This window comes from Haemaphysalis longicornis, unplaced genomic scaffold (assembly GCF_048455015.1).
Source record: "Haemaphysalis longicornis isolate Haplotype H1 unplaced genomic scaffold, Haemaphysalis longicornis Haplotype H1 scaffold_2, whole genome shotgun sequence".
Classification (NCBI taxonomy): Eukaryota; Metazoa; Arthropoda; class Arachnida; order Ixodida; family Ixodidae; genus Haemaphysalis; species Haemaphysalis longicornis.
Genome location: NW_027526295.1, coordinates 236,906,077 through 236,974,626, shown reverse-complemented (window position 1 = coordinate 236,974,626; position 68,550 = coordinate 236,906,077). Strand labels below are relative to the sequence as shown.

General features: G+C 47.8%; 2 protein-coding genes across 3 annotated transcripts in view; both read left to right on the top strand.

Moving 5' to 3' along the window:
- Nucleotides 1–2,977, top strand: part of LOC144170188 (neuroligin-4, Y-linked-like) — an 81,323-nt gene extending 78,346 nt beyond the window's left edge. The window contains exon 10 of one of the 2 annotated variants that reach the window (XM_077699813.1): nt 88–2,977. The gene's annotated coding sequence lies outside the window, so the exon portion shown is untranslated. The remainder of the gene's footprint in view (nt 1–87) is intronic. The other variant, XM_077699814.1, reaches the window with a different exon arrangement.
- A 13,379-nt stretch (nt 2,978–16,356) lies between these two features.
- Nucleotides 16,357–67,028, top strand: LOC144168568 (sodium- and chloride-dependent glycine transporter 2-like). Its single transcript, XM_077697524.1, has 14 exons — nt 16,357–16,492; nt 18,365–18,496; nt 22,171–22,340; nt 26,140–26,324; nt 34,265–34,397; nt 34,919–35,053; nt 35,657–35,760; nt 38,685–38,809; nt 44,972–45,084; nt 46,031–46,159; nt 46,977–47,076; nt 57,497–57,597; nt 60,725–60,880; nt 66,643–67,028. Exons 1-14 carry the CDS (start codon nt 16,357–16,359, stop codon nt 66,934–66,936), a joined length of 2,013 nt encoding a protein of 670 aa, XP_077553650.1. The 3' UTR covers nt 66,937–67,028.
- The last annotated feature ends 1,522 nt before the right edge of the window (nt 67,029–68,550 follow it).

Genomic DNA, 68,550 nt, shown 5'->3' with positions numbered 1-68,550 from the left:
TATTGTGCTGCTACTTAGTGCACTTCTCTGTGAAGATGGCATTCTAATCCGTGCACTCAAAACAGTCTTCCCGCTATTTTTCCGCAGGCACTCAAGCGCCCTCATTTGAGACGTGCCAAGTCTGCGCATCCCCTGTACGTGTATGCCGTGCGGCGTTGGACCAGCAGTGCGGTGCCGGCAGGGGATGAGTGTGTGTGTGTGTGTGTGGTGGACCTGGACCGTGCGCGGGAACGCTTCGGTGCAGGACGCTGTGTCGTCCCGATGTGCACACGCAACTTTTATAACGCACAAAACGTGGCCCATGGCTGACATCGTCGCGCGCCGTTCATTGGTTTAGGACGTTGGTTTGACGACAACCGCCCTCGGATCAAGAGAAATCAGTTTGTGAAATGTCTCGGATAGCCTACACGTACTCTTTATCACGGGTTTTATGTCGCGTGACACTAGGTGCATTCAGTATCTCAATCTGGCACTCAGCAATGTCTCTTTGACGTAGTGTTTGACCGAGCGATGGCCAAGTTTACAACCAAATGTGTGCTTTTATAGGCGCGGAATCATCGAAGCTGTAGAGCAATTAGAATTTCGGACACCATCATATCTAGCTGGAAAAGCTGCCCCTCACAACTTCCCAGAACCGAAATATCTGCTAAGAAACTTGGTAAAACACTTTTTAAAACTCGTGGTAAAGGATAAGTGCTAGGCGACATTTGGTGAACGGGTCGCATCATTCTGCTCGGCTTCGTACAGCCTGTTAGCGGCGGTATGAGAGACTATAAGGCTTTCCACTGGTAGCTTGCAGCCCTACAAGGCATCGTGAGTGGAAGAGTCATGGAAACAAAGACTTATCCGCGTTCGTAGGACCTTTTGCCAGTGCGTCGGTCGCCTACGCGAATACTTGGTCGGGCACTTGTTAACTAAGACGACCGTATCCCCGGCCGAAAGGTGGTGGACGCTGGAGAGTCTGCGGCCTCTGTGGTTCTCACTTCGGCGTGTCGCGAGGACAGTAGAAGCGGCTCGTATACAAGCCCACAAGAGGCCGTGCCGGTTTGTTTTTTCGAGGAACTTGGGGCGGTGTCATTCTACACTCAGCCATTGTTATAGTGTGAGACAGCACGGGAGAAGCGGTTCGTATCCGGCACTTTCGCCAGTGCGAACGATATTGCCACAAGTGTCAAAGGATGAATGCAAAATACGCGAGTCATAGGGTCGAATTTACACTTTTAAAAGTTTCGTGTGGTAGGGCTCTTTACATCATTAAGGGGCTGCCAGAGGGCCGCTCAATAAACGCCGTGCTCTGAATAGAAGCATCGTTTGCGGACCATCGCCTGCCACCGTCGGACCCAGCTGGACGGAACCTGAGGCAAGTTTTTGACGAACGTGAGAACCGTCCGCCTCCTCGGTGACGCACGCAGCGGCAACAAATGAGACTCACCGCACGTTCTCATCGCTCCAGTGGGTGGAATAAACTTGGCCCTTCTCACCTCGTGGAAAATGTACGCGCGGACTGACTGCAAGAAAGCGAACACGTGTAAATGTACAATCACAATACCAGTAAATGAGCAAGAACAAGAAAGAGTGAGTGACATTGCAGGAGCCCCAGCGTTCGTGTATATACTGGTCAGCTGCATACGATGTGTTGAAATGCTTGCTTAAATGAATTCGGACATGCGGGAGGAAACCTCACAGTATTGTTTATTGCGGTAACCGGGAACTACATCAAGCACTATTTTATCGAACTGGTCTGGAGTGAAAAAAACATTGAAAGGCAACTACATTTGGACCAACTTCATTATAAAACAGTACTTTTCTGTTTGCGGTAATTAGAAAAGGAGAAAAATTGGGTCGAAACATTTTATTAGGGTATTGTCATACAGTGCTCATCATTTGTTGTTGAATCGTCTTTGTCGCGCTTTCATTTCAGGAATGCATGCGAAGTTCACTGGAACCGTACTTCCCATATCCAGCTGAACACAGATAAATATTTTTTATTGTGTTTGGTTCCGCGCGTGACAACGCGAGACAGGATCTTTTGGTTAATGTTTTTGTTCTGTTCTTTTCCTCTCTTCGACAACGTTTTTAACCCAGGCAGTGTCTTTTTCTTAATGTATTTTTTTAGGGGGGGGGGGGGGGGTGAAGAAGTAATCGCTTGAGGGAATTCTTTAAGTATTGTCCTTTTGCGGAAAAATATAGGCATGTTCGCCCCTCTCTTGTCATCTGGTCCCACCATATATCACCCGACACCTGTCACTTCTGACTCAATTGCGCCGGCTCTCGGCCACTAACCAGAAACTGACCAAAAAAGAACGTTGCGAAAGCATCAATTCACGAGCCATTTGCATCTCTCTGAGCGCATTGCCATTTCAATCCTGAGTGCAAACGAGTAACTTTAAACATTGCAGAGCAATACTCATTCTTTTAAATGCGCGTGTCTTGCAGCAAATCTGTTTATTTAATATAACCTTGTTCATAACCGTAAATCTGCGAGTATGCTAACCAACATCTTGAGCGAACGATCCTTTTCATTTTCATTATCAGCATCATCAGCCGCCTATTTTCGTCCTTCGGAGATCCGATCACTTTGGAGAGTGATAGTTGTGAACTAGGATGACTTGCGCGCGCGGGACTTCAATGGTATACCCATTTGGAACCTTGAACACGGATCAAATATATGTTTTGTTCTTCAATCTATAGGTTACTTCTTCGATTGACAATCGATACAATTCAACACTCATTCATGACACAATGTTTCAGCACACTGGGATCATTTGTTGGTTCATCGACCGCTACATGCCTGAAGTATTCACAGTGAGTTCAATGCGTCTGTAAGCTTGTTAATCCTACGAATAGCGCTTTCGGTAAGCTAATAGGTGTGACTAAGGAGCATTTTGGCTTGTATAGAACCTATAAAATGCGTTTCACTTCGTGCACAGGTGTGCGGTGGGTTGTTTTATCACGTGCAATCAAGAAATAAACAAAGAAACGAGTACAGAAATTGATTTATTGATTGTAGGGCTTAACGCGCCGACGCAACGCACGCAATGAGGCGCGCCGTTGTAGAGGGCTCCGGATTAATTTTGACCACCGGGGGATCTTTAACGTGCGCCGAAATCGCGTACTCAGGGGCGTTTTCTCTTTTAGACTCCATCAGAAAAGCGGCGGTCGCGGCCGGGAATCGAACCCGCGTCCTCGTGCTCAGCAAGGAGAAGAAAAATTACCTGTTATAACAATAATGATAAGAAAAAGGATGTCAGCTCGTGAAAATGAGAAAATACGATAGGTGTGATCAGGCGCGTTGTCATAAATAATAACATAGGGTTACACTTTTGGGTACATTTTGATGTTTGTGAATTGAGGCACGTTGTTGTAGCCAAACCACTTTTCAAAACTTTCAGAGCTTTCACAACATAATAACAAATCTCGTTGGCCCTGACGTGGTTGGATGTTTCACTCGCTGAAGATGACAAGCCAACGCTCAAGAAGTTTTGAGAAAATTTACGCATGGTGAAGACATGCACAGATGCGCACAGTCGGTGCCCCCTGCCCAATGTGAAAGGGTCTTCGGCAAACAGCCCCAAGAAATACATAACGATGCTGCATATTGCCTGAAGTGATTCCGTTCATATTCATGGAGTTCGAACTGATATAACAGGAGAGCTAGTTTGGCTCCAGCTTGGCTCTTTGCTACTCAATCCGCTAACCAACATGAATAACCCGAAACCCATTTCGCCAATGGGCGCTGATTGAGTTTCAATGGCGCAGCTGTTTAATATGCGTGAGCTCTGTCCGTGCGGATCGTTCACAGAAAAATATCATCGGCGAAATGGATAGGGTGAAAATGGTAGGCCAAAAAGTGTGATGGAAGTGGCGAAAAGGGGGGCTACCTTTTAGAAAAAAAAAAAAGGCTCCAATCCACGCTGGGAAGGTGGCTGGAAAGCAAATCTGGAAACGACACCCACAACAATTGCTCATGCGACGTCACTTGAATTCACACACGTTGCTCTATAAAAAGTGAAACCAGAGATATTGCCAGCCGTTACCTGGAATTCGCGGGGGCGGCGTCCAGGTAGGCTAGAGCGGTGACGCGCCGTGTGTCGGAAGAAATACAACGGAGAGGAGCGTCTTCCTATGGGTGAGACAGCGGAACCTAACCATCTTGATGTGTTAGCTCGGGGCTACACCACCGCGCGACACAAGCGCAGACAGCGAAACAATTCGGCATGTGAGCTTAGTGATTCCCATTTATATTGATTCAAACTAGTTAGTTTAGTAAATTTGAGGCAGATTGCGAGAAAGCTGTGGAAATTTTTATAATCGCTATTTTTCAGAATCAGTTGTTCCTTTCGCTTTTTCAATACCTGTTTAAACACAACCGAATTGGCATTCAGCAATTTAGAAAATGGAGTCTCATTCGTGGCAAGCAGTGGCCAGATGTAAGTGGTCTCTACATTTTGTTTTCCCGCCTTGCAAACCAATCCTTAGCGTATCTTTGCCGTACGACCACTCAATTCCGTCGGGTCCGGGTTACCCAGGAGGTGCTTGTTGAGAAATAAAGATGCGCAGGCAGGGGGCGAGAGTCGGAAGAGAGGAAGAGGAGGATCGGAGGCGCTTGCTGCCTCGCTAGTCGACTCCCTCAACATTTTGGAAGTCAGACGCTGGTCTTCTTTTCCCTACAGTGCTGTCGAACAAGTTAATCAAGCTGTGCGAGGGAAGCGCGGAATGGACGCGAAGCTGTGCCAAAACATGCCCAAAATACCTGTCGCTAAAGCAGACAACAAAGCCGACGGAATGGGTCTCGTCGTGCCCTCCGGGGTGAGCAGGCTCCGGCGAGCGGGGAACGCTAGGTAATAGCGCCCATTCGCCGCGCCATCTACACTGGGCTCCATGAGTTAGGGGCATTGAGGGCCAGTCGGAGAGAGTGAAGTCGGCGCTCCTCTTTATCTTACTCAGTAATCACCTCCAAAAAGCGCCCTACCCCTCCCCAGCTGCGTAGGGAGTTTCTTGTGGCTCACGCCCCGACGAAACCGTTGGCTGGTAAAGGTAGAAAGCTTTGCTTTAAAAATGTCGTTAGAGAGGTCCCAGGAGTCAAACCAGGCACCTTTACGCCGTTAAAGCAACGTAATCACTGGGCCGCCCCAAAGACCCGAGGAGTATGGAGTTATCAGCGGCGGGGTACAATGACATGAACAGCCAACTGGAAAGAAAAAAATAAAGGCTGTGTTGGCACGCAATGCGCTAAAACTATAGGAAAACAGGGCCAGATAGGAACTTTCACAAGTTTTTATAGCCAAATGGGTTAATCATGAAGCGGAAAAAATGAATAAATCTAACAGTGAATTTAGGCGAGTATAGCGTGCAAAAAACATCCCATCTCGCCTTCTCAGGCCGCCTCATTACGAGACGGGAAGGCAAATACACACATGGGTTTGAGAGGTTGTAAATAAATAATAAAAGAACGAAAATAGCTATAACCTAACCCCCCCAAATCAAGCACAACAGAAAACAATTGAAAGACCGCCACCGCACCAAACAAAAAGAGACAAAGCAGGTGAAAAAAATAAAGAAAGCTCACGCAACGTGCACGACCATCACTACGGCTTAAGTCCTCGATTCCAGCCGATTTGCTTGTTTTTCGCCGCAGCAATAACCTTTTTACTCCATCATTTTTGCTATAAGTATGAGCTTACTTTATTCTTTTGGAAGTAATTATCATTGGACGTCACCTACGAGGGGCGTACGCTATGACGTGTCTTTCTCGTTCCGAGTAAGTGCTGTCACGATCGATCACGGCGCGCGTTGCAGTTTTTTTTTTTCTTTTTTTCTTTTTGCCAATCTTGGCAAACCTCCCTAAGTGGGAAGGTAGCGGGTTCGATTCCCGGCCGCGGCGGCCGCTTTTCTGGTGGAGGCGAAAAGCAAAACCGCCCGTGTGTACGAGATTTCGGCGCACGTTCAAGATCCCCAGGTGGTCAAAATTAATCCGGAGCCCTCCACTACAGCGCGCCTCACCGCCTGCGTTGCGTCGGCGCGTTAAACCCCACAATCAATCAAACCTCTCTAAGTGGGAATGCTTGGCTTGACAAACGTGAGACCGCGGCGAGGCACGCACACACGAGCGCTCGGCATTTGCTTGGTTTATTTAACGGCTGGGCAGTCGCCGTGAGGCCCGCGCTCACGTGCGCGAACTCACATGTGCACTACATTTTCTTGGTATTTTAACAGCGAAGCTGCTTAGCAAATGGTTAGAGTTTCGAGTCTGTCGTTAAAAATTCCAAGAAAATGCCTAACGCACGTGAGCGCGTGCCTCGCCGTGACCACCCAGCGTCCCCGGCGCACGTTTGTCAAGCCAAGCATTCCCACTTAGGGAGGTTGGCCAAGAGTGGCAAAAACGAAATAAAACAAACTACGGGGTTTGCCATAATTGTGACAACACTTGACCGGAACGAGAAAGACTCCGGCGTTCGTCGTAATCGCGGCAACACTTGCTCGGAACGAGAAAGACACGTCATATCGTACGCCCCTCCAAGGTGATGTCCAATGATGATGTCTTCCAAAAAAATGAAGGAAGCTCGCACTTATAGCAACAATGATGAAGTAGAGGTCATTGATGCAGCGAAGAAGAAGCAAATTGGCTGCAATCGTGGACTAAACCTTCGTAATGGTCGTGAAGGTTACGTACAGCTTCGCTACCTTCAAGTCTTACGCGTTAGTGCTAGCTTCCTTCATTTTTTTTCACTGAGAACACGAAAGTCTCACGATTTGCTAAACAGCTGCTTCGCTGTTAAAAATGTTATCAGTGGCTTAGCTCAGCTATGCCAGGGTATACGCAGCGTGAGCTAAGGTTCAGCTGATTATTCTTAGGTTTCCTGGCTGTCTAGGGTTAGCTGATTATCATGCTTACTGCTGCTAAAACGATTTCCAATCCAATCCAGTCCACTCCAGTCGCTGCTCCTCGCGCATGCGCAGCACGGCTCTCCAGTAGCCACGCGAAACGGCTATCAAGCGGCTCCGGCGCAGCGTCAGACTTGGTACTGCGCAACGGAGGCGCACAGCTGGGCACGCGCCGGGGCCAGTGCGTCTGCCGCGGCTGTGACATCACTCCTCTGGAATGCGCCGACTGGCGAATGTGCAGACCCAATTCTCTACACAACCATACTCCAATTGGATTGGACTTCCAATCCAATTCAATACAATCCAATTTAATCCAATCCCATCCAATCTAATCCAATCCAATGCTCCTCGCGCTTGCGCAGCACGACCCTTCAAGTTCCACGTGAAACTGCTCAACCTCGGCCGGTGTAGCTTACGCTATACAAAACGCTCCCGACGTGGCGGGAATCTAACCTGGGCCCCTCGCGTTATGAAACCGGCGTCTAAGCGATTTCGTCCGTGTGCAGTGATCTCTCGCGTGCTGTTCTTCTCGCCAGTTCACGTGCTTTCACGCCTGAAGTAGGAAGCACAGACACCGATTTCGCGAAGCTGGTTGCCGCGGGTTCCGGCGCGTGCTAAGGCGGTCCACCTTGTAAAAAACGTGTAAGCCTACGGCCAGAACGAGCCGGGCCTGCCAGTCACGGGGAACCTTCAGCGGCAAGTTCGGAAATCCATGTGAGGTGCAACAGCCGTGCCTCCGACGGAGGGAGGGGGGTCGCCAGCTTTGCTGTTTTTCCAGCCTCGCTCCACTAGTGCGAGCTGCGTCAATTTTCCTTGCAACGTTTTTTAATATCACAACCTTTTAGAAGAACGGCAAAATTTGCGCCATGCCTGTATATCAAATCAAAACCATAAAAAAAAAACATTTTGAAAATCAAAACCATCCGAGTGGACTGGGATGATTTTATTTATTTTTTTATTTATTTTACTTATTTAATAATACTGTTTACCCTCTAGTGAGGAAGTGAGAATCGTCACAGGCAGCGAACAAAACACTGCAATAACTCACAGTGATGACCAAAACACTGCAAAATACTCAGAAGGCAACAAAATACTGTAATAGCGCACAGTCGTGAACAGATTTGGGGTGACGCACTATTTCTAAAAAAAAAAAAAACATCTATAGCTAATTCAAATTGTTGTACACCCGAGCCCTGCACTACATCATTTGGTAGTTTGTTTCGTATTTCAATGACATCCCGAAAATAAGAATACCGATACACGTCAGAATGTGTATTAACAGTTCGAATTGCTTTGCTGTGATTCTTCCGGGAACCAAGTTTTGGAGGCGCTTTCACATAGTGTTCCTTATCTAGTTTTAATGCTTTATTGTTTTGATTTTTTTATTATTTCCAGAACTTGGCAAACATTTCAAGATCCACGAATCCTATATAAAATTCATTAGTGTTCCTCCTCATGGAAATTTTCGCACACCGTTCAACATATCGGGCGTCGAGTTGAAAACTGATTCTATGCTGTAGCATTGGATTGAAATGGTTGCAAGGAACAGACAACGATGCCGCAGATTGTTCGAACTTAGCCGGCTAACTAGCGAGCGAGAAACAACCGCGTTAAATGGGCGACTTGAGTCCTAGAAGTAACTTTCCAGCTCTTCAATGTCGGCTGCGCTGCTGGGAGAACCATCCGTGACTGTTGAGTCCTCCCGGAAAAATGTTTGGGGAGCGCATGCGCGGGCTCACGCCCAGAAGCTATAGCTGCTTATCGCAGAGGCAGACCAACCTTTCCGTTTTCAACCTTTGGAGGAGCTGAGGAGCTGGGAAGAGAGAGGGACGCAGGGCTGTCCTCTGCGGCGTCAGTATTTTCAGTGCACGTGCTCTGATTGTTATCCACAGGGGCGAACCATACGCGCACTTTGCGCGGGACGCTAAACACCCTGGCATTTCCCCGAAGGCCATTTCCGGACTGAATGGGTTCCGATGAGCACCTCACGTCAGCCAGTCGACAGGAGGGACACAAAAAGAAAACGAAGAAGAGGGTGAAAGACATCGATAGACAGGTGGCGGTGGGCGCCTGGACTTCCAATATAGGCAATGTAAAAGCTTGTGCTGTCGCTCTTCATTGAACGTAGGTGGAACCACCTCGGTGTCGCGGGACACATGAACCCGTTACGTGTTCTCTTGCGTTAAAAACATGGTCTCCTTTTATCGCCGCGGGCACACTGTTTTTTAAGCATTGAATCATCTTTGTCGCAGCAAATTGATTGATTGATTGATTGATTGATTGATTGATTGATTGATTGATTGATTGATTGATTGATTGATTGGTCGGTTGGTTGACTCAACAAGGAAGCTCGCAAACTACTAAGACGTCATCCATGACAAAAGGCACGAGGGCATGCCAGCCCACTACACATTTACTATTATTCCGTTTGCACCCACCAAACTTTATTTTTTTTTCTTTTTCATAAATTTCCTCACGGGATGGTAGATGAGTGTGCATCCACGATGCATGCCGTGGGTACGCCGCCCAAGCACTCTAGGTCATATACGAAACGATTGGGCATCACAAATATTTACACAAAGAGCCTTCTCCGATGTTGGTCCAGATGGCGAGTTAGCCAGACCTGCAGTCCCGTATATGCAAACACATTCATTACACTTAGGAGCTCGTCTATCACCTCTAATTGGAGTACAGTGGATATTTATGCCTTGGCCAATCGATCTGGCCGCGTGTGCGTATGTGGAAAATTCATCGACAGCATCATCAGCCCCAAATTAATTATCGTCATTTCTTGGCTTGGGGCGCAGAGGGGAGGTAGGTGGTGAGACCTGCCAGAAGCAGGTTTTTCAGATACTTGTGCTCCAGCAAAAACAGCTCAGAGGACGTCTTTATCCCGTGACTAGGAGCATCTTGGGCCAAAAGGTATAGACAATAACGGGGCAACAACACTTAAGCATGAGGAAGAAAGATTTCCAATAACGGTTAAGGCATTCCTGCCAGGTTATATATGCACCCTGTGCGAGAGATAGTTCACAGTGGCCAGGCACCCTAACCGGGCAAACCGCACGCACAGGAGCGGATACACAAGGCGCGATTTTCTGATCGGGGGTGCCAGGGAAAACGACGTCCATCGAGGGAGATTGACCAAGAGCAGAGTGCTCAACCCAAGGGGGATCAATGCCGAGACAATCATAGCGCTAGAATTTTTTTCGTTCCTTTTTCCACACTTCTGTTCCCTGTAAGCGCCTATGTTGCCTGTTCACTGGATAAGCCCTCACGCATTAATTTTCACTGCTCAATATCCCTATCTGGGCCAATCCTTGCCATCCCGGGGGAGCCTCTTCTTCCTCGCACGCTCCAAGCGGCCGGCACGCGGCACTAAGCCGAACGAAGCGATCCTGCGTAGGACGAGCAGACCGCAGACTCCGATAACCACGTGTGTCCTCGCCATTTCAGGTATGAGACCACATTAAGGCAATTCCGAGTGCTTAAAATGCACCACACGATATCGTCCACCACTTGAGCACGCGACGGCTGTTGGAGTAACTCCTGTTTGCTCGGAAGAACATTTGACTTCAGGGCCCCATGCTTTCCGCTGTTGGGGCTCTCTTGCTAGAAAAAGTGACGTACGCCTTGCCTCTTTCCCAGCGCAAGTTTACGGAATCGGACCCGCAATACACACGCGCTCTTATCAAGATTAGCGCGGTCTTTTGGCGGAACACCCGGTGCGCCAATGAAGACAAAAGACAATGTTGTTCAAGATGATATAAACAACCTTTGGTAACTCAGTCAGCGCCGTTACGGCCACGAAAAACCTTTTTTAAGAAAAATGAATGAAATTGTGAAAAACTCAAATTTAGCGCTAAAGGGGCGTATTATGCGCGGCGGTGATGTAGTATGGGCCAGCACTTAACGCGTAGTTATCAGTGTGTGAACTGCTCGTTATCCTTAAAGTGATACGATCAAACGGAACTCGATACCCCACTGATATCTCCCAGTGATGTTTTTTTGGCGATAACTCAGGTCGGCGACCGCCAGTCGCAAACAACGTTCTGTGAAAGTGTCGCCGGAAAGTGGCTGGGAATACGCCATTGCTTCATATGCCTTTTTTGGGCTATCTAATGCCTGTGCTACACGGCTTTTCCAAAGGCCTTCCGAAGGCCGTTCAACCAATTGTCTATCGAGTGCCGCATTGTAAATAAGTAGGGCGCAGTTGCGGGGCGAGAGTCCAATTGTCAATTTAAATTACCGTGGAGCACAGGCATTAAACGCAGAAATTCTGGTCGGTCTGTAGTCTGTAGTCTGTAAGCAGAAACTGCCCATACCCACAGCCAAATCTAAACGTCTAAGTCCAGTTTATATGTTCATATTTGTCAACACAGTTGAACAAGAACAAGACTACGGAAATATAAGGCAGAAAATCAATACATGAGTAATATTTGCGGAGTGCTTTTGTTAAAAAATTTACGGATGCTTTGTTTTTGATGGACTGATTGTATTGTTTAACGCGCCGACGCAACCAGGCGATGAGACGCGCCGAAGTGGAGGGCTCCGGATTAATTTTGACCACTTGGCGATCTTTAACGTGCGCTGAAATCTCGAAAACAGGGGCGTTTTTGCTTTTCGACTCCATGAGAAAAGTGGTCACCGCTGCCGGGAATCGAACCAGCGTCCTCGTGTTCAGCAGCGCAAAGACGTAGCCATTGAGCCACCGCAATGGGTGATACTTGATTTTTGCGATAGCTCATAAAATACTACCAAAACTGCAGAAAACCACCGCCTGCTGTTGCCCACGCTAGCTGACGGCATTAAAAAAAAATCAAATGGCAACAGCAACGAAAGGTTCCACTACATCGGTTCCACGTTCCGCTTGGAACGCACGTGGAGTAGGGCAACGGGGTTCTATAAACTTGCATAGTAGGGTGCCTCGATTCACGCGCGTCTCCCCCTTACGGCAGCGCTGGCATCGAGGCACCCGACCTGGAGCAGTGGAACGCGGTAAATTTAAATTGACTTACGGAAACCTCTAGCGTGTCATCTTCGGAGGAACGAGACGGGAGAGGAACAGCATGAGATGTGAGCAGGAAAGAGAAGGGAGGCAATACTTGCCAGGGTCGCCAGTCGACTATCGTCTTTCGTCGACATTTGCAATGAAAGGAGCAGATACGCGGCCAGTTTTTTGTTTGAAGTTCGCAATATAATAAGCACCATTGGTATAAATTCAACGCAGTCTTTATAATGAACCGAACTTGTATTTTGCCTTCATGGCCCCGTTAATCTCGATAGCGAACTTCTGCGGCTTTGTCAGTGTTTTTTAATCAGCATCCGGTGTGCACCTGTTCGCCTGCTGGCTCGTGTTGTTGGGTGTAAGTGGTGTAGTGCAACTCGTTGGCGTGACCGCGAGAACTACGGGCGCGCCGCGCTTCTCTAGAAGCCTCCAAACTAGTTTCGACCACCTGGGGATCTCCAACGCGTGCTGAAATGTCGAAACACGGCCGTTTTCGTTGTTTGTCTGCACGAGAAGAAAATAATTACTCAAAAACAATGTTGGCAGGACGCTCACATGAAGTACGAGTAAATAAATGTAAGGTTCGAACTTCATTTGCAAATATACACAGGCGCACAGTTGTAGGACGAACGCGCAGTCACCAACTATTTAGTAAACGGGAGCTCATCGACCCACCGCCCAAGGGAGGCAAGAATCACTGGGATCCTTTCGCGATCGCATTTATGATCCGCTCTTCCACTCTTTGGAGAAGTATTACAAAGAAGTGCACCAAACAAACACGTAGAAGAGACTGGGTGCAATGATAAAGCCGTCCTTGCGGGTAATTTCAGTATTGTTTCAAGATACCTACATACAATTGAGATGTATAGAACATTTACGAGGAAGCTGGCTTTGCCGCGTCTTTCAATTTTGTCGCTGGTGCGGGCTCTGGTCCGTTCCTATCCCGGTGAAATTTCGGCGCCATCTGTCGGTGGGTTCGGGAACCTGCCCCTGCGTGACACCGCCGGACAGACGACAAGGCTCGACTTAAAACAACTGCGCTGTAAAAAACTGCGTCGTCAACGCCTTTTGATACGGGCAGCAAACAATCACACCACCCATCTTAGCACACCGACCAATGAGAACACCCCACAGCCATCCGAGCGCCGAAACAGCGAAACCAGCGGATGCGCCCGCGGGCGGCATTGCAGAGGCGGGAACGGAATACCGCTACAGTAGGATCTCGTTAATTCGGCCCCCCATTAATTCGAAATTCAGATCATTCGTCATTCTCACACTCTCCCTTCAAAAATGTGCATAGCCGGCAACAAACATTCGTTAATTCGACGCAAAATTGCAAGTGAACCGGTTAATAATTTCGGAGTGGAGGCAAGTCAAGGACGGCGCAACTGAAACGAGTTATCGGAGTCCGGCACAAGTTATGGCGAACTGTGTCCGCCACAGTGTATTTGTGCGGCCAGAGGCTTCTGAAAGCCCGAAACGCAGCACGGAGCCCGCAGCGCCGAATGAGGAGGAGCAAGTGCATCTTGCCGGCCACGTTGCGATGACGATGTTGTCGTCGCCGGCCAGTTGACCGATGACGAGATCATCAACGCTGCCCTTGGTGTGGCGGGTGTGGTGTCCGACGAAGAAGACCAGTGCGACGCGCTACACCCGGTGCGTCGTACCGCATAAGAAGCCACGGACGCTCTCTTCGTTCTACAGGTGTTTTGCCACGATATCCCAGGCAACTGCTTATATTCACTGGCGAGACGCGCGTGCAGGCAACTATATGAGTGCGCCGTCACTGGGTACGTCGTTCTCACCGGGATGGCGGTACTTGTCCGTGCTAAGCACATGACTGCGGTGCACGTTAACACTCTACCTCACCGAACGCAAAGCATTGCCTCGAGTCCACTGTAAGTGCGATTAATAACATCTCTGTTGATACCACCACTGAGAATCGGGTTGAAACGTAGAAAACGACGCACGCCGGTGTTTTTCTTTTCTTCGGCGTGCGGGGCATAAGCCGCGCCATGTCTGTGGCGCATCGCCCACGTCTGTGGCTGTTTAGAGCGTTTCCAAGCGAGGAAATTGACAGCTAAACTTTTCAACGAATAACACCTATACGCTCGCGATGGGGGGATTGTCGCATGCCCGCAAACTAGTCCTTTCCGCTCACCTGTCCGCAAAAACAAGCAAACAAGCATCACTGGCTTCTTCTCAAAGTAAAGGTATGGAATAAAAGAATTTAAAATGTGCTCTTCTGTTATTCCGTGGATAATTCGACATTCGGGTAATTCGGACATTTTCCTTCATTGAGATCCGGATTAACGAGGTTTCACTGTATAAATTCGGAGCGTTGTGGTCGACACTGCTCAGGCGGAACTGCAATCGATACGGTGGTACTTCCAGTGAGCGCAGCAAATTTTCCTAGAACTTAACGTTTACTCTAGTTACTGGTAAGCAAACTCATGCATGCTCGAGATTATATGTAAGGAAATTTTTGACAAGAGCTTGGTCGCTTGGCATTGGCAGCGGAACGTGGCCCCGACATGGTGCGGACTGATGGGGACAGAATAGAATAGAACTGACAGAATAGAACTAGCGGAGCTCTCCAAGCTAATCAATAAGCGTAAGACAGCTGACATACGGAAGTATAATATGGAGAGGATCGAATACGCTGTAAAGAACGGAGGTAGCCTGAAAGCAGTGAAGAGACGTCTTGGCGTGGGGAAAAATCAGATGTATGCACTTAAGGATAAGCAAGGCAATGTCATCACAAATAGGGATAAAATAGTCACAGTGGCCGAGGAGTTCTATAGGGATCTGTACAGTAGCCAGGACATACAGGATAATGCCGAACGAGACAGTAGTTCACAGGAGATAGACATCCCACCAGTAACGACCGAAGAAGTAAGGAAGGCTTTGAAAGAAATGAAAGGGGGCAAAGCACCTGGTGAGGATCAGATAACAGCAGACCTCTTGAAGGATGGCGGAGAAATTGTCCTTGAAAAACTGGCAAACCTGTATACGCAATGCCTAATGACCGCAATGGTACCGGAATCTTGGAAGAACGCGAACATCATCCTAATTCATAAGAAAGGCGACATGAAGGACTTGAAAAATTACCGGCCGATCAGCTTACTGTCAGTCGTCTACAAGGTATTTACCAAGGTAATCGCTAACCGAATTTCTGCAACCTTAGATTTCAGTCAACCTAAAGAACAAGCAGGGTTCCGTAAAGGTTATTCAACAATGGACCATATTCACACGATCAATCAGGTGATAGAAAAGTGCGCTGAGTATACTGAACCCCTATATATAGCCTTCATAGATTATGAGAAAGCATTTGACTCGGTCGAAACCCTAGCAGTCATTCAGGCATTACGGAACCAGGGGGTAGATGAGCATTATGTAAGAATACTAGAGGATATCTACCATGGGTCTACAGCTACGATCATCCTCCATAGGGAGAGCAGTAAAATACCTATAAGAAAGGGTGTCAGACAAGGAGACACAATCTCTCCAATGCTATTCACAGCATGTTTACAAGAAGTATTCAGAACGTTGGTTTGGGAACAGGTGGGAGTAAGGGTTAATGGAGAATACCTCAGTAACCTCAGATTTGCTGATGACGTTGCCTTGCTAAGTAACTCGGGGGACGAATTGCAAAGCATGCTTTCCGCTCTGGGCGAACAGAGTAGAACCGTGGGACTGAAAATTAATATGCAGAAAACTAAAGTAATGATCAATAACCTCGGGACAGCACAGCGGTTTGACATAGGTGGCGAGGCAGTGGAAGTTGTAAGCGAATATATCTACTTAGGCCAAGTTGTGACCCCAGATCCAAACCATGAGGCAGAGATAATTAGAAGGATCAGAATGGGGTGGGGTGCATATGGCAGACATTCTCAGATAATGAATAGCAGCCTACCATTGTCGCTGAAGAAGAAAGTGTATGACAGCTGCATCTTACCGGTACTCACCTACGGGGCAGAAACTTGGAGGCTCACTAAGAGGGTTCAACTTAAATTGAGAACGACTCAGCGGGCAATGGAGCGGAAAATGATAGGTGTAACATTAAGGGACAGGAAGAGAGCGGAGTGGGTCAGGGAGCAAACTGGTGTTAAAGACATATTAGTAGAAATTAAGAAGAAGAAATGGACGTGGGCAGGACATGTAATGCGAAGGCAAGATAACCGCTGGTCATTAAGGGTAACAGAGTGGATCCCTAGAGAAGGCAAGCGCTGTAGGGGGCGGCAGAAAGTTAGATGGGCAGATGAGATAAAGAAGTTTGCGGGGATAAATTGGTCACAGTTGGCACAGGACCGAGGCAATTGGAGAATAATGGGAGAGGCCTTTGCCCTGCAGTGGGCGTAGATAGGCTGGTGATGATGGGGACGTGCGTGACGAGGCGCCTTCTTACGAATTCTATGGGCACTATACCCCTTCGTTGCAGCTCTGCACGTCTGGGCTGCAAGATGGACAAGGCCCAGGCGCAACTTGACCGTGGCAAATGGGCCAGCAAGATCCAGTTCCTCTTCTCGTGCATCGGCCTGTGCATCGGCCTAGGGAACATCTGGCGCTTCCCGTACCTCACGTACGAAAACGGAGGAGGTACGGTGAAAACCCGATAATACGACTTTGAAGGGTCCGCGAGAAAGCGTCGTATGACCGGGGTGTTGTACGACCGGGGCGAGGACAAATGCCGGCCTAGTAGACAGCCTCACGCGACCGAAGGGGCTATGAGCTTATTTAATCTAATATATTTAGCGTGTTCTCGCGTGATTTCCGAAGCTTTAGCTGAAATTCTAAGTTTAAAAAGCAACGCCTATGTTGTGCCCCACCCCCCCTAAGTTTAAAAAGCAACGCCTATGTTGTGCCCCCCCCCTCCTGCGTCCGAGCTAGCCCGCCGACCTAGCACCCCGCGCGCTACGCGACACCCGTGCTGACCCGCGTTCGTTATATCTCGCCCGCCCCATGCCTTGCGCGCGCGAGATAAGGCCCTTGTGGTCTAAATTGAGAGAGGAAAAGGCGAGTGTGAAACTGCCAAGGCCAAGCGAAACGAACGATAGTAAAAGGCGGAGTTGAAAAAAAAAAAAAAAAACAAAGACGTTTTCCTACTTGCTGGAGACAGCCTTCAAACGGTCCCGTACCGCTGTGATTGGGTCAAAGTGCTCAATACATAGCTGTTTTCGTTTCCCACAAGATCCAGCAACGCGGAATAGATAAGATCTAATCTTTGCGCGTGAACCGTGTTGCGGCGAAAATTCGGTCCTGCTACAATGAGTGGCTGCAGCGGCCAGCGATAAACCCAAAATGGCGGTGCCACCGCACACTTGCCTCCGCCCTTGCGGCGGACGCGCATGAATTGAGGCACTCTCCGAAAGAAATGAGTGGAGTGACAACGCGGCTTTGAAAAACGCTGATAAGCCGAGAGCAGAGATTCAGGCACATAAAGCGTCGTGAAAGGATATAGAGCGCCGTGAAAGGACGAAACTTGGATCGAGCCGGCGGGGAAAGCGGGTGTTCGGTCATCGCCGTGGGGTTGCGTCGTATGTGTTTTCGAATTCGTCGGCGACTCGATGGGAGCTTTAAATTCAGGGTCCACCTGTCACATGAACTTCGACTTCTCGCGTTTGGCCCGTTGGCGTAGTGCTGACGCGTGGGGCCGCCGCAGGTACCCGCCTGCTTACTTGCGTCTGTTTAGAGTGGTCCGGTCATTTGCTCAACAAGCAGCGTCAAACGGGGGTTAAGAACGAAGAAGTTCGGGACCAGTTTGCAAATAGGCGTAAAATATAAACAAAATTCCGGTTTATCCGCGCCAGGGTCCGTGTATGAAGCGGACCGCGTGCACCCGAGCGTCATATCATCGAGGTTTTTAATGCATATTTTTTATGGGGAGTTTGCCGGGGCCGCGGTAATCCGTCGTAAGAAGCGGGTCGTCGTACGTCCGGGGGACGTAACAGCGGGGTTCTTTATTCCAGAGCACACTGCACGCCACAACTACGCACCATATTTTACAAAGTGCTGCCATCTTTCAACAGTGGCGATATCTAACGCCTGCCTATATTCTGACCACCTAATTTTGTACGTCCGGCATGGGAACATTTCGCTGGCCATGTGTGGTTGTTTATCGCTCTCCAGATATGCATACCGCGAACTGCGCTCAGTAATCTCGGATTCTGCAAACTAAAAAAAAAATAGCGTTCCTGCTTTCTGGTTTGGGCAACGGGCATTAAATAGAAAAATTGGTGGAGATGAGACGATACAAAAGTAAAGGAGATGTATAACGACAATGAAATGCCAACGAAGTTATTTACAGCCTGTATGAAGGGTGCGTTGCTGGAGCCACGTTTATATATCCGGAGTGTAGGTGTGGGGGTATCCGGCTAAATAGGTTGCGTTCGAGCAACGTGATATCCCGTGACGACATTGTCTGTACGTCGCCGCCGGCATCGAGTGATTGTTCCTCTACGGTTCTTCCAGCTGCCTTCCTGGTGCCGTACGTTCTGCTGCTGACGGTCATTGGGCGGCCCATCTACTTTATGGAGCTTATCGCGGGCCAGTTCACCAGCTTCGGCATCATAAAGGCCTTCAGATGCGTGCCACTTGCCCAGGGTACCTGCTCATTTAAATCCGCTCGTACAATGTAAACGGAACGGCATGTTGCCGATGCAGTAGAGTCACTCTGGCTGCAGCGAGTTCGCCAGGGACCAACAAGCGTGCGAGTCTTATTAAACGTTCGTCATTAAAGCATTATTCTTCATACTGTTACAGGAAAACACGTGCGTATGTTCATCGTATTTATTCATTCGCATTACCCGAGGTGTAGCGTAACGAAGAAGTCAGAGAAAATCGCACTTCTTTGCGTGATTGTCCCGCTAAGTCCTCAAGCTAACGCAAGAAACAGTCTGGATTACAGCCACAGCCATTTGCCGCTGTGTGAGTATACGACTGCGGGTTTCTATGAAGACAAGCTACTATAAAATGAGATAATGAATCATGTTTTCTTAAATTTTGCCCAAGATGAAAACAGCAACAAGTCAACCAACAAATCTCTCGAACAAATTTCTCTCTGGATTGCTCAGGGGATGCGAAGAAATTAATAACGTTTGGATAAAAAACACTTGCCGGGAGTGACCGTTACTCTCATTTGACAAAAGCAGGGTGTCGAACCGGAACCGAACGGAACCGAACCAGTATTTTTCAGGAACTGAACCAGAACCTGAACCGTTTTTTATCCCGTGGAACCCGAACCGGAACTGAAACGAAAAACTAAATAACGGTTGCCCGTTCACAACGAAATGGTTCAACCATCCGCAGATGATAACGGGTGGTCAATGTCATGTGGGGATTTTCTCTTTCACGCACCATCAACTTCGCAATTCTCGCGCACTTTCCCCCTTCAGATCAGTCAAAATGCTCTCTTCAGGGTCGCAACATTGTGCACCAATGTTGAAATGGTGTGTTGTTGCTGGTCGCGCATGCAGGGGGCAAGGCTTGAAACAAATGTCCCACTCTCGGTGCAACCTGTTAGACAGTTGTAGCACCGTCATTGTCCTTCCCTATCTGAGACCGGGCGGGGGCAATCAGGCCGCGAGATTGCTCTCCTGCGCACCGGCCGAGGCTCAAACCCTAAATGTGCCTGCTTTTAGCTCCTCAAAAGTGCTGAAATTTCGACAGGTTGGAACATAATCGTAACAATGTAAGCAGCCCAACGGACGGGACACGGGAAAAAAGGGACGCGTACTTGCGGGGACTATAGAAATCGTATTTTTTATTGGTTTGTGGCATCTGATTTATACAAGCTAGGGGAAGAAGAAGGAAGAAAGGAGGCGCAGAATTTTTTTAAACACACAACATGGGAAAAACAGAAGATGGGTGCTGGCGGGAAATTCCCGGGGTCAATTTGAAATTCGAGAGATTTTAATCTTTTGAATTGAGAAATGTGCCCAGTATTGAGCTCTACACGTTCGAGTCCACTGATTTATACTAGTCTTTCGTACTATAGTCTCTTGTACAGTACAAGCGGCTCTTTACAGGCGGAAAGAACGTCCTATTGTGCATGCGTGCGTGCGTACGTGAGTGCGTGCGTACGTGCGTGTGTGCGCTACACATGGAAGTTTTTAGTAAGTTGTTTTGGTAGAGGGATGGAGGCAGCATTCCCTTTTGGTTGACGTGTTAGCATGCCCGATCCCGAAGGTACCGCAGCTTGTGGTCGGCAATATACAGGGTGTCCTAGCTATCATGCACCAAGATTAAAAAAAAAGAGTAATGGCGTAAGTCGAACAAAACCTAGTGGATAATGTTTGCAGTACTGTGGAAAAGCGGGCAGCATTATTTTCGTTAATGAGGCTTGACTTATTAATTGTAATTAATTATCTAACTCGCGAAGTACTGTCCTAATCACTAAAGTGTAAATGAGGAACTTGTAGGTACCCACGAGGGGCATCTAACTGCGGTATTTTCAGCGACGAACTAATTGCGTACACGTTTATTCTGACTGATGAGGAAAACCCGCGAAATATGAAAAATACCAGGTGATGGCGCCTCCGCACGCATCGTAAAGCAATGCCCTCAAGCAGGCTGCCTCTGAGTTAGCCATAATGAAATAAACAAAAGAAAGAAGAAATCGCGACCGAGTTTGTGCCTTCTGCACACGCGCTTCGCGAATCTTGCTGTTGCTACTCCTTCCATGCATGCCATTATCAAGGTGATGCGCTGTCTCTTCGGGCGGGTGACAGGCGAAGCAGTTGCTTTCAATCAGCTTATTTGGGGACGCTCCTGTACAATGCGCGCGGAAGTGCCGTCAGGTGGTATTTTTCATATTTCCCAGGTTTTCTTCATCAGCCAGAATAAATGAGTCCGCAATTAGTTCGTCGCTTAAAATACCGCAGTTAGACGCTCCTCGTGGGTACCTACAAGTGGCTCATTGACACTTTAGTGATTAGGATATTACTACTCGAGTTAGATAATTAATTACAATTAATTAGTTAAGCCTAATTAACGAACAAAATGCTGCCAGATTCTCCACAGTACTGCTAACATTGCGCACTAGGTTTTCTTGGACTTACGCCATTACTCTTTTTTTAAATCTTGGTGCATGACAGCTGGGACACCCCGTATATCTGCTGCGTCTCCCTACACGCTTAGATTGGTCGAATATACGCCCATGAAGACAAAGTCCACTTTGCCTTATTGAAATAACTAGCCTTTAGTAACTCGCACAACTTCATTGCGGCCTGAAACATATGGTTTGTTTTCACCAGAGAAACCCCGAAAGACGGTCTAATTTTTCGTTGCACAGCGTTAGCAGTTATGCAGTAGGGAAGTAATTAAAACAGACTTAGCAGCTGTTGACTCGTTAACATTCAAATGGTGCCAGAAAACGGAACATGAGGCATCAAGGAATTCCCGTCATGTCTCTGGGCGGCGGCTTGGTGTGGAAACAGCTTGGTGTGGAAACGAAACGGCTAGGCAGGCAGAATACAACAAAACGGCCAGACAATCGTACGTAGCTACGCAATCTGCCCGACGGTGTGACCAACTTGCAGAAGTTGGTCACACCGTTCACGAACCGGTCGCGATGCTGCGTTGCGCACTTGCTTTTATTTTTTTTCTTTTCCATTGACGCTGTTCATTAGTTTCGACAATTTGTTGGAAGCAGGGAGGACAACGTTACGTTCATGCGCTTTCCTATTTTCTTGAGATTGTGCGAAATACCATGCAGGTACGGCATGACAGCGCACTTCAACTTTTCTCTTTCTTTCTCTCTGGGTTCCACGTCTAGCTTGTACTTAAGCATCTGATTTTTGTTGTACTTTTACCTCACCCTTTTTTGGCGCATTTTAACAAGTTTTTGTTGCCGTAGAAACCAATTTCGCGTGCACTTCGAATTGACAGAACTGTGGTATCCACAATTAATCGCTTATGGTTGCCTCATAACGTTGAACAAAATTTACGCATATAGGTCGTGACACCGGTGGTGGTAGCTTGAAAAGGTCTTGCCCATACGTATGTGCTCCCTGCTCACGCTATTTGCTGTAGGGGAAATGCTTTTTGCTACGGCGACCGGTCCCCGGGGCCCGAAAACGGCTTCAATAAAGCGAGACCAGAAATGGCGATGCCACAAAAAACATAAGCTGGCTAGATTGCTTGCTCCCTTCCTTGCTTGACCTCCTCGGCAGGAAGATCCATTTTCGCGTGTCGCGCGTTCGACATCCTACATGAAAAGTTAGTTGCCCTTTCTTTATATTTCTTGACGGTCGAGCGATGCCTCCTCGTGATCGCAGCCGTTCCGTTCGTGATGATGTACGCGGCGGCGATCATAAGCGTCTACTACAACGCGATCCTGTCGTACGTGCTGGCGTACATGTACTACTCCTTCTTCAAAGTGCTGCCCTGGAGTGAATGCGACCCCGAGTGGGCCGACCAGTTCTGCTACACCGAGAGCTCCGGCTTGGTGAGTGCATCAGTGGGCGAGGATCATGTCCGTTCCAATACAGCGCCACTTCGCCCGCTGTCAAATGATCTCTCAGCAGCGCTTACCAACATAGCTGAGGACCATGAAGTATTCGTGAATCAGTTTTCATTGCCGTACAACGGATAGAAGCCACGACCAATGTTTTCTAGCCGTTCAGAACGTCGTGTATTCCATGCGTCAGCATAGAGTCGACATGAGCCCCATCCACAAACACACTCGTGGCCGTGCACTAAATTCACGCGTTAAGAGTCCGCATTCTCAGTGAAACCCACTTCGAGGTATGCGGCGCCAGCTTCGAACTGGGGCTAACTGTAATGACGGCACTACACTGCTGTAAAACGTTTTATAAAAACTTGTAAAGCCAAATAAACGGACCACTGTCCGCGCAGGTGGAAAGTAGTCTACAAAGAACAGATGCATGTTTACAGGGGCCACGAAGACAAAATACAACTTCGCTCGGTTTGAAAGAATTAGCCTTTGGTTACTCGCAATCCTCCTTTCCAGCCACGAAAGACGTTTCTTTAAACTGATAACCCGCCGGGGTGGCTCAGTGGCTAAGGCGTTGCCCTGCTGAGCACGAAGACGCGGGTTCGATTCCCGGCCGCGGCGGCCGCTTTTCGATGGAGGCGAAAAGCAAAAACTCCCGTGTGTGCGAGATTTCGGTGCACGTTAAAGATCCCCAGGTGGTCAAAATTAACCCGGAGCCATCCACTACGGCGCGCCTCATCGCCTGCGTTGCGTCGGCGCGTTAAACCATACAATCAATCAAATTTAAACTGGTAAAGGAGGGCGAAAAGATGTTTGCAAACTGAAATTTCGCCCTAGAGTGACGTAATATTGGCCAGCACTAAAAACACATTAATCAGAGTTAACTTCATGCTAGCATTCAGGTGGCACGGCAAAATTGAATTATAGAAACCGCTACAACCGCCCAGTCGTATTTCGTGGCGGTGGCTTTTGTCGGCGGCCGCAAATCGCACAAAAAGGATTCTATAATGTCATGGAGACGTCACCGGAGAGTTGGTGGGAAGCGGCAACTGCCTCAAGCGGGCAGGAAAGGCCCATTCTCCGTCCATCACGTATCACGAAATAACTCGACACTAAGTTAGAACGTGTCACCTATACAGCACCGCATAAACACGTAGCGAAAGAGGAGAAAAGGCAGGTCCGTGCACTCCAGATGAATACCTTTCCCCATCCCACTAAATGCCATATATTGCACCCCACCGTATATTCCACGCTGTGCCGCTTCTTCCAAGCCCCCGGGACGCTCTTTCATGTGGTGTAAGGGGCTACTTCCACAGTCACTACATTCATGAACTCCCTGGCTTTCTTCCTACCAGCTTTGGCAGAGCTCATACCAGCTCCGACATCAATGATCAGCGCCTGCTGGTGTAAGGGCTGTTGAGGCTGGGAAAGCCTAGAGTTCTTCAATATAGCTCCCGCAGTGAGTTCTAGGTAATCCCAAGAAGTCCTGGACTGCGGACTCCTCCTAATTGCTTTTCGCGATAAACACGTTTGTAGTAAAATTGGTGGCATTGTTATGCAGAGAAAGCAGTCTTTTAATGAGCCAATCTTGTTTTTTTGTCTTCATGGCCCCTTCAATACTTCTGAGCGCCGCATGTCACTTGGATGTATCGAGCAGCGTAGGCTTTATTGTGTGCGCGGGGATCGTCTTGATTCTATCCATGTACCCGGTGTGCATTTCGCAGAGGATCGGTGGATGGCTGACAACTTGTGGATGTCGTAACTGTGAAGAATTAACCTTGCTTTATAGATTGCAGTTCTCATAGTGATCCAGATCCTTGTACTGGCCAAAAGAGTTACTACGCCCTGGTACTATTTCATATTTGAATTTAAAGCAATTGAAATTGTCAAAAGAATTCAGGGAAGCTTGCACTGACGCGCAAGACTTGAATGGCGGAGCTGTTGTAGGTGATCATTGACGGACACTAAGCTGAGTTTTAGTTTCGTTGTGTTGTCGTGATCGACGTCGAGTGAGCTCGTCGTCTTGGTCGACGTTTTCGTACGCCACTGTGCAAGCGCGACTTATCGCGTCTCGCGGATGCTTTGCACGCCGATCCTATCGAAGTGCGGCCTCTTCCTCGGCCATGCGAACTATCCAAGGCCGGGCCATGGGGAGTCAATGATCAATTGATCACCTAGTAGCTTCGACTTTCAGGTCTCGGCTCTTTTACAGTACAAAGCGCATGCGCACGACGACACGAGGACCAACGAACGAAGGGCGTACGCTATGACGTGTCCTTCTAGTTCCAAGCAAGTGTTGCTACGATACGGCGAACGCTGGATTTTTTTTTTTTTTTTGCGGATATTGGTCTATCTCCCTGAGTGGGTATGCGTAGCTTGGCGAACGTGCTCTGAAAGCACGCGCCCACAAGTAAGGAAGGAAGAAAGACTTTGTCGAATGCCTGCAACAGACACAGTGTGTACACTGCGCCCGGACGTAGCCACTCGTCGATCCCGACGTGGTCCACGCGTCCACAAGTGCTCGGCATGTTTTTGGTATTCTTAACTACGGACGCTATACAGAAACGATTTGCTCAACAGGTTCGCTGTTAAAAAATGCTTTGGTTTTCTGGGAATTCTCTTGCGTCGGCTTGAAAGATGTAATTTTGTTTTCGCAAAGACCGGGTGGACCAAGAGTTCGAATGAGCTCATCGAGTCTAAATTTAAATTTTAGGCGTTACACGTGTGGAAGCTACAGCGGGGATGTGAGCAGCGCCCCGTAGGAAGGGTCTGCAATATTTTATACCACTCGTGGAATTTTAACCTGGCCCGGTTTCAACACTCCGGCATTTTCCTTTGTCGCCTCCATGAAAATTTTCAGCGTAGTTTTCTCTTTGCAAATTCTAGCAATTGACTGAATAAGCTCAAAACACCATCTGCGCATTCCAAACTTTATTCTCTTGAGGTAATTAGTATCCACAAAATATTTTATTGTCCCTTCACATAAAATATGGCACACCGAAAACCAACTACCGTATACTTGTCACGCATTCCCGGCCATGTTCCCTTTTAGAGGCTGGAGAGTTTAAAATGTACACGGCGAATGTTATTCATGCTGTTTATAACAGAATTTAGCAAATCGTAATTTATGTTGTCCGCAGTTAAAAATGCCAATGAATTGCAGAGCTCGCGCACGTGAGCGCGAGCACGTGAGTGTGGGCTTCGCGGCGACCGCTCGGCAGTTAACAAAACAAGGAAAATGCCCAGCAGTCGAGTGTGCCTGCTTCCCGACGACCACCCAGCGCACACTGCATACGTTTGTCAAGCCAGGCATACCCACTCAGGGAGATTGTCCAAGATTGGCAAAAAAGAACTCCAGCGTTCGCCGTAATTGTGGAAACTCTTGCTCGGAACGAGAAAGCCTGCAGCGTTCGCCGTGATCGTGGCAACACTTGCACGGAAACAGGAAAGACGCGTCATAGGGTACGCCCCTCCAAGGTGATGTCCAATGATTATCACTTCAAAAAAATGGCAGAAGCTCACTCTTATAGCAAGAATGATGGAGTAAAGGTTGTTGCGGCAGCGAATAAGAAGCAAATCGGCTGCAATAGTGGACTTAAACCTTCGTGATGGCCGTGAAGGTTGCGTACAGCTTCGCTACCTTCAAGTCTTACGCGTTAGTAAGAGCCTCCTTCATTTTTTCCCTGGGAATCATAACAGTGCCAATAATAATCAAGAACAATCTTATTCTTCATAACAGAGTCAGTTTTCCCAGCGTAGATTGTTCAAGCGTACCTTAACAATTTTCCAGGTGCCCTGCAAGAAGGCCAATGAGTCCCTCATCACAGAGTTCATGAATGACAACTCCACTGAGATGGACGCGATACCAATGCGCAATAAGGAAGGTCAAGTTGTCATGGTACCTCAAGATAATTTTTTGGCAGCGACCAACGGCTGCGTTAACGCGAACGTCTCGCCTACGGAGCAGTTCTTCTAGTACGTATGTCTGTGCCTGTTGCGTAGCGGTATGATACAGGATCGATGCCTGGAAGATCGTACAAGCATGTGCACGTATTGTTAATGCATCAGAATTGTTCGAAGAAAAACCTCCAGAAATTCAGAAAACTGTTCTAATGCCTAGCATACTGATGCCGCTTGTCGAGAGTATGAGATTTTTACAGCAAAATATTGCTATGAGTAGCGAAAGGTGTTGCTATATTTTATTCCTTCTAAGTTTTTTTCGCAAGTAATGTAAATTTATACCATTGTAGTGACAAAGCGCCTTTATTTCTGCAATTATGTTTTTTTTTTTCTCGAAGATGCAAGGCCTATCGCAGAGTTCAACAGTCTACGCTATTTTTTAGATTCGCATTTCCATTGTTTTTTTTTTCGGACTTCTTATGTTCAGCTTCGGTTTTTTGGGCAGATGTTTAAGATAATTTCTGTACAATTCTTTTTTTTTTTTTGCTTATTTCTGGTTCTGTCCGACCAATAATCTCAATTTACGTTGTTATAACGACTAAAGGTTTTCCTCCCGCCAAATCTACATTTTTGTTGAAATTCAGGACGGGACACGGTTCTCTTTTTTATTATTTTTATTTGTATTTTGAACGTTCTCTTGATGACTTGTTTTTGTTTTTCTCCCCCCCCCCCACACACACACACTGTACTGCCAAAAGCGCTTGTGGCCTGAATATCCAACGAGACGAAAGATTCAACGAGTCGAAACGTACCATTCGTCACGTGATCAGCGAGCCTGAATGTCCAACGAGCCTAAATGTCGAATCGAGCCTGAATATCCAACGAGACGAAAGGTCCAATCGAGCCTGAATGTTGAACTAGACGAAAGATCCACCGAGTCTGAAGGTCCAATCGAGCCTGAATGTCCAACGAGACGAAAGGTCCACTGAGACGAAGGGTACAACATTACGATTCAGCGTCTAAAGGTTCCACGAGACGAAAGATCCAACGAGACGAAAGGTCCAACAGTGAATATTCCGCCTCGTTAGATCGTTCGTCTCGTTGGACATTCAGGCTCGATTGAACCTTTCGTCTTGTTGGACATTCAGGCTCGATTGAACCTTTCGTCTCGTTGAATCTTTCGTCTCGTTGGACATTCAGGCTCGATTGGACTTTTCGTCTCGTTGGATCTTTCGTCTCGTTGGACATTCAGGCTCGATTGGACCTTTCGCCTCGTTGGATCTTTCGTCTCATTGGATATTCAGGCTCGATTGGACCTTCCGTCTCGGTGGATCTTTCGTCTCGTTGGACATTCAGGCTCTTACTATTAAATTAATGTCCGGAGCACTCTAAAGTTACCCTGAATTCCCTATACCGCAGTATAGTGGTGGGACGTTCGGAATTTTCACATGCAATAACTTTTACACAATAATTTGAAGTAAAATATACGTCTGGCACCTCTGATTTTCGTGGTAAAGTCTGAGTCTGCTTACTACGATATCGACGAAAGTAAACTTGGTCGCGAGTACGTTGCTGGGAATGCCTAAATATGACTTCAGTTTTTTCATTAGGACCTTTTTTATCATTCCGGCGAACTGTAGGGGTTTTTCTTGTTTTTTTGTTGTGCAATAATATCAGCGAAACATTAATGTTCCCGAACTTTGTACGCATGGCAGGCACGTGAGCGCTAAGCAAACAAGCAAACAGTCACATGCTCTTCATTCAAAAAAGGAGGATGCTACAACAGTCGCCTGACACTCACCGCGTATGCACGCGAGTGTCCTTCAACTGCTCGCAGCCCGTAAGAAGCGGTCGATGCGGATGGGGGTTGTATATTCTCAGTTCGGTCTCATCAAGGTGTCAGTTTGATGTGTCATTTGTCATCCAGGATTTCACAAATTAATCAGTTATGGAGATAAAACATTCAAGGTGAATACCTTCCCTTGTGGTATTTCGTTTATACTCCGCGTCCACTTATACAAACGATTGTGCTTCACGATGTCACAAGAGCAAGCCCAAATTCTGACCATGCGGACGCGCAATATTTTGATGTGTTGTTAGAGTTCCTGAGGCTTTGAGGGCGCGTCAGAAAAGCAGCTCATTGCTTTCTGGACGGCTACTCATGTTCTAGCTGTTCTAATTGGCAGCCACAATATGTTAAGTATATAATAATAGGCAAACAAATGAAAGTTTGCCGCCAAGCAATAGAAGGAAGTCGAACTGCGAGACTAACCTAGAGACGTCATTATTCAGCAAGTCCAATGAAGCATAATGTAAATCAGACAAGAGCAAGACCGAAGAGAGAGCTAGCTGCAATTTAGGCTTAGCTTGTGCATGCGCTGCACTTCTATGAAATCTTCCTTGTTGACTTTCTCAGAATTAATATTTTTGGCAATTGGTTCAAACGCAAACCTTCCTGACTTCTGCGGGATACTGATTTGTAGTAAAACTTGGCACAATTTTTTTTCTTACATTATGGGGTGTGCAAAAAAAGTCAAGTAAAATCGCGCCACAAATTTTGATATGGCTCCCTTTCACACCAGAGCGCACTCATGGCATCTCAGTAATGTGTCTCATTAATTTTGGTTCATTGCACGTATTAACGCCTACCCTATTCCACTACCAACAACATTTTATTGAGTCAACTTTAAATAGAGTGTTCGCACGAGAACAACTTCTAAAACAATATTTACACAAAACATATAAAAGACTTACGATATACTTTCTAAGGCTCCCTTGGGCCTAAAATGCTTTATGGTGTACACCAACAATGGGCGTTTATCTTTCCAAAAGTTTTTCACTACAGCTTAACCTAATTCATTTAACTGAAAAATGCGATGACCAGCGTTAGCCGTACAATACGCGCTAGAAAAAGGAAAGAAAATGGACAGATTTTCTATTTAGTCTCGAATTTGTTCCCACTTTAGACTTCTTGGCACGCAAAAAGCTTAAAAGACAAATATTTTGACCATATAGGCTCAGAGCATCTTCAAGCCTTCGGTAAAAGTATATTTGGTGCTCTTGATTGTGCATAATGCAGGTGTTGCACTAAAGCTGGTAAACACTTTTTTTTTGCAGTTATTCTATCTTTTTACCCTTCTGCGTAATCGAGAGGTATGAGCTTTAGAAAATAGAAAAAAATCTTAAACGGACCCTGCAACACTTGCCATCGACTACTAGCAATGTATTTTTGGATAAAGCCTATTGTCCCAGAAATCTCCTCCCGCAAGAATTATGAAAATCCGTTCACAATTAACGAAACTACGCGCGATGAGAAATCGCGCATAATCGTTCCCTCTCAACTCGACCGCGAGCAACGCGGCGAAAGCTGCGCGCTCTCTCCCGGAGAGGGGGGCAGCTCGCGGTTCTTGTCGGCGGCCTTCGATATATCACATGCCGGGTAGTTTTCTCCTTTTCTCCGCAACGCGGAGGGGCCTATTCCCGGTTTGGTGCCACAAAAAAGCAGGCATTGGTGCCTGCTCGCAAGTGCGTGCTCGGGCTGGTAGGGCGTTTTTGAAGCAATAAACGTTTGTAGTCGAGTGGTCCCGTTGAAACGGAAGTATTGAGCTCATCACTCAAACTCCGCGCGCACTCAAAACACAAAACAAACGGCAAAACTGTGCCTACAGGTTCAGGCATAGAAGAGGTTCGTACACAGCGATGACGACGACGGAAATGGGAGAATCTAGCCGCGAAGTTGACCAGTGACAGCCGATCGGGCAGCCATGGCCTATGTGACGTCCCTTAGGCCATGCATAATGAGGACAACTGAAGAGAGAGCGGTTGGTTTTTCCGCGTCTTTCACATCGATTTACGCGCTCACCGCTTCACGTGCACGTGTAATATTTGGCTCAGGTATTCCTGACAGTGTAATCTAAACGTCACGCAGGTTTACTTTTTAGTACGTACGCATCGGAAAGCGAAATTTTCAAAAGGGAGATATGTTTAGCTTGTGTTCAGTCGACCAGCGTAACAAAGAAACTAGTAGAAAATTGTGCGCGACGTCGAAACACTAAGAGGAAATAGCAAACTGTGCGCACATATACTCGGAATTTCAGTGAAACCCCTGCTGCCACGTCTTCATTGTTCAGGTCTTTACCTGTCTGTTTTTTTAAAGAGGTTAAGAAGGCCAAATGCAACAGTATAATTCGATGGAGCCAGCCTTTGGTTACAAACTAAACCCCATACCAGCCCTGAAAGACGCCTTTCTAACCGAAAAACAATACAAACAATTGAAAAACACTGAAAATTCACGCCACACGGCGACAATAACATCGTTTTTATAAGTGGACGCGCAATTTAAACGAAATACCATAAGGAAAGATATTCAAGTTTCATGTTGTATCTCAATAACTGATCTCACCCCTTGATGAGACCAAACTGAGAATATAAAACTCTCATCCGCATCGACCGCTTCTTACGGGCTGCGAGCAGCTGACGGACACTCGCGCGCGTACGCGGTGAGTGTCAGCCCTGTTTACACAGCCGTTTTTCCCACCGTCACGTCACCGTCATGTCACCGTCTTCCGTCATGGGCGACGGTTTCTCGGAAGATTTGTCGCCGAAAACGGTGCGACGGTGACGGGAAGCCGAGCTCACAGTTTCTGTTCCGTCAATGCGACGGTACCACGCCCGTGGTAAACCAGCGAATCAGAAAAGAAATAGTATTTACGGCTAAATTTCGCGAGAAGGGAGCACACGTAAAAATCTAAGCACTTTTCTTTACTTTTCAGATTAAGCACGCTCAATTCAAGGCTAAACTGATCACTAGGTAGACGACCCTGTACTTTGACGGAGAGCTCCAGTACGAACGCTACTCCGTTTACGTCTCTGTCACGGTTTTTTGACCTGACGGGGCCGTGACGGTGAAGGTGACGGCTGTGCGGATGAGGGCTCAGGCGACTGTCGTAGCACCCTTCTTTTTTGGATGGAACAGCACGCAACTGTTTGCGTGGCTCAATGGCTACGGCGTTGCGCTGCTGAGCACGAGGTCGCAGGTTCAATTCCCGGCCGTGGCGGCCGCTTTTCTGGTGGTGGCGAAAACCAAAAACGCCCGTGTGTACGAGCTTTCGGCGCACGGAAAAGATCCCCAGGTGGTCAAAATTAATCCGGAGCCCTCCACTACGGGGCGCCTCATCGCCTGCGTTGCATCGGCGCTAAACCCTACAGTCAATCAACGTAACTGTTTGTTTGTTTACGTGCCTGCCATGTGCATGAAGCTCTGGAACATTATTTTTTCGCTGATATTATCGAACACACACAAAAAAAAACGAGAAAAACCGTTACAGTATGCTTGTATTATAAAACAGGTCCGAATGAAAAAAACTGAAGTCCTATTAGGCACTCTCAGCAACGCACTCGCTACCAAGCTTACTTTCGTCAATAGCGTTGCAAGCAGGCTCAAATTTACGACGCAAATCAGAGGTGCCAGGCGTACATTTCACTTCAAATTATCGTGTAAAAGTTATTGCATGTGAAATTGCAGGAGGTCCCAAAACCACATTGCAGTAGAGGGAATTCAAGGTAACTTTAGAGTGCTCCGGACATTCATTATATAGTAAGAGCCTGAATGTCCAACCAGACGAAAGATCCAACAAGTCGAAATCTTCAATCGAGCCTGAATGTCCAACGAGACGAAAGATCCACCGAGTCTATAGGTCCTGAATGTCCTAAATGTCCAACGAGACGGAATACCCACTGTTGAACCTTTCGTCTCGTTGGATCGTTCGTCTCGTTGAACCTTTAGACACTGAATCGCCAAAAGGTGGCGTGGGTATCAATAAAAAAAGAAAGATGTATAGGATGCATATTTCTGATTTTGTCAGATCATTTTTGTGTAATTTTTTTGTTTTCTAGCTTTTTAAAATCACGTTCGACCAATTATCTCCAATTACGGTATTATAACGATTAAAGATGTCACTGCCGCCAAATCTGCATTTTTATGTAAATGCAGGGCGTTACACACTTCACTCATTTCTCCTACTTTTACCCGTATTTTGAACGTTCTCCTACGGACTTTATTTTTGTGTAACATTCGTTCTTTAGGGGAGGTGTATAAGATGGGTATTTTCGATTTTTTCGGATCATTTTTGTGAAAATATTTTTTTCTTTACCTACTTTTTGGGTTTTCGAAATTCTATCGGACCAATTATCTCCATTTACTTTGTACTGGCTATGGGGATACTCGGCCAATAATGCTACCCATTAAAGGTACATATATAGCCCTGCACAGAAGCCCATGTCGGGCTTTCCTACATATATTATCTACATGGGATCAAAGAAGGGCGACAACGCACTGCGCTGACTTATTTCCCGCGTGTTGCTTCCCGCGGGCTTGGCTCTCTGGAATTTAATGTTGTGTGCAGCGACATGGCCTCAACGGAAACAATTAAAGAATCCTGAGACAGATTCGCTGTAAGAGACGTGCATGTAGCGCCTCAGCCAACCCTGTGGGATGCTATAACTGCGGGTATAAGCAATGACGTTTGTTGGTCAGTTTCGCGATGCGGCTATGGAGCCCCACGATTGATGGGATGAAACCACCGATGGATCATAAAACAGCAGGGCTGCCAAAGCAGTCAGCTCGCTTATTCAGGACAGAGATCGGAGCGATGACCCACGTAACCAAGGGCGCACACAAGCAGCAAGTGCAATTGTCAGCAGCGGGAGGAGTCCGTCCATAACTCAACGCCCTCCACTTGAATGCCACGGTATCCACGGAACCGGCGTGGTGTGTAATAGGGGGAACACTCGGTACCTCACTAGGTACCGGAAGAGGCATACGGCTAAAATATTGCTAAAGGTTCTGCTCTGGAGATTTATGATGGGGCGGTTCGAATTTTGGCGAGAAAGAAAAAAAAAACCTGACATTCCCATACTGTGCCAAGTCACTGACAAGCAAAGGTGTATGAGATGTTTGTTAGGCAACGAGGAGCAATTTGGACCATATTTACAAGAGCTTTTTATTGAATGACGTTAATGACATCATCTGAGCCTGATAGTATAGTGATAAATTCTGCTGTATTGGGTTAGGTTTATGTAGTTGTAATTTCTAACGCTGGGGTTTTAAGTGTTATGAGGTGCATACCAGAGTCTGTGCACGTCTACGGCTGTGAGGATGAATGCAGCGCAGTACAGCTACTATGGTTGCATTGGGCCAGCGCAGCTATTCCAAACGATTTATCTGGTGTTTACGTTATTAAAACGCACTGCGTACTACACGTCGCTTGCCCATATCACATTAGAAAGACAGAAACAAAATAAGCAGCGTTCTTTTCGTCTTATAGTTCGTTCAATGCTGCTTCATTGCATTGCGCCGATGTCTTGTATGACGACGTCACCAGAAGCGAAAATGTCACGATAATTAGAATTAAAATCACTCTTGGCCCAAACGCTAATTATTACTTCCGACAAAAGCGCAAACCGCGTCTGAGAGCCGAGATGAGATGGCATAAAACCAAATTTGCTATTCATGAAATTTTCGAAATTATTTAGGGGTTCTATACGTGCGATCCGCCTCTGTGAAGAGACGCGGATACAGTTCTTAAATAACTTTTCTTCGGCTGTCTCGGCATGAAAGATCTGGCTTGCGCTTCCAAGTTCTGCATCATAGCTGAGGCGGTGGAGCGCGTTCCGGAGACTTTCGCGGCCGATTTTATATTACGTGAAAACAGCACGACGCAAAGGAAGGACCGAACATGAGGTTCGCAAACATTTCTGGGTAGGAATGGAGGCGTGTGAGTAAAAAAATTGTAGAACTGATTATTCTTGTCATTCGCTTTAAGAAATTTTCTCGCACACTTGGGAAAAAATGACCACATGTACGGAGACGCGTCTTGGTGTGGTAATAGCGGCAGCGTCATTGACGTTGGGGTACTGTGGAAAATTGTGCAGGAGCGGTTGAAACCGCGTCTGCGATTTGCTGAATAATTTGTTGCCGTACTGTTCACATGAACACCTCCATCGCGCCACGCCAGCAACCGATTTCTGCGCCTGAGCTCTGGGATTGAAGACTTGGGCAACATCCAGCCGGAGCTATTCGTTGCCCTGCTCGCGGCTTGGTTTATCGTCTTCTGTATCATCAGCAAGGGCATCCACTCGTCGGGAAAGGTAAGCCTCCCCTCAGTGCAGCCGCTTTTTATACGGAAGAGTTATTCTAGCTATAGATTATAGTGATTTAGCCGCGCTCACTAGCCGTGCTAGGCCCCTATGCGCACCTATGCACCTGCGCAAAACTACGGACACAGCGTTTGACGAAAAGTAGGCGTCTGGATGATTGGATTCAGGCTGTCGCTTGCGCCTAATCGAACGCACAGACGGCCCAGTTGGCGCGCCATTCATGGCAGGACAGAGCGACCAAGCGCCGACGAAGCAGCCGTTAAAACCTCGCCTGGTTCTGCGCTACCGCAGCGACAAGGCTCCGAATAAGCGCAGCTTTGACGCCTCGTTGCAGCGACCACGCGGCGTCACGTCACACCTGTCCTACTTGCGCTGCAGCGGTTCAAGGTCATTCTGGCACGATGAATGACATTGCGAGACACGGCGTAGTAAAGCTCTCGCTTTAAAACTTTAGTGCAGGCATTGTGCGTCTTGCATGCCTCAAAAAGGTTCTAGGGCAAGCTCTAACGCAGGTCGCCATTGTAACTTCGCTCATCCCGTGTGTCATCCTGGGCGGTTTCCTGATTCGAGGCGTCTCGCTCACGGGCGCCGGCGCGGGGCTTAGTTACTACCTGCTGCCCGACTGGAAGAGGATCCTCGAGTACACAGTACGTCTGGTCACGCTATTCGATTTAATAAATCTTCTATGTTTAAGTTGCTTAGAAAGGCAATTCTTCCTGTTGGCCTTGACTCGCAGGGATTGGTAAAGTTAAAAACAGCGGAGCATCTTCGCAAAACCCATATCTGGATTGCTTTTTAAAGGAAACTATGTATGTCAGGTTTGAGGAGTTGCTTTGTAATTGCTCTATATGTTATGTAGTAATACGCTGTTTCCAGCTTCATATACCGTATACATAAGATCCATCCGTTCAGTTAATCCCTTGATAAACGAATGACTAAATTGTAAAGAATACAATGATGGCGTGAGGTTCCGGTACAAGACGAGGCATAACTAGTGCTCCAAAATAGACTTAGGCATCACCAGTCGGTGAATACGCAGACAAACGCCGTTGATGACGCCAGAATTGAAGAGCGTGTCTTCGGTCTGCCGGTTTTAATTCTACAGCAGAGCTAGTCCTTCATCCGGCAACGAGTTGAAGACAGTTTAGTCTATAAAACGTGTTTAAAGTACCTCCTTCTGCATCGGAATGGGTACCGAATGGGGCGGAAGGAATAACCCGGGATATTTTGTTGTTCCCGCGCATGCGCAGGTATGGCAGAAGGCTACAGAGCAGGTGTTCTTCTCCCTCGGTGTGGCGCAAGGCATGTGCACCATGCTGGGAAGTTACAACGACTTCCCCAACCAACTTCACACGTAAGCGCACCAGTCCGTTGAAACTACACTCGCGATGCTGGCTGTCAAGACACTGAAGAGTAACACCCAGTCCAAGCGTATTAACTGGAATGCAGGAAAGTCAATTATTACGGTCTGCCACATTCTAAACCGTGAACTGTGCTTATAATCGCTGGGACATAGGGCAGCCACGTCTTGTCCTGTGAGGTTAGTGTGCGCGCAGTAATTTCGTCGCTTTTCAAACGCAGTTGCCTAGGCCACCGTAGTAGCACTAATCTCAGTCAGTGCGCAGGAGAGAGCGTAGAATGTCTGATTCACGCCGAAACACACCTGGATGCGTGTAATACAGGACACTGGAGCGATAAAAGTATAGGGCTCGATTGGCATCCTGTTTTGGAACAGTATACTTGTATATGACTGTGCCCTTTTGTTGCCAGGGTAATCCGATATTGTGAAGGAATCAAAATGCACTGAATCTTCGATCTCAAGCTTTGTGGGTGTTTCAATGGAATGCGACTACGCGGAGGCTTTTGCGATCACGTTGAACACGACTATTGTGCTACCTGTTCTCCCGTATTTTTAGTACCTAGAAAAAAATTTGGTGGGCCTTGCTTTCGGCTGTTCGTATAATCCTAATAACATTGCGTGTGCTTTCTGCTGCTTGCATGAGGTTTAAAGGGGCCGTGCAGGCAAAATGCAATTTTGGTTCATTCGAAGAAAGAGAGCCTTGTTAGAATAATACTGACACCACATTTTAACGGAAACCTCACTCAAATAAGCCGTGTAATTAGTAAAAAAGAGAATGGCCACGCGGCCCACTAGCAGCCATAGGTCGGCAAAACAGAAAGAACTCACTCAAACTCAATCACAATTTTTTTCATTCACGCTGTACTCAATCAAACTCAGACTCAAGAAGTTCGTCTGTTCACAAAATCACTCGTACTCACTCATCAAATACTCATTTGTAATCGTACTCACTTGTACTCAAACTCATTTGTCCTCACGAGTATTTGTACTCAATCTGTACTCATGAGTACTGAATCTGTACTCATGAGTATTCACTCTGTACTCATGAGTACTCAATCTGTACTCATGAGTACTCAATGAGTACTACTGCTCATGAGTACTACTCATGAGTACTACTCATTCTGCACTCATGAGTACTACTCATTCTGCACTCATGAGTACTCAATCTGTACTCATGAGTACTCAATTTGTATTACTCACGAATAATCAACTTATTTGCACTGTTAGCTAGGTCGTAGCTCTAATGAAAAACTAAGTAGAAAAATAAATTGTTTAATTAATTAGAAAAACACAGGTTACATATAAATCAGGACAAAGGAAGAAAACGTCTGACGCGGTGCACTGTCGTTGGGCGACTTACTGCGCGAAGGCAAGTACATGTGAGAAAGCGAAACGGAACGTAAGCACTCGAGTTGCGTCTCGCGTCTCCTCTTGTTCTCAGGCCGGGTCGGGCTCAGGGGAGCTTAACGGTGCAGCCGTGCCCGTAAACTGCGTTTTTCTGCGTGTCTTCGGGTGGCAGCTTTTGTCATCCGTTTTCTTGTTTGCACTACTGTTTGCACTACTGTACTCAGGAGTGCATATACTCGAGTGCAAGCACTTGCAAAAACAGTATTCGTGAGTATTGTACTCATGAATACTGTGTACTCATGAGTACTGTATACTCATGAGTACTGTGTACTCATGAGTACTCATACTCATGAGTACTCAAACTCTAGAGTACTCATACTCATGAATACTGTACTCATGAGTACTCATAATCATGAGCAGTGTACTCATGAGTACTGTACTCACGAGTAGTGGACTTACCCCTGTACTCACTCGTCATCGTACTCACTGTTTTTTTCTGGGTGTGTGATCAATCATCCTCGTACTCACTCGTGAGTTTGAGTACAAATGAGTGTACTCACGAGTGAGTACGCCGACCTATGCTAGCAGCGAGTTCATTTCCCACTCTGGAACCTATGGCGTATTATAGGCATCCGTGCGATTGGCTTCGGCCGGCAAAATCTAACTCAAATTTAACAGGGGTTATAAACCTGCAGAATAAGCTATTTGCGCTTATATTTAGCGCATATTCATTCTATAGCAGTAATACTGGCGTATACAAAAAAATTTAAGAACGCACACGTAACCATAGAAGCACCCGTGCGTACTGGGCAGACTATGCCGGTCATAGCTGCACAGCCGTCCGGCGCGTTGAGCTTATACTGGTCAACCCCCATGATCGACATTGCCTTCTGTGACTCCGTTTGCCGAGCACAAATTTCGCGAAACGAGTACTATCAACCGTAACAAACATTACCCAGACTCATATCCGGTCAAAAACAAAGCGAGCGTGGACAGCGGACCCGAGCGGTATGTGTATGGTGCCGCTATCTAGGAGGACTGACAGCAAACAAGGTGTTCCGCCCGTACGTGGCCTCCGCGCGCCGGTAGCCGATCGCGGAGGCAACGTTCTGCCATTCTCTGCATGCCTAGTCCGCATACTTGCGTTCGCTTCTGTACTTGCCCTGGAAACGGGATCGAAGGCGTCAAGACATGCACGATTCACCGGGAGAGTCAAAATTATGGCTTGAATTGTTGAATTTCTCAGTGAATAAAGCATCGTTTGGTGCCTTACTAAAAATCTTTCGAACAAAATAAACTTGTATTTTGTCTGCATGGCCCCTTTAAGGAGACGATTGGGTAGCTGCTGCTGTCTTATTCGCGACCAGTGCCATGCAGTCCCCAAGACAGTGGAAAGTGAACCCGGGGCGAATGTTCGAACAAGCTATACGAGGAAAGTGCACAAGTTGTGCGCTATTTAAGTAAATTTGCACCGGACCGTTCCCTACTGGAGCCCCACAGGTCGTTCACTAGTTTGGAGAGATTGTGTCCCGGTGGATATAGTTGCTGAAAGCTCGCCGGCATGCATGCAGGGACGTCTACATCGTCGCCCTGGTGGATCTCTCGGTCAGCTTCGTGGGCGGGCTCGTGGTCTTTTCTGTGCTGGGCAATATGGCGCACAACCTGCAGGTCGACGTGCCCGATGTCGTCAGCTCGGGTGCGCATAGGCCCATGCAGCGGAGCCTCGCTATCCTCTTTTGGCTCTCGTTGCCATCGTGTTCACTGTTACACCTTCTGAATTGAAAAAGACGCATCATGGTTTCAAGAGGTGTAGCTACTTTTTCGAGTTTGGTTTCAAGCCCCAAACTCTGATTATGTACGCGCGTTCTTAAAGTTCATCAATATTATGTATATCTTCCTCCAAGCACAAGGGCTACGGTAACCGCGATGACCGCTAATTCCCTTCCGAAGTTGAGCAAATCACTACAGCCAAACCTCGTTACAACGAAGTAGTTCCGGCTCGGTAAATTAGTTATATCGAATATTCTTTGTATGAGTAGCGATAAAAATCGACTCCAACAAATAGGCAATCTGGTTCGCGCGATATTCCTAGATACAAAAACGCATTTCTCTGGCTTCCAACCCGCTATAAACGAGGTAGTCATTTCATTTCATTTATTCATTCTGCGGGCCAAGATGATGGCCCATGCAGGAGGGGGCAATACATAGAAAGAAAAAATACAGGCAACGCATGACCAGGATGCTACCTATAGCATCCTGTTCATAATCCTTACCTACCTCCCTTTGGCATCTCAGACTAAATGGAACGTAATATGACAACGTTAAATTACAACAAAACATAGTTCGTTTGACAAAACAGACCCGCGTTTTTATTTGTTTGAAGTAAGATGTGACCTCCGTATGGCGGCTTTTCAGAGCACTGCAGGTTGAAGTTTTCCAATGGGTCCGAGCACGAAAGGGCTTTTTGACTTTTAACACGAAAGTGTTTTACTCCCGGATACACCAAGATTTTGCTGACATCATATCCGTCGCGGAAGTGACGCCAGAACGAAACAAGCCGCCTGTAAAGTGTGCACCCCTGCACACAGAGTCTTGCGGGGAAGCAACCTTTAGTACTAAAGAACCAAGGAATGAACCAGAGAACGGTAGTCCGTTTGGCCTTACGAGCGCGTGGAAAAACAACTAACGTAGCAGTGCAGGAAGATATGGGCTGGGCGTCGTTTGAAGTTCGAGAAGCCCAGAGTAAAATGTGTTTTGAGAGGAGGTTGAGAGCAATGGATCAACATAGGTGGGCAGCTAAGGTGTTTAGGTGCCTACACTTGAAAAGCGGGGACACGCAGTGGTTAAGGAAGACTAGAAGGGTAACGATGAAATACGGAAAGAACAGTGGAGAATCCAGAACAGCCAAGGTAACCAAAAAAAGAGGCAAGGCAGATAGAAACGAATAAATGAAGAGGAAAAATGGAAGCTAAAACGTCGTTAGTGATGTACAGGGCTGAGAAACTGGACATCAGAAGGGAAAATTTCTACGATAATTCCAAGGGCAGTGCTTCGCTTTTTGAGGCTAGAGCAGGTTGCTCGCGAACTAAGAACTTTGTGGGGAAGTATTCACAAAATGATGGGGTATGCGCGGTCTTCGGATAAGAAACGGAAACTACGCGGCACATAGTGTCAGAATGCGAGGGTATCCATCCAAATCTACATGAGGGAAATATTCGGCTTCCATAAGCCCTAGGATTTAAGTGCAGCACAGAGGAAGTTAACTTCAAGGCTGTAGAGGCGGCGAAAAGATGAGAATTGTGGTGGACGAAAAGCATAGAGGGGAATATTGCCTAGGACCGTTACCACCTGTAGCAGGACAAGAAAGTATTTTGTGCCTAATACGCTTTTTGTGTCTGCCTTAGGCAGCGCTAGTACTAAAGCAAGAGTGTAAAACATAGGTATATTAGTCCTTTTTGGTAAGATGACCCGTCGTCACCCCGCTACAAAGGGGAAACCAATAGCAATCAGCAATCGTCAATCATCATCAGTACGTTTTATTTAAGTTGTTCGTTTTCAGCTTTATATTTTAACACGATAGTGTTTTTATGCCGGATACCCCAAGATTTTACTGACGTCATTTCCGTCACCGAAATGATGCTAGTACACCTTTGCCGAAGCGACCCGCCAGCAGCACGTCGCTCGCCAAGCACACCCACAAGTCAGGCCGCCCACCCGAAAATCATGCTCTGCTGCAGCTTTCACTGCCCATTGCACTATCGTGTCTTACTGATTCCTATGACAGAAGAATCAACCAGTTTTTTTAGTATTACATACTATTGAAAATGTTGTGTTATCTTCTAATTTTTTTTACCTTGCTTTTATTAACCAGCTTTCGAGTTTCGAGCCTCGCGAAAACTTCGTTATAGCCGAAATACCCAGCAGCTCCCGCAGTTTTGGTTTCGTTATAAAAAGAACAAGTGTGATAAAAATCAAGCGTGACCAACCAAAGTTCATATTTACTTCGCTATTGCCGATAATTCGCTATATAAGCGTCCCCTATAACGAAGTTCGACTGGCCCACCATGTCACACTCGTAAAAGCTGGACTCTATAAGAAGGAGTGATTCCTCCAAATCCCCACTGTGCTGGTCTGTAAACAATTGTGACTCGCAGTGTATCACCTATATAGGAGCGCATGCTTTATTTTATGCAGCGAATGTTTCATAGAAAATTTTCACCGAGCCTGTTCGTGGGATGGGAAGCACTGAAAAAAGGTACGAGTCTTTTTAAGGTGTCATGGCAGAGCAAAATGGCGCACGGAGGTTGAGTTTCGAAGGAATGAAGGGCACGCCAAAGAAGTTGTGCGATGAAAGCTTCGAACTCGTTGGCCACTTTGGCTCCGTAGCGACCTGTGCTAAACGCACGCTCTCGGAGGCGTTATAAAGAAGCACCTACAATGGTTGTCCACTGGCCTGTTCACAACAATGATCGCCACCATGTGAAGGCAAAGTTCAAAGCGTGTGCATTCCATATGGTATGTTTCACGAAAACGCGTAGGCTCATTCTCAGGTGCCCTGGAAGAGATCTGCGAAAAAACTGAAGGCGAAATAATGGCGGGGTTCACTAGGTGAAGGGAGGGAGGGGGGGGGTGTGTCATAGTCCAGGACGCGCCATTGCTTGCCCTCTTCACCCAGGTTGGTCAGCTGGGGCTGGTCTTTCCCGTAAAATCTGGAACTCGCTGTGTCACCAAGTTTAGAATTGCAGGGAAGGGTCATGTTGCACGTGATATATACGCGCTGAGTTCACAGAGTGCAGGCGTTATAGAACGGCCATACGCAAGTTTTCTTCCTGGCGTTTGCAGAGCACATGGTGGTGCTTGAATAACTTGGGGCCACCTTCTGGACGCTGGAAGAGGCTAGTCGCCGCAACAGCTTCGCTGGAAATTGGGTTATCAGCTGCCGAGATCGCACAAGAGCGCTGTGATCTTTGTTTCGCTGTCCAGAGTGCCGTCCGACAGCGCTCCATCGAAGTGCCGTCAGACTGAGTTTCTGACGCTATTTTAACTCTTACGTACCTAATTTCACTAAAGGAAACAATATTTCAGATATCTAAAAACCGAATACTAAGCTAAGGAAGCTAAATAACTAACAGCTAAGGAAAGAAAAACAAATCAGGCAGGGTTAGGGGTCAAACTTGTATGCCAGGAAGTTAAGACGTTTGCCCCCTATGCTTTTACCCGCACATACTTAATGCTGCCAGCTGAGCCGTAAGAACATAAATGCTGTCGGATGGCAGTGTCGGATCGCTGTAACGCTGAGCTGGAGAGTTGCGGTGTACGCAACACAGCGTTTTTCTAGCATTCAACCATCTGCATCTGGAAAAAGTTGTTTATAAATCATTGCGAGACATTGCTGATTTCCTGACATAAGCTTGATTTTATTAAAGTTGTGCGATTTTTAGTCGACTGACTGAAGTGCCAAGCACTTTGTCAGGGTGCACGTAAACAACGGCATGGGCATGGTTGGCGTCAGCCAGCACCGCACTCGTTTATCGCCTGTGTCCGTCGCCCTTTCATGCGACAAACTACAACTTTGTTCAGATTGAGAGAAGAAGTTTTTGGTTCTAGCTGGAGAGAACTCAGCTTCATTGCAGCTACGAGAGGCCTCTTTAACAAAAAAAAAAGCAAGAAATAATGAAACATTTTCAAATTTCGCGCTACAGTGGCAGAGTACAGTTAAACATGGATATAACGAAGTTTACAAAAATTCGAAATTTTTCGTTACATGAATGTTTTCGTTACATGCAGGTTTCGAGGTAAAGGTCGCGTGAATGTAGTAGCGACAAAACCAAAGTTCTAGACATCAGCCCCCCTTCAAGGATTTATTTCACACTGAAAAACTGCGGGATTTCCGCCTGCTACTTTCCCACGAGCTTAGTCACTACACGGCTCTCCATAGAATCAAGGTCAATTAACCCGTATTGACAAGCGTAACTTAAGCATCCCTTTTGCTCTTGACACATTTAGGTGCCTCAATGCTTTCAGGGACGAAAGTTATGCCGAAAGAATGCCTTTTCGCGTATTTAATGCTCTTTCCCGCACACAAATTTGGTGAGAGGGTGCGAGCTGGGATACTGTAGAGGGTGGCAACGCTCTTCTTTCTCACCGGGGGAGGCGGCATTTAAAATGGCGAGCTTGTCCTGGAAAGACATGCTTTTCTTTTTTCTGGCAGCAGAAATCATCACCCCCGATCCGATACCACAGATAGCCTTGGAGACACGCGACATCACGCCGACAGGCAGCCCTGGCATTTAACCGACACCGTTAGCACACATGGATACACCCGTTAGTTTACGGTGCGGGCAAAATTCGCTAAATTAGTTAATTTTGACAAACGATTTTCTAGGAAAAGTACAAACAACAATTGATAAACAGCGTAGCGAATTTGTTAGATCATGGTTATCCGTCGCAACGCATTCGTAGCATAAAGGTCGCAAAAACATGGCTTTCAATGGGGCTGGCAATGGGGAATTGAAGAACTTCGCTAAATCCAGGAATTCTTTACATAGAAGTTTCTTACATCCAGGTTCAACTGCATAGGCAGTGACGTAGTCGAGGCCACCTATAAAACATATTTATCACTGAGTTAACTGGGTGTTAACATTCACGTGATACGATCAAACGGAAATATGACCCGCTACAACCGCCCAGTCATATTTCTTGGTGGTGGCTCTATTTGACGGCCACCAACCCCACAAGCGAGTTTCTGTGGCTTCATAGAGACGTCGCCGGAAAGTTGCGCTTCATCTGCTTTCCAAGGCTTTCGATAAAATTGATATCTCTGTTTCAAGAACAAAGCTATCTTTTTTAATGAACCAAACCTGTAATTTGTCCTCGTGGTCCCTTTAAGGCTATCATTGAGCTTCAACGGATGTTCGGAAAGTTGATTTCAATGTTTAAAAAAGAGGTATTTTCAAAGGTCGAAAAGCAGGCTGTTGCGACCAGATATGTAGGTTGAAACAAGATGGATACTGCTCTACGACCGCTGGCCTCACGGGCACAAAAGTCTGGGACACTTCCCTTCATCACAAAAAGTAAGCTTCAGGTACCCGTAGTTATACGATACTGCAGTTATAAAATACACGGATTGCCATATGTCACTCGCCAGAACATTTCAAGTAGACTAAACCGTTCTTTTAGGTCTTCTGTACAGTTTTGTATACTTCTTATAGACAATAGCTGTTGTAGCCTCTTGAATGGCTGAAATCTAAATTGACTCAATAGCTGTTATGGTCTTACATTGAGATTTCGCAATTACAAGAGATTTCGCTTTTTTTTTTTTAGATACGCGCAATATATACCTTAAGAAAGTATAGCCTGGCTTAAAATTATGCGACCCCCCCCTCACTGTGCGGCAACTGTTCAAGGTAATAAGCACTACCAGATTTATCCGCATCGAAGCTCATCGTAAGTTGCGCTGTAGGGCATGTGCAAAAAAGTAAATAAAGTGCCACAGGTCAGCTCCAGCCTAAAATTACACTGGAACAATGTGTTTTCCTTTTAGTTATGGAATGTTTTTCAAACATAAGCTTTCAATTCCCTATTCTTCGTATTTCATAACCGCTTAAAAAACAGTGCAACAAAAGCAATTTGTGATTTTTCAAAAAAACGGGACGAATTGTTTGCCTTGCTGAACGAAGTACCGAGTCCTGTGTGCGGCGACTATCTTTCCCCGAGGTTTCAGTAAGGAAAGAGAAAGCTTTTGGAAGATTCCGTTACTCCGTTTAGGCCCTAGGCCCCCACACGACTGCGCCCTCGCATCATTTGTGCTCGCTCGAGAAATATTGTGCTGAGGCTTCGTCTCTGATGGTGCTTGCAGGATTCGGCCTCGCCTTCATCACCTACCCGCAGGCGGTTTCTCACCTGACCTACCCCAACGCATGGGCGGTAGCCTTCTTCGCGATGCTCTTCTGCCTCGCCATAGGATCGCAGGTGGGGGAGCGACTTGCCTCGCCTTGCAGCAGCGAGCGTTTTTTTTATCGGCACAATGTTTTCTGATCTTCCTAGTTGAAACGAATAGTGTCAGAGCCTAGGGATTTCGCTGGTAGCAAAACCCTTCAACAAAGAAGGGAGGACGACAAGTTGGCAGGGCCAGCTGACGTCCGCACGCTGGCCGAGCAGGCTGCAGCGAGCGGAGCACGTGATGCCCTGAACGAGCCACATCAGAATAGCTAGATAGCGGTGGTAATATGGCTACGTGCGTCCAAAAATCTAGTGCCACATAGCGTTTTCAATGAGCGACGTCAAATGCGCTATAAGCGAAAATTTGTGACTCAGGAAGCAGCTTAAATGAAACACACGGCGCTGGCCCCCAGCGAGAATGAGCAGCAAATCGAACATCGTTGGCCGATGTCGAGGAAATATCATGTTGCGGGGCCACCAACGTGTCTGGCTTCCTCTCAGCTACAGGCTTATCTAGCGGGTGCAAAAGGATTCGCGCCAACGTTGGAGCTGTGGGAGTTGGAGCCCGGACCCAGCCCGCCAACAGGCCCTCTCCCGGGCTCTTGAGTAAGCGTGGTCACGAGGCCTCCTGGACTAAGGAGGCCTGTTACACAACCACTATTCCTCTTTCCCTTTTGCTAAAAAAATGCTCATCAATTAGCTGAGATACCGTCGTGGGTGCTCGTGTACAGAGCAATTTGTCTCCGATTTTAGCAAGCACTGATTATGGTTTTCGATATCATGTTCCTCATTGTTGTACATATTGTTTCCTTTTTATGCCCATCCTTCTGGTCTTTTTCCGTGGCCTGACACTTTCGTACGTTGATTGTTGTCGGCTACGGTCGTGCTCGTCAACAGCTTCTCTCTCGCTTCGCCCCAATTTGTCGGCCATTTGATATGGAAGACGCCTGGTCCCTCCTCTGCCATTGTCCTTCAGATGGCGTACGTGGAAACCCTCCTGACGTCAATGAAGGACGAGTTCCCCTACCTTCAACAGCGCCCAACGATGCTGGCCGCCATCGGCTGCCTGGCCGGCTTCCTCTTCGGCATTCCGTACACAACACAGGTGCTCCCTCCCGCATGCACTCTTCGTATTCAGAGGAGTGAGGGGCAAGGAAACTGCGATGATGCGTGGCATTTGGTTGTCATGTAACCTGGGGAGATATCGGCGTTAGGTCGCCCGCGCTCTTCGTGCTACAGTGTTTTTTTTTTCTGTTCCGCAAAACTACTAGCGCCATATAACGTGCCATTCATGATAGCAAAATTTGAAGTAAAAGCTTGCCTCGCACTGTCGCGACGGTGTCACGCGCAACAACAAAATACAAGGAAAAAAACGTGGTCAGGGCTAAAAAAGCAGCATCTAAGAGAGGATAGATAAAATGGGACCACAACAACACATAAAAATACTTTGCCTCACGCTGTCGCGAGCGCCGCCAAACAAAAACCAAGCACAAAAGAAAAAAAAAACGCCGACAGGAGCTGTCGGCTCGAGCGGCGCCTGACCGTTGCCGCCATTGACTATACACGTCACGCGTATACATTTATGCGCGATTTCTTCTCGCGCGTCCAGCTGGATCGCTGCAACTACCTGAAAATAACGCGTGAGGATTGTACTAATTTGAATGCTACACACTGTATAGCAATTCCCTATAAGGAGTTTTGCCCGAAACTTTTTATTTGCGACGTATACCTTGTCGAACCCCGATCCCGTGAGTGCGTGCGCGCCCGTTAGCCAGCCAAGCTGGTGGCCTTTAAACCCTTCGTCAATTGGCATGCCATGCCAATTGCATTTCATACTGTCTGGAAGCATGACAAACTATTCCTTTAATTTCGCTTAGTAACCGTTTAGCGTCACACAACACGGTATAAACTTTCACTCGCAGGGGGGACTGTACATCCTCAACGCGTTCGACAGCGAAATCGGGGGAAAACTGCTTCGGTGGATCGCCGTCTTGGAGATGGCGTACCTGGCCGCAGGTTACGGTTAGTGCGCTTCCTGGATATCAAATATTTACGCCCTGCTTGTTCCACTTGCCTGTCCAGTTCCGAACGTAAACTTTAGTAATGGCAGACGACTTGTCTACTGTTAATACCATCGGTCTTGGATACTTAAAGGAACATTTAAACTACAAACATAATATTAATAATATGTTATGATATCAAACAAAAACGTGACTACTCGGTTGTGTACCTGTGAACAATATCTTTGTTTTTACTTCTTGAATATTTGCCTGGTATATTCGTTTATAACGCTTGATATTGCAGTATAAATGCACCTCCGTATGGAGCTATATAGAAAGCTCTAGACCCCTTCTGCATTGAGCGCTGGCTACCGGCGGAAACATGCCGGTGCGCCGACACCGAGCAAAGCTCGACACTAGGCAGTGCAAGTTTTTTTTTTAATGGTTGTGGGCGCTAATATGTACGTACACCTCTATCTTCTCTCTCCTCTACTTTTTTTTCCCGTAAAGGTGTCGGCTTTACGACAGATAATTACGGGCCCCTATATCATCTCCCCCAACTCCAACAATCACTTTCTTCTTCTTCTTCTTCTTCTTTTCTTCTTCTTCTTCTTCTTCTTCTTCTCTTTTCTTCTTCTTCTTCTTCTTCTTCTTCTTTTCTTCTTCTTCTTCTTCTTCTTCTTCTTCTTCTTCTTCTTCTTCTTCTTCTTCTTCTTCTTCTTCTTCTTCTTGTTGTTGTTCTTCTTCTTCTTCTTCTTCTTCTTCTTGTTGTTGTTGTTCTTCTTCTTGTTGTTCTTCTTGTTCTTGTTTTTGTTCTTCTTGTTCTTCTTCTTCTTCTTCTTCTTCTTCTTCTTCTTCTTCTTCTTCTTCTTCTTCTTCTTCTTCTTCTTCTTCTTCTTCTTCTTCTTCTCCTCCTCCTCCTCCTCCTGTAAACGTACCTCAAACTGAAGTCCAGCTGCCCCCTGATAATAGATGGTGAGGGCACTTGCTTTTTTGAACTAAACAACAATTTCAGCTGCATCGCCCGTGAGAATACCAACACAAATTTGGCAGACATATGACAACTTGTTAACTCAATTCACTAGCAGCGTCACCTGGCTGCGGCGCCAAGACATGCTTACGATCCATTTCACCCCATTTGTCGTTTCATATACAGTTAACTCTCGCTACATGTAAGCTCAAGAGATCGGAAAAGTACGTTTAGTTTAGCAGGTGTTTCGTTTACAAGAAGATCGGGTTCGGCACTGCTTGAGGGGGAATTTAGCTATTAAGTAAAACGGTGCACTGCAGGCTCAAACTATTGCACTAAATTAAGCAGTGGGTGGTCTTTTTTCAAGGCTACTAGAGAAATTAGACGAAAACATCAAACGTGTAAACAGCCCACTTATTCCACCCGCAAAATACAACTGGGGCTCCAATTTATTGGCTTGTGAACGACTTTACATTTCCTGGTTTTAGCCCTGGCCTCTGCTTTTAACGACACCACCCATCCGCGACAAGCTTCGCAAAAACTGCTCAGAACCTTCTCATTCGAAGGAACTTCACGGCATTCGGACTGCCGATTCCGCCTGCGCAGAGGTCACAGGACGGTAAGGGCCAGTGGTCTATGATCTGACACTGACGCCTTCCTCAGCACGGCAGCAAGCAGAACGTAACTACGCACGAGTGATGACTCCGGACGCAGGGGGCGAGCTTTGTTTCAGGCCCTCAACACAAAACCAACCAACTCCGAGGCACTTGTTCCATTTAAGCGGCTGTTGCGTTAAACCGATTATGCTTTGTCAAGCGCACACACACACTGCGCGCGCGGAGTGACGCGTCCACACGCGGCGAGGGAAGAACGGAATCGAGCGGCGCACTCTGAATCTTACTTTCACCATGCGGTTTTTGCAATGCATTGTCCGGCGCATTCGGTCGCTATGGCTTACATGCATTCGGCCGCTATGGCTGTCCACACACCGCACACTTAGAGTGAGACGTACGTGGTTCAAAGGACCAGGAAGAAATCTGACGGCGGGCGCCGAGCTTCCCTCGCAACGGGCAGCCCTCCCAACGTCTCTGCTTGACGCAACCACGGCCACGACTGCTCTGTGTGCACCTTACCCTGTGCACCTGGCAAGGTTGCTATGACGACCGCTACACAGATGTGACGGACGCAGAACTTGGCGAAACCCTCCGCGACGGCATCCGCCTTTCCACTTCAAGCATATCGGCGGTACTTATTTCTACCATCAGAAGTTCATTCTCCGGACGCCAGTCACTCCACAATCCCGTGCTCTGTGCACACTTCAAGGCCCCTTATTCACGATCTATTGACAGCTGAGCTATAAAAGTATTTTACTTTACGAATGATAAAATTTAGCTGTTTTCCTGTGTAACGTATAAACTTCGTTATGACCAAGGTCTAGCTGTGGATGTTCGTAGCTCAATTACATTGCATGCCGGTGATAATCGACAGTGGCCAATTTTTTATAGGCTCATAATAAAATTAATTTCCTCGTCAGCAAACTAAACAGGCCATAAATCTCTCGCGCCGGCCGGTGCGTTCTGCACCCCGCAGCGTTTCATTGGCCGCATATCGTTATTTGCGTGTTTCTGGGTCTGCTGCAAGATCTCATGTAAACAGGTGTGCCCGCGCGTGCGTGCGTGCGTGCGTGCGCGTGTGTGTGCGTGCGTGCGTGTGTGTGTGTGTGCGTGTGTGCGTGTGTGTGTGTGTGCGCGCGTGCGTGCGTGCGTGCCCGAGCGCCCAGCACAAATTCGTTGCACGGGACGACGCGCCGACAGCGAGGCCGATTCACGCCTCGTCCAAACCAGACCAAACCGCCCGCGGCCGACAGGCCCAAACTTGCACAACCGCAAAGTCGCCTCTCCTTTTGCGCCACGGCGGCTCGGCCGCATCATGCATCGGGTGAACGAGCGGCAACCGACACGCCGCTGCTTGCCAACTCCATCGTCGGATTTCAAACTTCGGCCAGCGAGAGTCCTGATTGGAGCGATTCAAACTTGTTAGGGCCGCAACGAACTTCCGGGCCCGCCCGGAGGCACTTATCGTCGGCATTCTTCGGCGGCCCTTTTCGGAAGCACCGAGTGAAGAGGGGCTGTCGCCTTGGTGCAAGCCATGTAACGCTTTTATTACCTTTGTGCATACTGCATATAAATGTTGCTTCAACTTTTCGTCGGCTCGGAAACTTCATCGCTCTGCTCTGGGCTGCGTCGATAACGGATGGAGCCAGGCAACGTCGCTACACCCACGACTGTGCTCGGATGGCCAGGGACAACAGTGGTGGCTGCGGTGAAAGGGCGCAGTCCCAACAGTGGTGACAGGTTCGGGATGGCTGATTCCCAGCAGTGGTGACAGCGCTGGGAAGGCCAGTCCCAACATTGAATGGCAGCTGCAGGATCGACCGGCAACGGCTACTGCCTAGTGTGGTAAGCGCTGGACGTTTTCTCTCAGTTCACCAGACTTCTCTAGCACAGGTTATGGTAGTTTAGAGAAGGGCTGTATGCTTTGATTGTTTCAAGCCTAGAGAAAGTGAGTTGAAACCAGAGCTAGTGCCGAGGGTGTTAACAAAGCAGCGTAGGGAACTACTTGTGCGTACTTTACTAGTAGCTCGATAGTATAGGAACGGCAAGGGAATTCTAACGTGGGTAAGCAGCAAGACGCTAGTGCAAATGATGGAAGGCCTTAAAGGGACCCCGAAAAGCCTTTTGTAAACGTTACAAAAGGCCTGTATTGTCGCGTAGCACCAATATAGCGATGCAATGCCGTTGGAATTATTGATCTACATTCAGTATTAGCTGCGCCAGAAGCAATTAAACGCACCTCTTCCCCCTTGCCGATTGATTTCTCCTCCCTCTGCTGCTTTCAAAGCAGCTGGAAACACTGGGAATAGCCATGTGACATCGCGACGCTCGACTTCCGTTCTGCGCTAGCTACATTCCTGCGCCTAGGCACGCGTAAATCGCTGCGGACCCGTCTTTGCCTCGGGATCGCGCAGGAAGCAGGAAGAGCAGCCGGAAGCCAATGGCAGTGACTTTGCCGGCGGCTGACCTCGCCGGTGACTGGGCGAATCAGGGGGCGGCTCGCCATTGCATCAGCCGCGATCGCCGTTGCGTCAGCAGCGATCGGTTCGCTGCGGCATCGCGCTCATCGGCTGAGAAAGGCTATCTTCAAAAATTGTTTACAAATTATCCGTACAACGTATGGGTCTCACACTTGGCTCAAAAATCCCCCGTTGTGTGTTCTACCACCTGAATGCATTTGATTGTCACCTTAACAAAGCTTTTCTGGGTCCTTTTAAAGTGAAGGAACGCATCGAAATGTCCGAGGAGCTAGGCCTTGACTTAGGCCATGCGACACGGAGGCCTGCGATCCTTGAGATCATGCGGAAGGATAACGTAACGGTTGAGGAAGTCAATGAGGCCAGGGCTGAAATCAAAGAGCGCCGTGACCGTGAGCGCGAGAATGCCAAAGAAAAAGAACGCCGTCAGCGCGAAGAGGTGGAGTGGCAGAAGTGGAGGCAGGAAGCCAAAATGAAGAAACGAAGGGAAGAAGCCGAAAGGCAGGAACGGAGAGAGCAAGCCGAAAGGGAGCTCGAGTTGATGAGGCGAGAAATGCGGCTCCGGCGGTGCTTCGTGGCGTCCAACGTGACTTCTCCAACGGTTCAGCCGAGCGGCCCGAGAAGTCGGGACCAACGGCCGCCTTACGTTGTTGAGAGGTCAGGGCTGGGAGACGGAGCGCCCCAGGACAAACGCGAAGCTACCGAAATCGTATTCTTGGACAGAGAAACGAGCCAGGAAACGAGAAGGGCGCAGAGACAGAGGAGCGCCTCGAAATAAAGATTTCGAAACGCGCGAACAACGGTACGTTGTCACCGGTCTCCGATCAGCTGTTGCGCGAAAACGAGTTCGAAGTCGAAGCGCTTCCATAAAAGAGATACACTGAGCTCGTAGAGAACGGCGCTAGCAGGGAAAGTACCGCCCTGTCTGAGAGCAAAGGGGTAACGTACTAGCTGAGGCTTCCGATAGAGGGCCGTACGAGTCCGCTAATCGCGTTCATGTGTCGGCCTCGGTTTCAAGCAATCTCGGCAGAATGCTCAAAATCGGGGGAGGCCTTGGAGACGGCTTCCAGCCGCAGCGCGCACAGTGCGCGAGATAGTTTTCCCGAAATAGTGTGAACTGCCTTGCTGGCCAGACGAAGCCGGACGAGCCCCGGAAACAGAAGGTGTTCCTTCGGGTGCGAGGTCTAACTCATGTGAGGTTGTGGCAAAGCCTGTGAGCGGGACACGAAAGTCGCGCGAGCAACGAAGCCTGAGCATCGAGCGGACCGAAAGCTATGGCGGTAGCTTAGTGGAGCTGCCAACGCCCGAAGCGGGTTGCGTCATCCACATCGGCGGGGAAACCCAGCTGGCCCAGCCGCGCGAGGTGAACTCTACATTGTCCCCAGTCCTTGATAGCTGGCATACAGTCACGGTTGTGCACAGCTCTAACTTGCACCCGCATTTTGACCCAGTGGAGCGAAGGCACTCCGTCCGAAAGCGAAAGTTGAGGGCTGTCTGCTTTGAGCGAAAGCGCCTTGAAGCCAGTTCCGCACGAGATTACGGGTGTCGGACCTGCAAAGCTTGTATATGACCGGGGAAAGAGAGAAAGAGAACGCGTTTCAAATAACGAGACGAGCCGGGGGCGAAGAGCTAGTTCTAACGCTGCATTCATTTCCTCGTTCGGAACAGTACATCCCGTCATTTTAAGCTTCGGTCTTAAGAACGCGCCGTATTGCCTCTCGACACTAATGGGTCGTGGGTTTCGTGGCCTGTTTGAGTACGCGCTCCCTTACCTCGACGATGTCGCCATCTTTTTAACACATGGTAGGAGCAAGATTCGTGCGGAGCAGGCTCAAAGAAGCAGGCCAACAGTGAAACCGTCAAAGTGTCACATAGGATGCGCCGAAGTTACGTATCTAGCGCATGTGGTTGTGGTAGTGCGGCCTACGCAGACTGTCGGAAATCAAAGTAGTCGCAGTCGTAAACTATCACCAGCAAACCACTAATTCCGAGATAAGGACGTTTTTTGGGTGTGACTGGATATTATAAGACTTATGTGAAATATTACTCCACACTTGCTAGACCTTTAACTGACGCGCTTAGAAAGACTGAGCCAGTAAAGCTGGAATGCGACACAAAGGAGGACGCTTTTCAAACGCTGAAACGAGCCCTGAGCGAGGAGCCACATCTAATGGGCCCCGACTTTTCAAAGGGTTTCATGATTCAGTGCGATGCGAGCGATCGTGGTATGGGAGCTGTACTATGTCAAGAGGATGCGAACGGCCGGAAACGACCAGTTTTGTACTTAACCCGCAAGCTAAGTTGCAGCGAAGAGGCGTACAGTACATGCGAAAAGGAATGTGGCTGCGTCGTGTGGGCAGTGCAGAAGTTGGCGTGATATGGAGCCGGCTCCCTGTTTGTTGTAGAAACTGATCATTGGCCGCTTACCTGGCTAAATAGCATGTCGTCTAAAAGCAGTCGTTTGCTAAAGTGGAGTATGATACGCCAGCAGCACAAACTTGTCGTTCGCTACAAGAAAGGAAAGTTGAATGCTAACGCAGATGCAATAAGCTGTGTGTTCTAAGTAATGCTGCCTTCGTTGTACCCGTGACTTCTGTTTCGTGTCTTCGTGAACAGCTTTTAGCTTAGCAGGTATATGGAAGGAAAATTATTGCCCTCATTTGCTGCCTCATTATTTCCGCACGGCGTGATTTCTTGTAATCAACCTTAGTTATGATCATTTCGTGTTGTGTTATCTTTTAAGAGTCTTGAATCGCGCATGGGTCAATTGGTGTGAAGGTACAAACTGAGGATAGGCACTTAGCTAGAAGAGTTTATCACGTTTGTTTGGAGTCTGGTGTTCTGACGGAGGACTGAGGGTGCTTGCTTGCGCTGGGTGTTGCTTGTTGTCGGTTGGTTTTTTGCAAGTTGTAGAACGATGGGCGACCGGTGCCGAGAAACGTGATTGGGAGAGCCGGGCGAAGCTGGTTGAAACACCTGGGCAGCACGGCAATGTACCGGTAATCCGGGCCTGGCTGGTGGTATCTGAACGTGGAAAGGAGCGTAGGGGAGCCGCCCTTTTCCTGGAGCTCCGGAGGTGAACCTGGATGAGCCTGGTGAACGAGCCGCTAGGAATCCGAGCCACGTGAAGGCAGCTCGTCCTCCTGGCGCATTGTCTGGCGGCGGGAGTGGTGTTGTGCCAGAGCGCCCAGCCCAAATTCGCTGCACGGGGCGACGCGCGGAGAGCGGGGCCGATTCGCGCCTCGACCAAACCGCCCGCGGCCGACAGGCCCAACCTTGCATCGTCGCAAGTCGCCTCTCCTTTTCCCGTCGTGGCGGCTCGGCCGAATCATACATAGGGCGAACAGCCGGTGGCAGACGCGCAGCGGCATGCCTGGAAAGGGTGCCGCTATGTCGCCCTCCCTTTCCCCGTCGCGGCGGCTCGGCTGACGCAACCGCGTCGCCTCCATTCATCGGATTTCAAATTTCGGCCAGCGAGAGTCCTGATTGAAGCGATTCAACCCCATCGCGGCTGCAACGGAGACCCAGGGGTATAAAACCCGCCCGGAAGCGCAGCGAGTACGGCACTTATCGGTGGCACTTTTCGGAGGCACCGCGTAGAGAGGTGCTGTCGCCTTTGTGCGAGCCATGTAACGCTTTTGTTACACTTGTGCATACTATATATAAATGCTGCTTCAACTTTTCGTCAGCTCGAGAACTTCATCGCTCTGGTCTGGGTTGCGTCGGTATCGGATGGAGCAAGGCAACGTCGCTACACGAATGACTGCGCTCTGATGGCCAGTCACAACAGTGGTGGCTGCGGTGAGAGGGCCCAGTTCCAACAGCGGCGACAGCGTCGGGATGGCTGATTCCCAGCAGTCGTGACAGCGCTGGGAAGACCATAGTCCCAACAGTGGCCTCCAAAGTCCAGTAGCTGCGCGAAGCCGCTGCTCGTGTGGGCCGCTGGCTCAGGCTGCGCAGCTCCTGCAGGTGCGAGCTGCTCATCGCGCATTCCCTCTGCTCCGAAGTAAGGGGAGGGAGAGGAATTGGGTGTTAAGGGCACGTAAAGAGGAGGTGAACCGTGGTGGCACGAACTTGGCAGTCCGGGCAGTTGTCCGCGAAGCGTGAAGGGAAGACGCAGTCGGCACCAGATCCGTGATTTTTCGGCAGAGGGTAGAGCAGAGCGGGTACCTTCGGTGAGTGTGATGGTAGTGAGATACGCTGTGAGTGAAATAGAGGGAAGAGGACGGAGAGTGGCCGTCGTATGGGCCGGACCACCTAACCCTGTACGGAACGCCCTGAAGTGAAGCTCGGGGGCCGCAGCATGTGCTTCTTCGTTCCTGGGGAGTTAGGCATGCCCAGGACTGCTTATAATGGTGATTGTGGGTATGTTGGGAGTGGCTTTGAGGATTTAGAGTGCCGCCGGTGATATTCTCCATAGTATTGATTGATTGATTGTAGGGTTTAACGCGCCGACGCAACGCAGGCGATGAGGCGCGCCGTAGTGGAGGGCTCCGGATTAATTTTGACCACCTGGGGATCTTTAACGTGCGCCGAAATCTCGTACACACGGGCGTTTTTGCTTTTCGCCTCCATCAGAAAAGCGGCCGCCGCGGCCGGGAATCGAACCCGCGACTTCGTGCTCAGCAGCGCAATGCCTTAGCCACTGAGCCACCGCGGCGGGTCTATTCTCCATAGTATCGGCAGCCCTGTTGAGAATCAGTTATTATAGTTAGGTTGGGGGTGGGTGTTTGGTAGCTGCCACAAGGGGAATGGCAGTGGAGAGAGATACGAGAGATGAAGGAAAGTACCTGCGTTGAGAGGGTGCTCGCGTTATCGGCGACTACTAGGGTCTGCCAGGGTTATGGTGGATTTCGAGAGATTTCGATGTAGCGAGCAACCGTGTCGAGAAATACATCTGTTGAAGGTTTTGTACTATTCCTGTAGTTTTTTTTTTAACAAGAAAGTGTTTTACTCCCGGATACAGAAAAGTTTCGGTGACGTCATATTTTTCACGGAAGTGACACCACAACGGAACAAGCGGCCTGTAAAGGGTGCACCCCTGCACACAGAGTATTCATGCGGGGAAGCAACCTTTGGTACTAAAGAACCAAGAAGTGAACCAGAGAATCGTAGGCCGTTTGGACTTAGGAGCGCATGTAAAAACAACTAATGAAGCAGTGCAGAAAGATATGGGCTGGGCGTCGTTTGAAGTTCGAAAAGCCCACAGTAAAATGTGTTTTGAGCGGAGGTTGAGAGCAATGAATCAACGTAGGTGGGCAGCTAAGATTTTTAAGTAGCTATACTTGGAAAGCGTGGACACGCAGTGGTTAAGGAAGACTACAAGGGTAACGATGAAATACCGAAAGAACAGTGGAGAATCCAAAACAGCCAAGGTAACCAAAAAAGAGGCAAGGCAGTTTGAAACGAATAAATGGTGGGAAAAAATGGAAGCTAAAACGTCGTTAGAGATGTACAGGGCTGAGAAACTAGACATCAGAAAGGGAAATTTCTTCGACAATTCCCAGGGCAGTGCTTTGCTTTTTGATGCTAGAGCAGGTTGCTTACGAGCTTTGTGGGGAAGTGTTCACAAAATTCACAGTGTTAGACTACGAGGGCATCAATCCAAATATACATGAGGAAAATATTGGGCTTCCAGAAGCCCTCGGATTTAAGGGTAGCACAAAGGAAGTTAACTTCAAGGCTGTCGAGGCGACGAAAAGAAGATTAGAATGCTTATGGACGAAAAGCAGAGGGGAATATTGACTAGGATAGTTTCCACCTGTAGTAGGAAAAGAAACTATTTGTCCCTAAAAAGTTTTTTGTGCCTGCCCTAAGCAGCGCTAGTACTAAACCAAGAGTATAAAACAGGTATATTAGTCCTTTTTGGTAAGATGGAACATCATCACCCCGCTACAAAGGGGAAGCCCATAGCAATGAGCAATCATCATCAGTACGTGACACTTGGGGTTGTTGGTTTTCAGCTTTTATATTTCAACACGAAAGTGTTTTATGATGGATGCCCCAAGTTTTACTGATGTCATATCTGTCACGGAAATGACGCCAGTATACCTTTGCAGAAGCGACCCGCCAGCAGCACGTCGCTCGCCAAGTACACCCACAAGACAGCCGCCGACCCGCAAATCGCGCACTGCTGCAGCTTTCGCTGCCCATTTCACTTTTGTGTCTTACTGATTCCTATGACAGAGGAAGCAACCAGTTTTTTTTACTTTAACGTTTTATACTTCTGAAACCAATAATAGTTCGGCTTTCAATTTTCTCGACTTATCCGGCAGTTTGTATTACGTGTGTGGCCGTAACCAGACATTACTGTGACTAATTTTAACCTGCTTGCCTGCAAAATTGGCTTCATAAGTGATAAACTAATGGTCGTTCCTCCAGGCATCGAGCGATTCAGCCTGGACGCAGAGTTTATGATGGGCGTGCCTACGGGCTGGCCGGCGAAGATATGCTGGAAGTACGTCTGTACCATCGGGCTCACTGTAAGTTGGAAGTTTTATCGTTTTTAGGTATTTGTTAAGAAAGAGCTTTTTGAAACACTTTTTCATGGCAATGACACGGGCTTATCGTGAAGCTGCCATGAGCTTTGACTTTAAAGGGACTAGAAACAATTCTTGATCGGATACTGCCTTCAGATTCACAATTCTTTAGCAATTAAATGCTAATATGCAAGGCGTAATACGATTAAGTAGCCAACAAAACAAAAACCTGGTGTGGTGTCATATACACACGTAAAACAAACGATAGACGTTCCATCTACCATATTTGCGGAGGAGAGGTAAATCCGGAGTATCAAATAAGAGATCTCAGAGTTTTGTCTCCAAGCTTACCTCTTCAACCTCTCTGAAGACGAAGGCTGTCTTCCTATTTCTATTTAGGCTGACACAGACAGGATGTTCATTTGAGAACACAGGAAGGCAATATCGATGTGCCTAGGCCATTCCATGTTCTTGCCCGAAGCACTGACAAGACCAAACTAGGACACATTCGTCCAGGACACACTCAACGCCTCGTTCAGGAACTGCCATGGGCCGCTCGACGATACATGGTGAAGTAACTTATATGGACACATACCGTGCCAGGAAAATTAGGTTTTCTTATATTGTGTGTGCGCGCTTCTGTGTTTATGTTGTGTATTTATGTATGCTTTTCGCCTTCATATTGTCCCGTGACAATACTGTTTCCGGGAGGGGTGTAATTCCGCCGTTTAATGGTCAATCGCCGGCAGGGTATGTGCCGCCGAATCCGAGCTGAGCTAAAAGGTGAAGAGGTAGACGATCGAGGTTGGCGTTCGGCCATTTTAGATTCCGCCGGTCTCTCCTCACTTTGTGCGGCATTGCACTCTTAAATCACTGTTTCTTTTCATTTTATACGAGACATAATAAACGTCGTGGTTAGTCATTATTTTGTACAAATAAAAGGGCTGACTCTCAATTTAAGGCCTTTCTAGCTTCTTTCAAGCAGCCGTTCCAACTCACACTTTATGTGTTTTCGGGCTTCATTATACAGACTGATCAAAGTCAATTAGACCGGTTTCTTTTTAAAAATAGGCGCTTAGATTTACGCAAAGACAAACTCTGCAGTGAGGTTATGCGCCCATGGGGACACGGAAATAGGAGGTAATTATTGATTTCGGAGGGTTAATGAACAAAAATTGGTTAATTAACTTTTTAGTGGCTACAGTAACCAGGCATGTTTGTTTTGGAAAGTGAGACGCAATTATGTTTCTACGCAGTTTAAATCGACAGAACTCTTCTGGCGCATCCGTAGACCCAGATATGTAATGGCGAAGTTTAACTGCAATTGGCATGATCACGCGAGTAAGAAAGTGAAGACCGGCGCATAGCTCCTCCCTTCTGTGGCGTGCCTACTGTGTGCAGCGTTTAGTTAGACGAAGGGGTGGAGGCTGTGGGAACACGACCTTAGCGCGTTCCCTTTGGTTCGGCTTCGCCACGCCGCTTGCTCCTCGGCGAGGGGGATCTACCTCCTCGCCGTAGGAGTGTCTTTAAGCCGGCGAGCGCGCGCGGGATGCGAGCTGCGGGGGGGAAGTCGGAGCTCGGGAAGCGAGGCGTCAGGACGCGCCTGGCGACCTCCTTCCTTCGAGGATCGGGCAAAAAGGAGGGCGACAATGGCTGCCATCGGTGTCCCAGCGAGGCAAACGCGAACGCGCTGAGGCGGCGCCCCGGCGATGACTGTTGTCGCGGTGAGTCGAACCTCTCGATTCCCTTAAATTGCCCGGGCGAGGAACTAGGAACTAGAGCCTGCATGCTCTTTGGATGTTTGTTATTCAGTAATAAATGTCAATGAGCGAAAACACTTGTCGCTTCCTTTGTTCCGGTGAGCCACGGCCCGCCGCGGCTGGCGCGGCACAGCGCGCAGCCGCGGGGTGGGAGATAGCTTGCTAGCGGGGCGAAACGAGAAGACAAAGACTGGTTAGTCTCTCTCGTCGCCGGTTTTGCTATTGCAGGGAAAAGTAAACCAATCTACTTTAACCCCGCTATTATCCCACAAGGCATAGGCAAAAGTGATAACTGCCACTAATTCATTCTTGGCTTGCGTTATCGCAATCTGCAGTACTAGAAACCGCTATCGAAACACAGTACAAAAGGGTGGAGCTATGCGCCGGTCTTGACTTCTAGCATGCCTAATCATGCGAGCGGCAATTAAACCTCGCAGTTCGATATCTTGGAGTACGGATGCGCTAGAAGAATTCTGCCAAATGAAGCTGCGTATAAACACGATTGAGTCTAACTTTCCAAAACAAACATGTCTGGTTACTGCAGCCACTAAAAAGTTAATTTATCAATTTTAGTTAATTAAGCCCCTGACATCAATCATTAACACCTAATTATGTGTCTCCCTGGGCACATAACCTCACTGTAGAGGTGGTCTTCGCGTAAATGTGAGTGCCTATTTTTTAAAAAACCTGTCGACTCAACTTTGATCATCCTGTATTTCGGTCAGTTACACTTCATTCTGCTACACTCCGCTGCCAACAGAAGAGCGGAGGATGCGCCTTGAGAAATTTCGTTTCCGCGTTCTGGGCTGCGCCTCTTCACGCATCGCAGCTACTGCAAGGCTGCGCGAAATTGTGAGGCTTTACAGTGTCGCAATCCGGCGCGAGCCGCGGCAGAGGCCTCCCTCGCTGCGGAATTCTTTATCTATGAAGGAAATTTAGCGCGCTCAATTTTGTTTGCCAAGTAGAACAGTTGTGAAGTTGTTAGGACTTATCCATAATTTACGATTAATTGATATCGAATTGTCAGTAGTTTGCTTATATTTGTCCTTAGCGGGCAATATTCCCGCTTCTCGAATTTCAAGATGTAGGGACAAACTTCCCAGTATTGACCGAGAACTTGCTCTTGTCGGAGTGATTCCTCTTACGTTGATCTCTAAATGAAAACTGTCTGTTGCCTCGTCAATTAGATGCTGTAGCTCGGCGTATTGGTAGCCTGCTTTCAAGCTGAGCTAAAAAAATTCCTGCTTGACTTCAAGTATAAAGTGTTTTGCTCCGACAGGTCGCTAACTTCCTTCTGAAATGACATTTTATTCGCAACGAGCACTTCGTGTCCTGTGAGTAAGGTGCCTTGTGACTGCTTTCGCCTGCAGGTGATCTGTGTCGCCAGCGTTATCCAGACAGAGCCGCTTACGCTCGGAGACTACAAGTATCCGCAGTGGGTGGAGTTTACTGGAGTGGCGCTCGTGTACATCCCGGTACTGGTCATGGTGGCGGGTGGCATCAAGCACTTCGTCAACTGCAACATGGTGAGTGGTGCGCACGAACTAACTGATGTCTCCTAGGACTTTTTTAGGCGTGGAGTCAAGTCAGAATCTATTACCAAAGTCCCGCCCGCCCCTTTATGGATGCTTAGAGGACGACAGTACGGAGATATGGTTTACGTATGTATTGCAGCATTTAGGCTTACGTGGCCTTATATTATTGTGTTTCATACATGGATGGTTCAAGTATACTGCGACCGATATCCATGCTCTCATTGAGCTGAAAACAGCGTAATTAACGACGCGAAGCTCAATGTTGGTCAGTTGGTCCACTGGCCACAAAATGCTAGCTAAATTAAAACGAATTTAAAACAAGGAAGCACAGGATAATCATTAATAACGAAGCGGCGTTCCCAAGCTCGAGCGCTGCCACTTGCATTTATCTCAGTGAAACCGCTTTTTTTTACGCAAGTGGGACATCTGTCAGATCAGCGTGACCATGTCCGAAGCCTCCCGTATAGTGTCAAGTTTGCTTCTAACTCGTTTGCGCTAACGTTGATACGCAGCTGAGTAACGGGGTGGCGCGGGGATGTTGTGCCCCCATGTTAGGCCTAAGGCCGGCAGCCGGCACCTGCAGCTCTACGGGCAATGGGAATGACTTTGCTTGGCATGTTGTAAGGCTCAACTGAAGAGGCCCCTAACCTCAGTCCCTAACGTAGGACGTTATGCCTTACATCACGCTTTCAGGCCTAACCCCGTCGATTGCTATCCATTGGCAGAAATACATCTTGTGCTCCTCGTACTTCAAGCTGCTGGTACCGGATGACGTCGTAAGACATCAAAGTGAAACTTTAGGCCTAAGATCTGGCACATACACGACTGTTGCTGCTGTTATTGCACCAAAGTTGTACATACCCACAGAGTTGCACAATGCCGTATTGTGGAGTAGTGGACAGGGCTTTATAAACGGCAACGTGTGCTGCTGCAGCGCGCGTTGCTACAGGCGCTGCTGGAGAATCAATCAATCAATCGATCAATCAATCAATAAATAAATAAATAAATAAATAAATAAATAAATAAATAAATAAATAAATAAATAAATAAATAAATAAATCGATCGATCGATCGATTAATGAATCAACCAAGCAGCCTATCTGCCTGCCTACCTGCCTGCCTGCCGTTCCGTTCGGTTTCGTCCCTTCATTCCATTCCGTTCCATTCCGTCGTTCCATTCCCTTTGTCCGTCCATCCGTCAGAGTCTGGACACATGACATGAAATCTGCGCCCAGTCTCTGAATTATGTGTACCTATCCCGAAGCTCAGCTAAGAAGCGTTTTAACCCTTTCAGTCCTGATTTTTTTATTTCAAGCAAAGCAAAGCTTTCTGTGTGTTTTCTTAAATATTAGTGTCCCATAAGACCACAAACCAAATTACAGCTGGTAGTATTAGCAATAACGGCTTATTAATGAGGCAGTTAAGGCATCTGGCAGTTAAACATTTTATGTTGTCCAGAAACGTATGTTTTGCATGTTCTCCTAAACCTTATCAGGACGTGAGCCTACAAACAAGAAATGAGCTTCATAGTGCCCGTATTTATAGATTTGCAAGCTTGGGAATAAAACCACGACCTCCGTTTTTTGTTCTTTCTTTTTTTTTTCCTAAATGTCGAGATTTTGTTCCCACCGGAGCTTGTTGTTCTTTGTAGCATTCAGCTCCGCTAAAATGCTACAAGGCTGATGTCTATCGCAATAGGCATCATTGAAGAACAATTCCCCAGAAAACTAGCAGTTTTGCTTATTCTCTATGCGCTGGAGGACCTTTTATGTGATAGCACCAATTTTTGAGGTGGTGGCGAACGCTGCTTTCGCACCATTTTCCGTGGTTGGCACCACCAAATTATCTCATCAAAGCCTTTGTAAAACATTACACGGGCTGTGGATGATCCTGGTTCACTAAGTGATACAGCACCAACAGTTTTCTTTGCCGGGGCTTCCTGCATCAGTTCCTTCTGTGATGCAAATAAACAAACTGTACTTTGAATGTGATTGAAGAGTACTCCAAGATGTATTTTGTCCAGTTTATGAGGGTGAAATTTTTTTATTTTTCACTTGTTGATTGATTGATTGATTGATTGATTGCTTGATTGATTGATTGATTGATTGATTGATTGATTGATTGATTGATTGATTGATTGATTGATTGATTGATTGATTGATTGATTGATATAGGGGTTTACCGCGCCAACGGTACACAGGTGATGAGGCATGCCGTAGGGGACGGTTTCGGAATACTTTTGACCACTTGGGAATCTTTAAAGGGACACTGAAGTGAATTTTTTAAGCTCCCGCTTTTGCTGGCACTGCCGAGCCCGGCTCAAATTAACCCACTTTTCATCGTTTATCCGGTTTATAAGTCGCTAATTATTTCACAAAGCCCGAAAGAAGAAAAACTACCACGCATGGTCTGCGGCGCACGCACCAACTAAAGGTTGTGACGTCAAGAGGAGGTGCACCGTGATTGGACGATGTCCTAGATAGGCATTCGAACAAGTTTCAGTTTCGGTTCTGTAAAACAACCGCCTTCACATCCAACGTTATCATTGGATGGGGATTCTCGATATCTTAATAATCGTCATACTGCGCTTCTGCCATGTTGTCGGCTGTAAAATGCTTAAGTTAAGCCTCCCAGGACGGCTTGGAATCGTACAAATCCCTAGCCGAGGCCTACGCAGTGGATGAACGCCCTCCGCGCCACCGCAGGCGGTCAAATGCCATGCGCTTTTTCCTCATCTTTGGAGCTTTCCTCAATCATGCCTGTATCGTAAAAATTGGCCGCGTATCTGCTCCTTTCGTTGCAAATGCCGTCAAAAGACGATAGTCTTTATCGGCTTTTGCAAAGTAAATGCTTCCCTTCGCTTTCCCTGTCACCTCTCATGTTGTTCCTCTTGCGTCGCGCTCCTCCCAAGGTAAAGACGCCAAAGGTTTGCTTAAATCATTTTAAATTTCCCGCGTTCCACTGCTCCACACCGGGTGTCTCGATGCGAACGCTGCCGTACGGCGAAGACGCGCGTTATTCGAGGCGCCCTACTTCAACGTTTATGGAACCGCGTTTCCCTACGCCACGTGCGTTGCAAGCAGAACGTGGAACTTATCTAGTGGGACCTTGCGTAACTTTTGCCGGTTGATTTCTTAAAATGGCGCCAGAAGCTATAGTGGCGCGGGCGACAGCAGGCGACAGCCGAGTGAATTCTTTTTCTGCAGTTGATGAAGTAATTAATTTCGCAAAAGTCAAGCATGTTTGATTTTTTTATAAAGTAACACTGCAAATATCACTTCTGTATTGATTTGTTGTCTCATATTTGCGTAATGTCTTGTTCTTCTTCAACAATTTTGACAAATATGAACATTACACCGGACTTAGACGGGTAGATTTAGCTGTGACTATGTAAGACTATTTCGCAGGCGTTGTTTTGCTTTGGCCGGGTGGCTGAATCGAGTCACAGACAGACAGACGGACAGACAGACAGACATACAGACAGACCTAAATTACTGGGTTTAAGTAGCCCAAGAAAGACTATCGTCTTTAATAAGCGTGTTCGCACCTGGCCAAGGGTCTCCTGATTCTGGCCTGTGCCCACTGCCCGCAAGCAGTCGGTGCTTATGGCAACAGAACACCAACGAGAACTCGCTAGAGCGTCAGTGTCAGTGTGCGCGGGTTCTGCGGACTCGTTCGTGGAGCAGTGAACGTTACGGCCCAAAGATGGTGAACTCAGTATAGAAAACATCGGCCGAAAACGAAAAGGTCATCTTACAAAAAAAAAATGTACACACGGGGATTCGAACTTTTGACTTGCAAAATAACATACTAGCACTCCAGACAAGTAGGCCGCGGGCCAGCGCGGCGAATGTTGGAAATATGAGGTATACAATATATAAACAGTTTACACTTTTATTTTGTTTTAGCATTTTAAGCAGCTTAGGTAACTATTTGTTGTATAGCGCTCGTGCAGTAAGCGTCCCCAAATTCCTACAATATCTCACGTTTAGCAATTGCATTTCGTAGACGGAAAAGCGTTCGCAGATGCGTAGTCGGGCTGCTGACCACTGTGCTTGTTCACCCAGCGCAAGAAATTGCTTCCTGCTCCCTAGTTTTACTCTCTACGGTAAAAGTTTCTGTAGATTTTAGATGCGACTGCATCTCATTCACTCGCCTTGTCCCTGCATCCGGCGTCGTCGGCGTTGTTGTCGGCGTCCGCCCCTCCCCCATATCCTCGCCGCGTGAGCTGCGCTCTCCGCCGCTCACCCCCTCTCCTCTCCGATAGAGAACACTCTCTCGCGAGGGGCATTGGATTGGATTCGAATGAATTGGCTTGGCTTGGATTGGATTGGATTGGATTGGAGCGGATTGTATTAAAGTGGATTGTGTTGGATTGTGTTGCGTCATAGCCGCGGCAGCCGCGGCAGCCGCACTGGCGCCGGCGCGTCCCCTGATGCAGCGTTATGCGCGCTATAAAACGCGGTGCCTGCGCCGCTCCTCTCCATCGTTCCAGCGCCGTTCGTCCGCTGTCCAACGCTGCAACGTGAACCCCCTATGCGTTGCATCTGCACAGGTGTTCCCGCGAGGGGAGGTGGGAGTTTTTATTTCCTTTGTACCTCTATTGACTTCGCTGTCTTCTTGCGCTTGTGGAGAGCGACCCGGACTTAAAGCTTGATACATTGTAAAACAAACAAGCTAAAGAAAGGCGCATTCTTCCATTTACAAACATATCGTGGCTTAGTTTCTACTCAGCGAAGGAACTGCGATGACCCTGCGAACTGCAATCGATTGATTGAGCAACGAACTGCGATTGATTGATTGATTGATTGATTGATTGATTGATTGATTGATTGATTGATTGATTGATTGATTGATTGATTGATTGATTGATTGATTGATTGATTGATTGAACACGCCGACGCTACACAGGCGATGAGGGGCACCGTAGTGGAGGGCTTCGGATTACTTTTGACCACTTGGTGATCTTCAACGGGGCCCCAAATCTCGAACACACCAGCGTTTTGGGGGCAAAAATTTGAAAATACTACAACTATTCGGGATGACTGCGGTGTGTCGATTCATATGTATAGGTTGCCTCAGTGAGTGCATCCGCGGGTTTGGCGGAGGTGCGCGTTAGAATCCGTAGTCGCGCATCAGCAATAAAGATTGCAGGGAAGTCTGGGAATTTGTGCTCGATCGTCACGCTAAGTTCCTTAGGGAAAATTTCCAGAGCTGCCAGCTGTATGACTTGAGCGACAACATTCTGAACTGTATGCAGCACTACAGTACGAATAAAATGCATTGTCACTCTTACGCAGCGGGAGCTAGATGATGTGGGCGAGTCGGAGTAACATTACTTGCAGAAAACACACCGCATTAACAGGGCAAAAGAAAACACACAAGTACAATGGATGGGCGCTAACTTCCGACTGAATTTTACTTGAAGAAACAAAGGTCTTTATACACTGGAAACGAATAGAACCATAGTGACAATAACTTAACTATTGACATTCTCCCTTAGAATGCGGGAAGCAGCTACGTCGGTGATATCGCCAGTGTCAAATGCGCTCGTTGACGTGTACAGCCCCACCTTAATTCCTTGCTTATCTTCCGTTTAATGGCTATGTCCACAGCGACGATTTTCGCGGGATAGTCCTACTATTTCCCCGAGGCATTAGGCTTAATACTTCGTGGCATACAGATACCGCCGCAATCGATATGCTTGTGGCAATAACCTCGACGCATCTGCATCCTGCCATTTCTTCCGGCAGAATTGCTCCGAGGCGGTTAAGCCCAGCCCTGAATGGGGTCCCAAGGAACTGCCCAACTTGATTCGCTACCGGCTGTTCCTGTTCGAACGCGGCATCGTGCCCCCCGGGATGACGGAGGCTGACCACGAGCACGTCAAGGAGGCCGCGCTTGCGATGGGCCGGGATCCGGACCCTCACGGCCACGGCAGCGCCGCCGCCGGAGACGCGGATAACAAGGACCCGATTCCGCCGGCCCACCACAGCGGCGGGCCGCTGCTAGCAGAAGGCCCCGAACACCACGCCGCCGAGGCCTAGGTGTCTCGACACATGCCCTTCGGATCAATGGGGCGGCCTGCGCGTAGAGAAAAAAGATAGCTGAATAAAGACCATCTATATTTTTGGCAAGATTAAACTCGGTGTTTCATGCGTAAGGTGTACGTCCAACGGTTTTTCAAACTTGTGCTCAGTTTCTGCAATTTGCCTCTACAGCTGCGTTTTGGCTTTTGATAACTTGTGGGTCTGATGGTAAAATGAAGTAATGTTCACGTTGTTTTCTGGAGAATTGTGTTTCTCAATCGGCAATTCAAGGATGAGGTTATGGGGAAAAGAATAACAGATCCTTTATGTCGGTTGAGAACGCCTGGCAGCTCTCGACAGCGTTACTTGTGGAACTTGTGGCTGCGGCACATAACATCGGCGACCTTTTGTTGAATGTGCAGAAGGGGTAGTCTACCGAATTCCCTTAACGTGCGGAAAAGTACGTTGGCGAAACTGGGAGATGCGTCAACGGTATGCCGAGGGAGCATATGCAAATAATGTAAAAAATGCGTGACAGACGAAAGATACGGAGGGCTTCCTGGTAAGCCATTGTTCGGATTGCAGGGACTGTATGCCAGAATTACAACACACTTCCATCAATAGAAAGTGCAAATCGCGGCTCTCACGTGAAATTATCGAATCATAAGGGATCCTAACGCTTGGTGAGACATGCGTCAGCATGGCCTCTATCACCCTGTCTGAGAAAGAACGAAATTTTCCACTTATGCGCAGACAAACCGTAGGTTCGACGGCTGTATATATTGTCTCTCTTTTAAAATAAAACCAGTTGATAGTTGAAAGCAGTCCCTGTCGTGTACCTCTCTCTGTCCTTGTCTCTTTTTTGCGCTGTTTTGCCTAGATTATGTACCGACACGCCCAGTTTTCCACGGTAATTAAAATCGTTGCTCTGACGGCTAGTATGTATTTTGCTATAGCCATTGTTGTGACTTCCTCTTTGCAGCAGACGACGCTAACCATCATCATTTCATTACGCTTGTCACGAGCTGCCGCATGCTCATGTGGCTGCGCCGGCTCGCGCCACTTCTTCTAGTTTCCATTAAAGCCTCATCGCATCACGACGTGTCGCTCCGCTTTCTGAGCATCGCGCCGCAGCTGGAGGACCTAGAGGTCCAACAGCCATTACGGATGTGCGCGTCACTTTGAATACGCCTCATTGGCAAGTCTGACCACCGTCATCGTTCCGTTCGCAATGTTGCGGAATCTTACAACAGATTATGCGATTTCAAACTGAAGTGTAATTGAACGTTTGAAGCATGAGACAGTGCTCTTTCCGGAAGGCGCTATTTAATTTGTCGACGGCAACTTTCTTCCTCCCGAATCATGCAGCAGAGTAGCGAGTTAGATTAGGCAGTAAACGTGCGTCTCGAAGCCATGAAAGAGACAAAACAAACGGAGAACACGCGCAAAGCATATGCGCTGAGAAAATGGGATAGTGCGGGATCGGCTTGCCTTTCTGCATGTGTCATCTGCCTTTTTAGTACCGTTTTTTCTTCCCGAGTAAATATATAGCGGCTGCAAACACCGGGGACACAGTTTCCAGCAAAAGGGAGAAGTGAGGCCCGTACGATAACCGTGTTATGTGCTATATCT

What these genes read in the sequence shown, in the direction of transcription:
- LOC144168568 (XM_077697524.1), top strand. Translation starts at nt 16,357, where the DNA reads ATGGACAAGGCCCAGGCGCAACTTGACCGTGGCAAATGGGCCAGCAAG. An exon ending in GTACCTGGCCGCAGGTTACG is followed by an intron (nt 47,077 to 57,496) that starts GTTAGTGCGCTT and finishes TCGTTCCTCCAG; the next exon opens with GCATCGAGCGATTCAGCCTG. An exon ending in TCTGTACCATCGGGCTCACT is followed by an intron (nt 57,598 to 60,724) that starts GTAAGTTGGAAG and finishes TTTCGCCTGCAG; the next exon opens with GTGATCTGTGTCGCCAGCGT.